The 60,948-nt window shown below is 39.1% G+C and overlaps 4 protein-coding genes across 4 annotated transcripts in view; 3 read left to right on the plus strand and 1 right to left on the minus strand.

The window, feature by feature from the left end:
• Nucleotides 1-18,193, minus strand: part of gtpbp2a (GTP binding protein 2a) — a 25,362-nt gene extending 7,169 nt beyond the window's left edge. The window contains exons 1-7 of the mRNA XM_039690517.2: nt 17,872-18,193; nt 16,738-16,764; nt 13,746-13,930; nt 11,011-11,119; nt 8,469-8,666; nt 6,148-6,322; nt 1,727-1,946 (exon numbers count right to left, since the gene is read on the minus strand). Of these exons, the coding sequence (XP_039546451.2) occupies nt 1,727-1,946; nt 6,148-6,322; nt 8,469-8,666; nt 11,011-11,119; nt 13,746-13,930; nt 16,738-16,764; nt 17,872-18,021 (1,064 nt within the window). The 5' untranslated portion in view covers nt 18,022-18,193. The remainder of the gene's footprint in view (nt 1-1,726; nt 1,947-6,147; nt 6,323-8,468; nt 8,667-11,010; nt 11,120-13,745; nt 13,931-16,737; nt 16,765-17,871) is intronic.
• Nucleotides 18,194-21,203: 3,010 nt separating this feature from the next.
• Nucleotides 21,204-24,588, plus strand: LOC120492344 (otoraplin). Its single transcript, XM_039690589.2, has 4 exons — nt 21,204-21,428; nt 22,974-23,113; nt 23,209-23,319; nt 23,413-24,588. Exons 1-4 carry the CDS (start codon nt 21,308-21,310, stop codon nt 23,434-23,436), a joined length of 396 nt encoding a protein of 131 aa, XP_039546523.2. The 5' UTR covers nt 21,204-21,307; the 3' UTR covers nt 23,437-24,588.
• Nucleotides 24,589-46,170: 21,582 nt separating this feature from the next.
• On the plus strand, nt 46,171-48,604 carry LOC120492305 (zona pellucida sperm-binding protein 3). The gene is made up of 8 exons (XM_039690528.2): nt 46,171-46,791; nt 47,310-47,428; nt 47,507-47,610; nt 47,698-47,875; nt 48,004-48,121; nt 48,198-48,280; nt 48,360-48,451; nt 48,521-48,604. Exons 1-8 carry the CDS (start codon nt 46,249-46,251, stop codon nt 48,586-48,588), a joined length of 1,305 nt encoding a protein of 434 aa, XP_039546462.2. The 5' UTR covers nt 46,171-46,248; the 3' UTR covers nt 48,589-48,604.
• Nucleotides 48,605-50,541: 1,937 nt separating this feature from the next.
• LOC120492376 (zona pellucida sperm-binding protein 3) lies at nt 50,542-52,969 on the plus strand. Its single transcript, XM_039690627.2, has 8 exons — nt 50,542-51,175; nt 51,695-51,813; nt 51,891-51,994; nt 52,078-52,255; nt 52,365-52,482; nt 52,558-52,640; nt 52,718-52,809; nt 52,884-52,969. Exons 1-8 carry the CDS (start codon nt 50,633-50,635, stop codon nt 52,949-52,951), a joined length of 1,305 nt encoding a protein of 434 aa, XP_039546561.2. The 5' UTR covers nt 50,542-50,632; the 3' UTR covers nt 52,952-52,969.
• Nucleotides 52,970-60,948: the final 7,979 nt, after the last annotated feature.

Genomic DNA, 60,948 nt, shown 5'->3' on the forward strand with positions numbered 1-60,948 from the left:
ATAGTAAGTGGCTGGTGAACTAGGAGAAGAATAGGGTCAAATGTAAAGCTACTTACACAATGTGTATCTGATATGAATAAAACGTGTTGTTGTCTTATTATAACTGAAAAGATTATTGCCGCTTCCATAGACATCAGTGTGTATTTTACAAACTCAAAATCATTGTTTTGCTAGTACTTATGTATATTTAAATGTCTGAAACCTAAAATAAACATTGAAAACACTCAATAGTTGTGTTATATGACAGCTCTGAGTGCGTCCGTCTCTGGCTTAGCGCCAGCCAGCGCGCGAGAGCAAGTTTGAATTTAGCATTTGCTGACGTGAAGCACTGAACGTTCTAATCACACCGGTGTGATCGTACGCTCCAGGGATCAGCCAAGAAGACTGATCACACTGGTACGTGCGGAAAAGTGACGATTTTGTAAACACTTGCCTAGTTTAGGTCATCTTTTCGCGGACCACTAGGGGGCGATGGCGGACCACTAGTGGTCCGCGGACCACACTTTGAGAATTACTGACGTAGGGTGTCGTGGGGATTCGTAAACGACAACAGGCGTCGGGACGCAAGATTCGATCGTATCATCTCGTATAGTGGGCGACAACCTACGTCACGTCTGCGATGCTTCACGACATTACAACAAAAAGACTTAACGGTCGTCCACGACGGTTCCGTCACATGTATGAGGTTGACCAATAGGAGCACAGAAGCTTTTTCGTACACTACTTTCAAAAATGGCGAAACGAAAGAGAGACGATGGTGCTAACGTTAAAAGTAAAAATATATAAGAAAACAATATTTTATCTCAAGTTCTATTTGGAGGATCGACAGCCCATACTGTCCTCTTCGAGCAATCCAGGAACGTGTCCATTGTCGGGTTTTCTTTCGTTTTTTTTTTTCTGAACACAGGACAGCCAATATAACACTCACCACTTCATCAATTGTTTGTTTTCGTTTGTTTCCGGAAGTCACTCGCTACTAGTTTTGCCTTCTCGATGACATCACGCGCACCGTTAAAGACAGCATGTGATGACTGGTCAGGAAGCAACGTGTAGTCTGACGTGTCTTGTCCACGACACGACAAGATTTTAGGAGTCAAAATCGTGTAATCTGACACAGTGACTATCGTAACAGACAAAAAAATCGTGTAATCTGAACCAGGCATAACAGTCCAGTCGAATATGTTATTAGATAGAACTGTTATACAGAGGAAGTAGACGGTAATGAACAGTTATTAGCGTATGCAATGTGTTTGATGTCTAGTGTTGTTTCTCTTGGTCTTCTTACAGTCACGTTGGGTTTTCTCCTCAGTGTAAAGGTTGTGCAATCTGCAAACTGTTGAAAGGGCTTTAAACGATTCCAGACGATGAATAAGGGTCATCAAGCGAAACGATCGCTCATTTAAAAAAAAAATAATTTAAGTTTTATAAGCTCAAATGTTGAGCTCAGTCGTTCTCAGCACCGTCACAATAAAAGCCACAAATCGAGCGTGTCTCACGTCACTTTAGAGTTCCTCCTCGCGGCGCGAATGCAACCAAGAAAACATTTCTAAGGGAACCATTAGGGACTGATAGAACGGCAATGACAGCCGGAAGTGAACTGTTAACTGCCGTAGCTAAACAAACAAAACCTACCTTCGGGTACAAATAAAGTAACTTGAACTTGAGGCTCGTACCTATAAGCCTCTATAGTCAAGCTTTGCCGTGGTGTAACTGTGTTTATGAGTACCTCGGGGACTGAGCAAACTTCTGCGCGGCGGTGACGGCGTCGTCGGTCGAGGACACTACCATGGGCACCTTGTTGCAGCCGGGCTGCTTGAGGATCCGCTCCAGCTGCCGGACCGTTCGCTCCACGGTGCCCTTGGCACACAGGTCCACTTTACTGACGACGATGAAGATCGGCACCTTCAGCGCCATGGCCAGACCCAAGTGCTCACGCGTCGTACCCGCTAGGAGAAGAACGAGAGGGAACGCCAAACATCAGAGTGTGGAGGACACAAAAGCTTTGGAAAACAAGGAACCAAGTCTCAAAGAGCCCAAGTGGTGAAAATCAAGCTTTTAATGTTGCATTTTACACAAGTTGGTGTGATTCTTTAGCATCTTCATGTAAAGTGTTAGCCTGGGTTTCCCCATTTTGCCTTGCCGCAGCGCAATTTAATTCGCTCTGCTAGGCAGTCTGGATACCATGAACCAAATTTTCCCCTGAAAAAGGGAACCAATCACAGAACGGGGAGGGAGCACAGGCGCATTTGATAGACATTTGTAGCACCCAATAATACGGCTCTGGGCATTCGTAAACCACGCCTCAAATACGAGAAATTGAACGTGTGGTTTCCAGACCACGTTTCATTCTCAATGATACGTGGTCTGGCGTTAGCCAGGCTAGTAAAGTGTGTAACATACATCGGTACAAATTCCTTAATGGTTGTGTAAAACAACAGCCTTCACCTCCTCAAAAACAGCTCTGTTCACAGCGAACCGTTTCGGTGCATGTCTCTTTAAATGATAATGAGCAACTGATCACCCCATGACATCATATTGCTCAGAAAATCCAAACGGCTTGATTATTGAGTGTGTTTATGCGTTTTGACAATTAGAAAAAAGGAGAGAATGTATTTTTTTCATTGTATAGTGGTTGTGTCCACACACTGCAAGGACAAAATTAGATATAAACACCATTTAAAAGTGAATTTTGCATCTGATGACCCATTTAAGACAAATCATGTGTAAGTTCATAAGTCGACAGCATTGCTGAGTATTTCCTCCTTAAAACTGCAGTGAACCAAATACAGTCTCAAAAACACGCTTTGAAATCGCTGGTGTTTCTGACGTCACAAACGACCAGATCAACACATGATCGTCAACCAGTGGATCCGCGCGTACTAAAACGTGACTCTTCTATAGTTACGTCGTGCCCTAAGACCGACGGAAAATGTAAAGTTGCGATTTTCTAGGCTGATATAACTAGGAACTACACTCTCATTCCTGTGTAATAATCAGGAAACTTCACTGTCGTAGCATGAGTGCAGCAGGCACGATGACTACACAAACTTAGTTCTGGTCACATTGGAAGCTGGGCACTATTTTCAGGCGCTGCGTCATAACATTACGCCTGCTGCACTCATGGTACGAAGAAAAATCGCAAAAAAAAAAAAATTGGAAAAATCGCAACTTTACATTTTCCGTCGGTCTGAGTGCACGACGTAACTATAGAAGAGTCAAGTTTTAAATAGGAAAAATATCAAAACACTTTGGTAATTTTTTGGGGGAGAAATGCTAATGGTCTTGTGCACTTCAATGATGTATGCTAAGCTAAGCTAAAAGTGGTACCGCCAGAACCGGAGATCGGCTGAATGGATTCAAAAAAGGTAAAACTCAGTTGGGGGAGTTGTAAAATGAGCGTATTTCCAAAAAAAGTGGAGTATCCCTTTAAGACTCCATTTTATATTGTGCGAATTCTTCCGCTATGGGTTAACTAATACGCGTCGGACTCGGTGTGCACGGTTGACGAATTTTTAGGACGACAAATAGGCATACGAAGATTTCGGACTCAAGTGTGCAAGGACCTTGCGTGTTTATCTTTGCTATACTGTTAGATGGTTCAGGCCAACGCAACACATCAGAATGCGACCCAGGGTGTGTGTGTGTGTGTGTGTGTGTGTGATAAGCTTTCGCAGGTCATCTGGAAGGCATTCATTGAACATCACTTGTTTTGACAAGCTCACATCAGCTGATTCACACACACTCAAGAGCATGAAAATATGCAATGCAGGTCACGTCCACACACACACACACAGAGATCTGTCCAAAGTCCACCCGTTATCTGAGGTTAATGATTGGAGGACTGGCCGGGTCTTGGGTCTGTCTGCATGGATCATGGGAGAGGACACCTCTGGAGTTTCGCAGACACCGTACACCCCCGTCAACTCAAGCGCTGGCGTGGCGGTGCAGACGGGGTGTCATGTTCTTCTCGCAAGACCGCTCCACAAATATCTTCTTCTATTTCTGACACGCTACTTCCCACCAAACAAAACAACATAGCGATCACAACATACACACACCTCCTGTAGACACCGCACAAATTTGCAAAAAAATGGCAAAATATGACTTATTAACTACACGGGACTGCTTTGCATGTGGAAAATGCTCCATGATGCGACACAAACACAGCCAATCAGAACATGTTTGGGTTTCGGGCCGATGTAATATCAGTGTGAATGGATCAACACTGCAGAAACTGAAACCAAGAAACCGGTGGGCCAAACGGGAACGGGACACAGATTCAGCAACAGCATGTTCTCCATCGTTAAAGTCAGAGCATGATGTTGCTGTAAAGTATAAGTTGTTTTTCTGACTGCATTCACCCTGACTTTAAAGGGATACTCCACCGGGTTTTCATATTAAACTATGTTATTCCCTTAAAGGGTTAGTTCACCCAAAAATGAAAATTCTGTCAGTATTTACTCACCCTCATGTTGTTCCAACCCCGTAAGACCTTCGTTCATCTTCGGAACACAAATTAAGATATTTAAGATATTAAGATCGCTCCTGCATTCAGTCCATAGGCTTCTTGAGGGAATGACTTGCTGGCCTCGAAAAGTCATTAAAGACATCGTTAAAATACTCGAAGTGACTACAGGGGCTCAAACTTAAGTTTATCAAACGACGAGAACACTTTTGTGCGCAAAAAAACAACAAAAATAACGACTTTATTTCAACTATTCACTTCCTTCTCCATGAGCCTGTAAGTCAGTTAACGTAGTGTGATTGCGTAAAGCTACGTCACACGTAGGCTCACTATTGGCCGACGCTGGTCATGTGTGTGTGATGCGTGTGACGTACAATAGCAGAAGCTTACGCTATTAAACTAGTTACCTGACTCGCGCAGAGGGAGAAATAAACGAATAGTTGAAATAAAGTCGTTATTTTTGTTGTTTTTTTGCACACAAAAGTGTTCTCGTCGTTTGATAAACTTAAGATTGAGCCCCTGTAGTCACTTGGACTATTTTAACGATGTCTTTAATGACTTTTCGAGGACAGCAAGAGCCAGTCCCTCAAGAAGCCTATGGACTGTATACAGGAGCGATCTTAATATCTTAATTTGTGTTCCGAAGATGAACGAAGGTCTTACGGGGTTGGAACAACATGAGGGTGAGTAAATACTGACAGAATTTTCATTTTTGGATGAACTAACCCTTTAATTAAGACGAGCTGATGCATACCTCTCTCGTCTCAGTGCGAGCACTCTATCGCTCTGGTTTGCCGCAAAACTATGTTAGCACTTAGCTTAGCCCAGTGCATTAAATATGGGCCAAAAAAGAGAAGCGACAAAACACTTCCTCGTTTTCCCTATTTAAACACAGTTACTCGATTAGTGTAACTCGACCTAGGCTGGTGACACAAAATAAAACGTTGTGTTTTTCTAAGCGTTTAAAATTGATGACTATATTGTACGGCGGAATACCATAAAAAAGTGCTTTAGGGCGCTTCAACTTGGCGCAATAATAATACCTTCATTCGTGAAAAGTCCTCTTACCGGCTCCCGCTTTGTCGCACGTCACGTTGGCTGCATTGACGGAAATAAGAGGGAGGGGGAGAGCGAGGAAGCGGGAGCCGGTAAGAGGACTTTTCAACTGGGAAAGTTTCATGGTGATATCTGCTAGTTAAAATCTCACAGGAACCTTGATTTTTTTTGTGAACCCAACTTCAAATTTGGAGCACAACTTGATTAGAGATATATCTCAGATTTTATTTTATGTGTAGGGGGATTTATAGGGGGTGAGGGTTAATGACACTGTGGCCTGCGCCACTGCGCCGTCTCAGGTTTCTCTATCCTTTTAACTCAAGCCCCATTTGGTCCCGTACCAGAGGTATTCTGGGGTGTGGAGGACAGAAGAAATGGGGGTGACACTTAAGACTGCATTACATAAGATCATATGCTGGCGTTATTGAGTATCCAGGAGAACAGCTGATTTAAGAATGACGTGTACAAACACTACAAGGTTTATTTGTGTCACTTGCCCAGCGTGATTTGACATTTATCAGGGCCGGCACTAATCTAAGATAAAGCAAATCTAGGTTAAAGCAAACGGCAGGCCAATATTGCATAACCGTTATGCAACCCAAACGCAAACGTGTGTGAGAGCTTACCGATGCCCGTGTTGGCACTGACGACGAGCATGGCGAAGTCCGGACAGTAGCTGGTTAAGCCGAAGATCGTGGTCTTCAGGTATTTGTGGTGGCCGGCCAGATCTATGAAGGTGATCATCTTTGAGGCACTCTCACAAATCTCCTCCGCTGTTCGGGACTCGCTGTAGTTCACCACCTAGATCAAACACACCAGAGGAGAACATGCTTTTATTTAAGCAGATGAATAATCTGGGATTAAAGTCTCGCTACAGAAGTGGCCAAAATAAGACACACAACATTATCAAAAAGGAAAGAAAAAAGAATTCACCATAACATTAGTACATCATAATTCGCATCATGTAAAGTGCCACCAAAAAGAGCTCCGTCCTCATTTACTACACTCACGTTCAAGGTTTGAGATTAACACCCGATAACTGCGGGTAACGATCAGCTGGCGGGTAACGCCGTCAAATCACGAGCCAGTTTGGCGTTACTTATCATGTTTACTCACTTTGCTAGGGAAGTTCGAGCAAGACAAATCTGCACAGATTTACTGTACAGACTAAATCTTTGTGTGTGTCATATGAATAACATAAGCCCCATACATGGAATCAGAGTGCCTACTGTATGTAGTAAATGGAAAATCTCCACAGCAAAAGGCCAACCACTACATGCATACGGTTTGTTCTACCATTTATTAGTAATGATTTACACAGTTTGTTTATTACTTACTATATACCTGAGCATTCATTATTGTGCAATATAGCATACAGAAGGTGGCGGGAAAGAAGTGCTGCATTTTATCATTTAAACATGTGACTTTTCATGAAAATTATATAATCCAAGATTTCTGCCACCATATGATGTCATAATATGCAAATTAGGTGGGGAAATTTAATCCCTACATAAACTTTGGGTCATCCTTAATATTTCTCTAATTTACAGAAAGTATCTATCTTGTTTCACTTTTAAGATATAGTCTTTCGAAATTAAGATGTCAAAATCGAACGTTTTTGGGAAAAAACCTCTGGCGCCTAAAGTGTTAAAGGAGAACTCCAGTCAATTTTAATATTGAGATCATTATTCATATCTTTCACATCTACTGCAGTCGGATTGACCGTGGCTGTGCACTTGAAATGACAAATCAAGGATGTTAAGGTTTAAAGGTTTAAAACTTGCCCAGGGCGCTGTTATGGGTAGACGTGACTGAATGGTCATGAGCAGATGTAGCACTCAGGAGAAGTTAGATGAGTTTGTATAGATGGGGTTTTTATTTAGCCACAATTAAGGCCAATGAAAAGCAAAAAAACAACAACAATGTAACAAAAAAAAAATACTTTTGAATAAACAAAGTAAATTGACATGAGAGTCAAAAAAATTAAAAATAATTCAACAAACTTTTATAACAGTTCAAACATTGACCTTAACACAAGTCAGTATATTGGAGCAAGGACAGACTTATGTCCTTTCACCCCAAGCCCCCCCTTTAACAGAATGAAAATACTAGCCTTTATAGACCTGAGTTCACCCATGGAATTGGAACATACCAACACATGATTATGATACAGGGGTGACTCAGATGACAACGACAAAAAACAGCATAAAATACAACCTCTATAAAACTAGAAAATTGCAGAATATTATTTCTACAGTTTCAGCTGACAATTGGCAAGCAAAAAGTCACATTAACAACTATGAATTAATTACTCAAACTCCGGATCATTTTTCTGTTGACCCGGAAGTCATAACGTCATTTAAACCCCCCCAATAGCGGCACATTTTCCTTTACTCAAACAAACCAGAGACGCGAGTACGACAAAGATGGTATGTGAAAGCAATGTTTCTCTTAAACTAAATAAACAGATACCTATTGAAAATATGTATTGTGTGATTATTGTAACTGAATATAACTGTGATGTAAATCAAATAATTTTCTTGACAAGATAGAAGTAGCTATAGCATTTAAATCACCGCAGTATTAGCTGTTAAAGATGTGCACACCAAAAGCTACGGGATATATGAGATTTTGTTGTGAAAGGCTAGATTAACCGCTGATTTACGACAGTATAAAGATTAACAAAAAACCTTAATGTGCTAGACAAACATACGGATCACATTTACACACAGTCTTTGTGTACTAGAATAGGCAGCGTATTGCTGCCGTGACGATAGCTATGCGCCCCGTCACAGGTGCGAATTTTAAAAAGAGGATAACACGGTCGTAGGCAACACTGATTTTTGTAGTTTTTGTCTGTACTGACAGCACTCCAAATGTACAAAAAAAAAAAATGCGTTCAATGTTAAAATTGACCAGAGTTCTCCTTTAAGGTTGTTAAACTCACCATTCCTTTGCTGTCGAAGCCCAAGATCTCGATGCTGATGCTGGAGGTTCGCCCGGTCTGGATCTCATGAAGGTGTCTGAAGAGGTTTAGTCTCGCTCGGCCTCTCCCGTTGTCCAGCTCTCCCTGTGTGAGAACACCCAGCAGAGTGGACTTTCCCGAGTCCACGTTTCCCAGCACAGCCACTCGCAGGTCCAGGAACTGGAGACCAATAAAGGAGTAGGTCAACTCAGAATTTAAATTTACTGATAATTATGTCCGTCTTTCTTGAGGACGTTTCTCCATATAGTGACTTCAATGGGGTCCAACGGGTCGAAGGTTTCAGTGCAGCTTCAAACTCTCGACACGATCCAGCTGAGGAGTACGAATTTTCTTTGTCCCGACGTTCATTTACGTCAGGTTGAGGCAAAACAAAGAGAAAACTGGAGGCGGCCAATACAAACCAGAACAGATCCGGATACGATAAGGAGCTTAAAGGATTAGTTCACTTTTGAAAAAAACTTTTGCTGATAATTTACTCACCCCCATGTCATCCAAGATGTCCATGTCTTTCTTTCCTCAGTCGAAAAGAAATTTAGGTTTTTGATGAAAACATTCCAGGATTTTTCTCCATATAATGGACTTCAATGGGAACCGGATGGTTCAAGTATCAAAAGACGGTTAAAAACTGTTTCAGATGCAGCTTCAAATGTCTTTAAACGATATCAGACGATGAATAAGGGTCTTATCATGCGAAACGATCGCTTATTTCAAAACTTATTCCAAAAATGTAACTTTTATACAGACAAATGCTGGCCTTGCTATATTCTGTGAGGCGCGTTTGCAACGTCACGTATTACGTAATTACGTTCAAAAGGTCACGGGCGACGTAGCCGGAAGTACAGAGTCAGTGTTTACAAGTTGAACGCATAGGTTGAACGTGAAAACTAACTCAAACACTGTTTACAAAAAAAGGAATTAAAAGGTAAAACAACGATGTCAGACGATTTTGATTCTGTACTTCCGGCTACGTCGCCCGTGACCTTTTGAACGTAATTACGTATTACGTGACGTTACAAACGCGCCTCAGAGAATAGAGCAAGGCTAGCATTTGTCCTTAGAAAAGTTACATTTTTGGAATAAGTTTCCGATCGTTTCGCATGATAAGACACTTATTCATCGTCTGGTGTCGTTTAAAGACATTTGAAGCTGCATCTGAAACTGTTATTAACACTATCGTTTGGACCTTGAACCATCCGGTTCCCATTGAAGTCCATTATATGGAGAAAAATCCTGGAATGTTTTCATCAAAAACCTAAATTTCTTTTCGACTGAAGAAAGAAAGACATGGACATCTTGGATGACATGGGGGTGAGTAAATTATCAGCAAAAGTTTTTTCAAAAGTGAACTAATCCTTTAACTTTTGAGAATAACAATCGCGTTCCTGGACAGTGAGTAACCTTTTAAATTAAGATTTTCTCCAGTCATTGTTAAAGAAGAAAGCAAACAAAACTTGCCAACTAGCGTTATTGGGGAATCGCTCCGCCCACACAAAAACATCACAATGTTTACTAACTGAAAAGGGGTCTATAAGAGTCTTATTTAGCAAACCATCTGTCAATTTCAACAAAAAAAAAATAAATTTATACACGTTTTAACCAGCTGTGATGAGCCACACATTACACAATCACGCTGAAAGGTCAAGCGGGACGTAGGCGAAAGAGCGGATCTTGTGTTTACAAAGAGAACGAGAGTCAAATGCCATTTACAAAAAATAAATAAAAGGTAAAACAACGATGTCGGATGAAAAAAAATTAGATGTTTTCGCCCTACTCTACAACTATTAATGGTTAAACGTATCGAAATGTTTGTTTTTTTAACAAAACTGAGCGCTGGTTTGTCTAGATGAGACTCGTATTCCTCGGCTGGATCGTGTCGAGACTTTGATTTTGATTTGATTTGATTTGAGATCTTTATTTTGAACATGTAAATAATAAATAAAACAGATATTATTATACAGATATTAATCAATGAAACAAGGAATATCAATTAAAAGAAACAAAACAAAAACAAACAAAAAAACAAAAACAAAAAACAACCCTCTATTTACATGTGCAAAAAGGAGTAGGAAGAAGTAAAACTTATGTACTCCTACCCCCCTATACCATATTTAAATAAATACCTAAAAAAATAAATAAAAAAGAAATAAATAAAAATCTAAATAAGTAATCAATCTATAATCCATGAAAGTATTGATTCCGAAGTTCTATACACATAAGGATGTTTCCCGATACATGACAATATAAGACTTTGACTTTGAGACTTTGAAGCTGCACTGAAACTCACATCTGGACCTTCGACCCGTTGGACCCCATTGAAGACACTATATGGAGAAACATCCTGCAATGTTTTCCTCAAAAACGTTCATTTCTTTTCCAATGAAGACAGAAAGACATGAACATCTTGGATGACGTGGGGAGAGTAAATCATCAGGAAATTTTAATTCTGAGGTGAACTAATCTTTATACACACACTTTAGACAATCACACCCAGTTAAACACACACCTGCTGATCATCGGGCACTTTCCTGACCAGGACCTCGGCTATTCTGTGCGTCTCGTCAGAGTCGTAATCGACCTCCCGCTCTCTGAGAACTGTGATGTCAGCGCCCACCCTGAACAAACCACAAAACACAACATCACACTGGTCTGAATCCTCACAAAACACTTCAGCGAGAGGTACACTATCATCCTTTTAAAAAGATCGCTCATTACAGTAATATTACACCTAAAGGGGTGATGAACTGAGAAATCTAATTTTCCTTGAGCTTTTGACATCTAAGAGGTCATCATATTATGAGAATATCCTGTAAGTTTCAGAACTGAAAACGTCCTTGTTAGTCCAAGAAAAGCTTTTATTGACACCAGCCAATAACATAGATGCCTACCTCGTGATGACAAACCGGGTTGAGAGTTGAAAGTCATTATAATATGCAAAACTGTTCTCCACTCACAGCAGTGGGCGTTTACTTCCAAGTCTTCAGTGTGAGACGCCCATAAAAACCCAGCGTTTCTCAGCTATGCTCACAACTTGGGTACAAAATAGCTTATTACTTATTCACTTTGATGGTTTTTAATGTAAAAATCAAGCGAACGTCATAAGTTGACATCAATATAACATTTTTTAAAAAGCCAGTTCATGACCCCTTTAAGTGCCGACTGAATGTAATATTTTCGGACACTTAATTGCAATTAAATAAATGGATTATAATTTAAATTTATATCAAATGCAATTACCCACTTATGCACATTTATTTGTCATTTCATACTTCCATTGTTAACGTTAGTGCTGAATGTACTGACGAGCATTTATGGTGAACTATAATATACTTTAATGGCATGTCTCATAAAGCTTTGTACTTTGTAATTACACATTTGTAATGTTGAAGTAGTAATTTAGTACATTTAAAAGTAGTAATTTAGTACATTTAAAAATGTAATCTTGAATAACACGCAATCTTTAAAATTATAATCAAGTTCTTTACATGTGCTTTCGCACATTTGTCAACATTACAGCTGAAAGATTCGGGATAAATTGAGAAGCACAATTTTCTTTGTAGTCGTTTTAAATCGAGATCCTGATTCTGAACAGACAACTGAACAAAATAACATGTAATTTACTAGAGATTCTGACAAAATGGTAATTGCTCCAGTCTGTTTAACTCTGTTTTTAAATTTGGTTTGAGTGAATGATTCAATGACTCGTTTCATTACTGGATTAATAAATCAGCGTTTTTGAACAAATCTTGAATTATTTTTTGATTTTAAAAAGTCACCGGTCGCCACGTACTGATACAATATTTAATATTTCAAGCAACAAGTTACTTTCAAAAGGTAATTTTGCCATCAGTTTTTATATTGAAACTAACTTTTAACACGGTACTTCTGTGATAATTTGAATTATTCAGAAATGACGATACTGTGTGAAGCTGTTGCATATCTTTACATGAATGTTCACAGTGATTGTACTCGTCAAAGGTTTAATAGACATAGATCCGAATCGCTGTCATTTAAACATAAGATTGTGTGGGAACAATGAACATAGTCTATTCTCTTTAAGCACATTTAAAAGCATAGTTCACCCTAAAATTAAAATTGAGTCCTTATTTACTCACCCTGGTTACTTTACTTGTCCCACTTCTTTCTTTTATGGACCACAAAAGGAGAATTTAAAAATCATATCCAGTCCACATATGTATATATATATATATATATAAAATGGCAGTGAACAGCACCAGCATCAAGCTTTTTTCAAAAAGACGCAAAAGAATCACAAAATGATGCCATGTGACGCGTGTCGTATATCCCAAGTGTTCTGGCGGTTTATGAAATTTAATGTATTTCTTAAAAATAATAGTGCAATATGAAACACAATGCCAACAATAACAACTTCTAGCGACAAACACAACGGATAAATCCACCCTGGAGAAGCAAGTACGTGGATTGTATTTCATTTTGTTTTTTTCTTAGTCTTGATTTCTCACATACTTAGTGTATTTGTTAAATAAAATATTCAATTTCATTTTTTTTTTAAACCAAATTGTATCATAATCCTCCAGAATGTGTGGGATATACGACACGTGTAACATCAGATCATTCTGTGATATTATCTAGACTTTGCAAAGCTTCTGGTTGCTATTCGCTGCCATTATATGGACGAGCGCAAGCTGGAAATGTCTAAATTCTCTCTTTTGTGTCCATTAAATAACGAAGGGCGACAACACCAGGGTGAGTGAATGACAACCTTCATTTTAGGGTGAACTGTCCCTTTAAAATGCCTTTTAGTTCATTATGTTATCATACAGGAGAAACTCAACAAAATTAGATTATCATGCAAAAGTTCAGTAATTCAACTAAAAGGTGAAACTAATATATTATATAGACTCATTACATGCAAAGTGAGATATTTCAAGCATTTATTTCTTATTTGTTATAATTTTGATGATTATGGCTTACAGCTTATGAAAACTCCAAAATCAAAATATTGTGAAAAGGTTTTCATATCTGTAATCCATAATCATCAAAATTATAACAAATAAAGGCTTGAAATATCTCACTTTGCATGTAATGAGACTATATAATTAGTTACACCTTTTAAGTTGAATTACTGAACTTCCAATTTTGCGAGTTTCACCTGAAGATAATAGAGACTGACTGAGATTCACTCAAATACAGAGCTAGCATTTGACATATTCATAAGACAAAATCAATTTTATTATGATGTAGTGTGTGTGCTCGCACTTCTCAGCCATCCTGCGGAGTGTTTTGAGCGAGGCGTTCATGTCTTCCTCCGACAGGCCCACCAGCAGACCGTTGTCCTCCACGCCGATCTGATACACGGCCTCGCCGCGGCCCTCCTGAAGCCTCCACTTCATCTGTGTGGCCAAGTGCTCGAAGCGGTGCTGAGTCGGGTTTACCAGCTTCAGCTGATCTCACACACACACACAGAGAGACACAAGTTAGCATTACGGTACGAGAGGCTAGTGCTGTATCAAGATTAGCTTTGACTAGCCTAGAATACCTTATTGCTTTTATAATACGGTTACCACACAATACGAATATTAAAACCAAAAATAGTGCTGGGCGGTATACCGGTTCATACCGAATACCGGTTTTTATTTGTGTTATGATATGAGTACACTGTGTATGTCGCTTTAACAAGGTTGGGAACGCGGGCCGGGCCGGGCCGTGCTAGTGCGTGCCAGGGCCAGTCGCGTTTCCACTGTCACTTCCGGGGCTTGATCGGGGCTTCCTCAGGGCCAACGGCCAGGATTTCTGGCCCGTCGAATACCTTGGGCCAGAGGGGGCCAGCTCGGGCTAGAGGCGTGCTCAAGGTAAAAGGCGGAGTTTATCGGTGTTATGGAACGTTATGATCTGAAGCAAGATGCACATAGGGGTTTAACCGATTAACCGTTTAAAATTGCATAACATTTTAATTTGAACTGTTAGTAGGCCTATGCCAAATGCTGCGCAACAATATATAGGCTATATATAGGCTACATATCGACGAATTTTCAGATATTTGTTTGATTTTTTTGCCCCTTAAACATTTAAAATATTTGACAAATTAATATGAAAAAAATATTTTACTGGTTTTCTGAGGCCAAATTAGAACCTGGAAATGATATTTTCCCCGCAGTGCTGAATGAGAAGAGCCGTAACCACAGCCTACAGAAAGGGGATTTATGGGTGATTTATAGGCTATAATAAATGTGTCTGATAATAAAATAATATAAAATAACGAGGCATTAATTGTTTATTAATAAACTATTGTTTTCTAAATGATTTCGGCTAAAAACATATCTCCATCTCCGGATGCACATTTAGAGAGAAATTAAGCTACATAAACATAGAATTGGACATTTAAAGCTTTAATCTACAAAGGATATAACCCCTGTAGACTAAAGCTTTAAATGTCCAATATAAAACGAACAAATTCGAATGCGGTGGCTGTTTCAGGTCTCGCGCTTCAGTTCACGGGGATCATGAAGCGCGCCTTGATTAATTGTTAAAGCACAACGTTTTCTTGTTATAAATAAATTTATTTGCGAATAATGTATTATTATTTTCTGTATGACCAGAAATGAAAGAGTATTTTAAGTTGTTTCCACTGAAAGAAATGCAACGAAACTGTTCACATGGGCGTCTCGCAGCCATCAGTGCGTGCTCCACACACACTGGATATACGCTGATATTTGTCAAAAATATTGTGTTTATTTGTGCTCTGTTCCTTTTTTGGATAAAGGCGTCTTCTACATATGCAGCCTAATAAAATGTTACAATAATGATGATGATGGTTATTATTATTATTATTATTTGCAGACACGGAGTTTTTGTGAAATGGACGTTTTGCTTATTTTCAATTGGCAATTTCAGTTTGAAGGGTGATGGAAATGCGGCTTTAACTGCTCCGTACTTGCTGCGTTTTATTTCTATAAATTAATTTCGTTTCAAATGGGGTCCAATCAGTTATTAAAGGTGTTAAAAAATCTGTATGGTTGCGGCGCGCACACTATGCACCGAGTATTAACCGATGGGCCTCGGTTAACCATTAATGAATAACTTGAAAACGTGCCCGCAGCCCTACTTGTTATATCGCGCAAAAAATCGCTGCTTGAAATGGAGAATCGCCTGTACTGGTCTCGGGACACTATTGCAGCCACTACGGCAGTTGAGTTAATATACATGCTATCTTCCTAATTTAAAAAATAAATTAATTCATAATACCCGCTGAAATGGGTTGGGTTTTATGACGTTTGATCCAGAAAGGCGTGTTAGGGGTGGGGTCTGGGGCAGCGCTGTGGGGCTACTGGCCCGGCAGTGGAAACGCAAGCCCGGTGCTTGAGGCCCGAGGCCACTAGCTCGGCCCGGCTCGCTGTTAGCTCTGGCCCAGCCCTAGCCCGGCAGTGGAAACGCGGCTACTGTGTGAGAGGGTCTTCCACTGTTTCACTGGTGGCGCTCAGATGTGTGTGTTACTGAGCGTTACAGTGAAGATGGAGAGTTTAGTCTATAACTGATAGCTGTCAAATTATATTAGTGTTTCCCATACATTGGTGCACAATATCATCAACACTGCCCACCGCAAATAGATTTTCCAAAAGGCTTTGACTGTTGAATAAACATGAGAACTGCGCGTTTCAAAGTCAAAACGAGGCGCGGGTATTTCAATATGAATGTATTTCTGAAGAGAACTGACTGTCTTTAGAAAAGTTTCTCTGTTATTTTTAATTGAATCTTTCTTTATCTTTCCTGATAATGCAGCATTTATGAGCGTTTGTGTTCAGCCGTTACCGGGGAAACCGCTTTGTGTTCAGTCTCTGAAGCTAGTGTAACGGCTCCGCCCTCTTTTGAAAGGGGGTGGAACTGCAGCTCATTTGCATTTAAAGGGACATACACCTTCATTTTTCTCCTCACACCCCAAAAGAGGAAAATAGGACAAGCTATTAATAAAAGATCTGGAGGAAATTTTGAGCTGAAATTTCACAGACACATTCTGGGCACACCATAGATTTATATTACATCTTGTGAAAAGGGGCGCAATATGTCACCTTTAAACGAACAACAGCTGTAGTTTATAAAAAGCACTGCTAATCTACTGCCGCCCGCTTACGTTACGTGTACAGAAGCGACTCGGAGCATTTACACCTGCTAGATACTGACTGTGCATGAAATACAAAACCTTATTAAACAAACTGTGATGTACAATGCAGAGATGTTGGCTTGCAGAGTTTACCTTGTACTCAATGTTTCCCTCTTCAACCTGAAACAAAAGACAGGACAGAGTTGATGCTGAATGCAGGTCAAAGGTCACACAGTTCAGTTTTCCAAAGCACAAAGACTCAGAAGAGAAAAGAGCCGTGAACAAGCTCAACGGCTCATTCAGAGTAGGCTCTTCCTATACACGTCTTGCTGCTTTTATGGGGTGTCATGAATCTAAAATTATGTTTTACATTATTATTATTACATTTTCATGGCAAGTCAGCTTTTCCATTCCAAACAAAAGCCATAATAGACAAAAGTGCAGTGAGCGCACATCACAAGCTCCTTTCAACAGTCCTGTTCAACAAGTTCAGCTAATGCCGACATTAATCATCTGAATGACGACTTTCTAGAGTGACAGAAACTGAATCATATTTTCCCGCCTTTATTTCTCATATTTACAAACAAACACAGCGGTCATCAACGCGACGCCTCTCTCTGTCGTCTTCAATGATAGTTGTTTATTTCTTACCACAGAAATTCCAGACAAACAATCGAAGTGAAAATGAAATGTTAATTCACTTTTATGAGCTATTTGGATAATACAAGACTAGAAACGAATGTAAAAATGCCGCTCATTTTGTTTAAATGTAGTATATTTTAAGTGACATGGAATTTTACTGTAAATAACTTTACAGTCTACAAGTAAATATTTAGGGGAAAGCACACCATGATTATATTTCTTTATATTTTACTTAAAACACTCGTTTTTTTTACGTTATAAGACCCAGTTTAGTGTTTATAGGGTAAAATTAAGTTGTGTTATTATTATTATGACATTTTACAGTAATCCTAATAACCTAGTGATATAACCTCAAATAGTTTGGTATTGACATGATATAATGTAATATTTATACTGTATGTTGCCATGTATACTGTGTATGTCATCAACTTTTCATGACGCAACGCTTGCAACAGTCACTGTATTTTTGTATAGAATTTATAACAAAATAATAAACAAACAAGAATAACCAGTGAAGTCCCAAAACCTTATATATGCACAATAAAACCGTATTTGGATAAACGAGTAATTAAAGTATAATAGGCGGAAAAGTTAGATCCGCTGTTCGCTTTAAACACACAGATGTTATAGAGTTGGCTGGCTCACCTCTGGAGGAAGATAAGGAGGATTGTTGCTGGGTTTCTGATACCGGGCTGAGCGGTTTTTGCACTTTTTGCTGGCATTCTTAGCGGGTTTTCGGCTGAGAGTCCCAGTACTCGCCGCCGACCCGAACAGCTCCGACACCCGCGAGTCCATTCCTGTTCAAACCCCGAGATAAAGCGATACACCCGCGGCTCTGTCCTACGCCATTCGCCGGTTCAGTTTCAGGTCCAGAGAGGAAGAAGCACAAGAGAGCGAGTGAAACATGATCGTATATAAACTCGAGCCGGTAGGGTTCAACCCTCCAACACACTCGCAACAATAACAACTCAACTTCCGGTTTAAGTTTGCGGAAGCGTGTCATGCGCAGAAGAGGGGAATATACTTTCTTATTCGGTTCTGTAACTTACTGAATAAAGTTAGAGTTATCTGAAACTCTGAGATATATGGAATCGAACAGAGTCAAACCGAATAAAAATGGAATAGAAAAGAAAAGATCACCAGAAGTGATTCTGAAGAAGGAAGTGATGAATATTCAAATGCTGCAATCGATGTGTAACTAGGAATAACAAGTGAAACAAAATATTGCACTGCTTTTGCGTCAGCTTTTTATTGTTAATTTTTACCCCCACCCATAGAGTTGTTAAAATGATCAAACCTTTTCTCCAGGGATAGATTTGGCTTTTAATTCACATAAGACGGAAGATATTTTGATGCAATTTTATTCTGCTTTCTGAAACCGTTTTGTAGGATATTTCGTTTAAAACGGTTGAGTTCAGAAATTGCGTGAATTTTTTTTGTTTTGTTTGTTTTCCCCCAAGCAATAACCCACATATTCGCACCAAAACATCTTTGGGGTTGTTTGGCTTTTATTAAATATCATTATAACACATTCCACACATTTTCTACAAGATGATGAGTACAGTGTCAGTACTCAAATATGATTGGCTCTTTCCAGTTGTCGTCAGTTATCAAGCATCTCAGTCTTTTTAAAATTGTAAACCAATTTTTCTGGTGTTCTTGCATGAGATAAAACATTACTTCACTACAATTTCTTCCTCTCTTAACCCAAAAGCACTCAGAACATGTAAAATTTGTAAGTCCTACAAACTTTTTACTTTATTAAATGTTTAGATTTATTTTCATTTAAGTAGGCTATTGCCCTCTTTTTATTTTTTTCCTGTTCCTGTTTATCATTGTCTAACTTCTGTTTTGTAGGCTACTATTATGTTGTTTTACTCTGTAAACTGAATGTTTAAATAAAGCATTAAAAAAGTTAAATATAATCATTTTGCTGGTCTTCAGTGATAATTGAAAGTTACTTCATTTATACGCAACAACAAATTGTTTATGCTGATATTATCACTTTATTTGTGTATTAAATCAGTTACAAAATGACAGAAATAAAAGTGTAGTCTATTCCTGTAACGTATTTAGAATGTAGGCCTTCAGAACCAGTGTAATGAAACTTTCATTCATGAATTCAATTTTGGTATCTGAAGCATTGTGTTTATGACGTGTATGTAAAAGTGATTACAACGTTCGGCCACTTGAATTTTTGTTTTCCAGTGTGAAAATATATTACAAAAATAAATACAAAATACCTCAGAGATGAATCTGATGCATGGAGGAAATCCAGTCAGAAAATCTGAACAAGTTGTGTTTCAAATTTTAGGTTGATATCTCAAAAAATGAGCGTTCAGTGAGAGTGTGTTTGTCTGCAATACCGAACGCTTCCACTAGGGGACAGCCGGACTCCGCCATCTCCATATGTGTTTTGAGTGATATGATATAGCCTATATCATATCACTCAAAACACATATGGAGATGGCGGAGTCCGGCTGTCCCAGGTATACATTTCCTTATTTTCATACAATATATTTCCACAATTTTCATACAATGTATGAAGAATAACCTATTCAGAAGTAGTATGAGAAGTTTGGCAGATTTTGATTTGAATCCAACCTCTAAAAATAATAGCCTACACATGTGCAGTATATAGCGCTAGCTGCGCCGCTGCCACATTACAAACGGTGAATCTATTATTTTTTCTTTACATTTAAAACATTTTCAGACCTTTTTGTTCTAAAATAATTGAATGGATGCTATCTTTTAAACTCTTGGCATGAAAACAAATTGAGGTTTCTACCCTGCTTTCATGATGTCTGAACACACCTTAGAAGTATGAAAATATTCTTGTTGCAAATTAATAGATTAAAGCTCTTCTGTAATTTATTCTAAAAAGCTTTCAAATGATATACAGTTTGTCAAGATTCGTTTAGGTTTATGGCTTTGAGCCCACTGGTGACACGTGACAGACGGCGGTGTCTGTATTTTAGGTGTCTGTCACTTTAAGAGCTGACTCGATATATATCCTGATACCAGGGTTATTATAGTGAACTGAAATTAAAAATTAAAACCATAAAAAAATGTTGCTTGAAATAAAATAAACGCTAACTGAAATAAAATATTTAAAAAATATATTGTATATATTATTTTTATTTTAGCCAAGGCAACATTTCTTATTTTCATTCAATTTAACTTGATTTACTAAAGTAACTAAAACTGAAATAACTATTAATAAAACTATACAGACATATTTATAAAAAAAATAATACTACAAAATTACTAATACTTTGACTAAAATTAAAAGGAAACCAGAAACTATATAAAAAAAAAATACTAAGTTCAAAATAGTAATACAAACTATAATATGATGCTAAAATACTCAATTATAAAACTACTCAATGATACTAAAATAACACTGCCTGATACACATCCAAATTTCCCAACCGTTTACTTCCACCTGAGACATAAACCCACTGTGTTTACAGGAAAACTTCGATTTGGACATATTTCTGTGTGTATTGGTCCCGCACACAGAAATCTACCTGTTATTGTGTGAATACAGTTCAATTTCATGGCATATTGCGCTCTTTTTAAAGTCGTCATGAAACGGAAGTTGAGATAACAAAACCAGTGAAATATCCACTGATCTGAGAACTCTGAGTTCTGCTCATATTTCATCACCATTTTCTAAAGCGAATAAACTGTGATAATGTGAGAAATGTTGAAGGAGTCTGAATACATTTAGGCTTGACTGTAGATAATAATGAGAAGTTATTATAAAGTGCTAAGTCCACTACTATTGTTTAACCCCGTCAGTCTGGTGTGTGTGTGTGACTAGCAGGATTGCATTTTTGGTTTGACTGTATAATAATGAGTTATTACAAAATAATCCTGTAACACTGGTCTGATTGTGAGGTGGCATGTTGATGTGTGTGACTCGGGAGCAGGTTTTCCTAGCGGCAGGAATGTGTGTGTGTGTGTGTGTGTGGACTCTCTCTGATTGGCCGAGTGTCTCAGTTCTGCTGAACACTGAGGAATGTGTGTGTGAGAAGAGATTTCTCCTGTACGAGTCTCTGAGTTTCTGAATCTGAAGATGGACACACACCACGGCCTGATGTTCCTCTGTATCTGTGTTGGACTCCCGACACACACACACACTGCTCTCGTGGAGAAACTGGCAGACCGCAAGATCTGTGCAGACAAACACTGTTCATGTGAGTAAAACACTAATGGAGAAGATATATGTGGGTAACACTTTACATTAGTTAACAAACATGAACTAACCATGAGAAATACATTTGTTAATCATTGCCATCGTCATTTAAAAAAAATGTTCATTGTTAGTTCACAGTGCATTAACTAATATTAACAATAATTTAATGAAGTTTTAGTAAATGTTTACAAAGATTAATAAATGCTGTGCACGTGTGGTTCATTATTAGTTCATGTTAACTAATGTTGGTAACTAACGAACCTTATTGTAAAATGTTACCAAAATGTGTTTATAATTTTGAGTTCAATTTCCTGTCCTCAGCACTCCATACTTTCACTAAGTGCATGGATATTGCGGAGCTCGCGCCCCTGCGGAGTCAGGGCGTGCGAATACTGAACTAAGACGTCATATAACTGACGTCTTGTGACCATTCGTCAACATCCGCCTTTTTAGGGTACACTTAAACGTCGGTTAGATGACGTTATCGGATCCTAACCCTACCCCAGACCTAAACCTACCCCGTCACCTAACCGACGTTAAAGGTAAAGCGTCGCTGCCACACTGCGTTGACAATGGATACAAAAATTAAGGATAATCTTTTGGCTTCGATATCTCAAAAAAGATGAGTCTTTTCGTAATACTCGTTCCAACTGAGGTTACGTTAGGTAACCGATCCGTTCTCACCTTGTCCTGGGCAAAACTCTTCCAAAATAAAGGTTCAAAAAAGCGTTTTCTCACAGCAATGCCACAGAAGAATCTTCTTTAACAGTTCTGAAATTCAATTGTTGTTATTAATTGTGAAGAATTCATATTTCTGTGAGTGATATAATTGTTGATATTTACAATTTATATAGGTAACCGAGAACCTTCTGTAAACAGTTCTAAAATTGGTTGAAATTTAATTGTTGATTTTAATTGTGAAGAATTCATATTTCTGTGTGTGATGTAATTTTTGATATCTAGAATTGATAACATATGTACATAACCTATGTAACCTACGTTCCCTGAGAACAGGGAACGAGACAATACGTCGAATGACGCAATGGGGAACGCCTCAGGCGTCATTCGACGTATTGTTGAGTTCCCTTCGAAAGGGAACTTTCATTTTTGACGCTTTTTTCCACATGAACGTGTAAAAACTGATAAGTCGAATTCAATTTTTGGACCTTGAACCGTTTGGTTCCCATTGAAGTCCATTATATGGAGAAAAATCCTGGAATGTTTTCATCAAAAACCTTAATTTCTTTTCGACTGAACAAAAAAACCCCCCAAAAACATGGATATTTTGGGGTGAGTAAATTATCAGCAAAAGTTTTTTTTAACGTGAACTACTCCTTTAAGTTCTGTGGGGTTTCGTATCATTTGTACGCAAAAACTATTTTTGGCGTCTAAATGACACGATAAATAAAACTCGTGCTTCAGATACGCACTTTCATGAGATCGTGTTAGTTCTGACTATGGTCAATAATGGTGGAAATATTAGTTTTATAGCCCAGAATAAAAGGTATTAAACTAGCCCTAAGCTGGCCCTGCATGTTTACCTCAGATGTTCTCTCAGAGGCACGAGCTCTTGAGGACTATGTGGCTTCAGACTGCAGATTCATAAACCTGAGGAGAGGCCAGAAGATCTACGTGTTCTCCAAACTCAAGCCCGTCGAGGGAGCCGGGGTCTTCTGGTCTGGAAGTGTGCGTCTCACACACACACCCACTCATCCTCATCTCTCATGTATACCCCCGCTGATCTGACACATCACTCATGCGGTGTGCGTCCGACTCCGCAGGTTTACGGGGAGCGCTATGTTCACCAGATGGGGGTCGTGGGGTATTTCCCCAGTAACTACATCAACGAGACACACGTTTTTCAGAAGAACACTGTCGAGATCCCAACGACTGTAAGTATATAATCCACTGAGTCTGACCTTATAAATAAAGTTCACACTTGGCTACTTTTTATTCTGATAATGCTTTATTCTCTCTCTCTGTAGGACATGGACTTCTTCTGCGCCTAAAGACTCTCAGTCGTTTTTACCCCTGAATATTAATATCCACAACAACATTTCAAGGCCCTCCAGCGCTCTAGTCAGAGTTGTGAACCTACAGTACACTCCTACTTTTTATAAAGTTAAATAATTATAAATTACTATTTATAAATTTGCTAATTAACCAGTTTTATTGATTGCAATGAAGAGATTATTGGAATACACATTAACATTCACAACCAACATTTGTACAGCAATTCAAATGTTATTTTTAATGTGATTACCAAAAACATTCGTCCTTTTGAGATTGTCCCCATTTGTAAAACCGAACGTTTCTGCAACATTTGATAGAAAACACTTTTGTTTAAAAAAATCTAAGTCATGATTTACCACAGTGACCAGTAGATGGCGGCAGAGGAGCATGATAAGGATTAAAGAGAAGGATATTTAAACATATTTTAATGCTATTCCTACCCAGTAAAATATTTTTCAGCCTGGCATAAGAAAAAAAAAAGACATTCTTTATAAAAATGTTTTATTCTATTTTAAAAGTTCACTATTTTGGTTATTGAGTGTGATAGAATAGGTTCAATAAACTTCAGCCTGATTTTGTTGATTTGGTCCGAGTGGATTTGAGGAACCTGTGAATGCATTATCTGCTACAACACTATAGATACAGGTAGATCTAAATCTGGATGATTACTTATATCATTGTAATATCGTCATAATTCCCGGCCCTTAAACTGGTTAAAGCATTAGCTACATAACATTATGCAAACTTGGTCATTCAAGGATTTGCTGGTGAAATTAAAGTGGCGAGGACATCAATGGATATTCTGGTTGTTTCAGTGTAGAGACTTTTAAAATAAGAGTTTCTTTGCGCATTTTATGTAAATATTTTACTTTGCATCTGAAACTAGCAAAAGAATGAAGCATTTAGTGGACCTTTAATTATCTGTGCTTGAAATAGAGAGTAACGAAGTGATGACGTCACTTGTAGGACAACTCGGAAGCTCCCTCGATCGAAAAACAATGCATTTTCCCCATAGACTTTTGGAAAATCGCCAAAAAAAAAAAAAAAAAAAAAAAGATCTGTGTTCAATAAAGAGTTGAGAACTTACACTTTTTGTCTATCAAGATAATCTTTACAAGTTAATCCAAAATGTATACATTTTAAAGACTAGCCTAGGCCTATATAAAGTTTAAAAAAAAAAAAAAAAAAAAACAAGCAGACACAATAAAGTAAAAAAAAAAAACACAAGCAGATTATAACTGTGTGTTCTATGTCATAGATCAAAACGTGAAAATATTTAGAGGCTTTGTTCACCACAGACCTTCATTCAGGCGATTTAGCAAAAACCCATTCAAAAATCCCATAGACTTTAGCATGAGGGAACCGAGAGTGCTAAAATGCTAACTCACTTAAGTTCCGTGTTTTGGCCTACAGAGTGACGTCATAACTTCGGCCCATATTAGACATTCTCTGCTTCGACTATTCACTGTTGTACTATGTAAGTAAATGTTTAATAAAAAAATTAAAAAATCTCTGCTCCGACTATCGAGGATGATTTGAATGAGTTGTGCTTTTTTTTAACATATATATTTAATTAATCAGAAAGTATTTGATTATTTTGAGCAGATTATTAAAAGAGCGATGTGACTAAAATCGCCTGGAATAGGCCCATTGAGTAACAAAATTATTACAATTCCACTTTATAAACTTAAAGTCGGCATTAAAGTGAAGTTGTGCTTGTCTTTTCTCCTCTATTGTGTCGTATATGAACAATAACAGATGTGGGCGGAGCTTGATTGTGTCTGTGGGGAGGTGATTGGATGTTTGGATGTTTGTGGTTTGCTATTGGCTGATCTCATGTGAGTGACAGGTGACCCCGCCCACATCATCAGAGAAGAGAAGAGATGCTGAAGAGGAACTTATTCTGATTCAAGATTACCAGCAACATCAATTTATAAACACAAATCATATATAATAAACACTGCAATATTTCATAGAAAGTTGTCAATTTTAAATTCATCACTTTAACCCATTAACCTAATGCCACGAAATATCCCAAAATATCCCTTTTAGCTTCACATTCGGGCTACGTCTATTCTTGTGATTCTGAACTCCCACTTGTTCGTTGGCCGATGTCAGCAGTTCCTCTGAACGGCAGTGTTATATTTGGATACTGCAGGGGAGCGGTGTGTGTGTGTGTGTGAGTGTGTAGGCTATAGGCTAGTAATCTCTGCAATGTGCTCTGTCCATTCTGATGGAGTTTAATAGCAGAAAATTGAAGTTAATTACCTTGAAGCGCATTCCCCCCTCCCCCCCCCCTCTATAGTGACATCAATGGATATTACCTAATTCAATTTGCAGTCTTGAATGGCGCTTTTGTTTTCCAGTGTCAAGCCTTTCAATTACTGCTGTAGAACCATAACCTTATTTCATGTTTTGAATGTGGGACATCCTCCTTTAAAGGAGACGGTGGTGCGAGTTTCAGATTGTTTTGTCGAGAAGGAGACTCAAGCAAACGCCTCAGCTGATGTTAAACCTCATTTATTTCAGTGTTTAGAAAACCATGTGTGTTAGAAAAAGTGAAAAGTTAGAAAAAGTGTTTAGGAAACCATGACCTATATTCAAAATGTACTTTAAGTTTACCTTGAGATGCCAAGATTCTCGTAACCATTATTATTCTGACCGAATGTAATAAACCCTGTACTTGTGTATGTTAAAATGCCCTGATAAAGTTGTATTGTTCACCTTTCAGGCCTCTAGATGGCGCTGTGTTCAATGGTTTGCATATGACTGTGAAAACAACTCCTAAAAATAACCTAAAGGAGGCTTTTCAGCAGCACTTGGTCCATGGCGTAATACAGTCGTAACAAGACAGAAGTCCACATGCTGGATATATGGTGCAAACGCATCATTTCCTGTAGTTACCAGAGCGTCTCGTATTTGTTTTTGTCGATTTCTCTGGAAGGAGAGCCGTAGCCGGTTCACTTCATGCATCCGAGTTGATTTGCCCAATATCCCATCACAGCACGACACAACTCTCCTTCAACAGAGGCGATCGGCCAGCATCAGCACCGCAGCGTTTCCATGGATACGGGGTGATGGAGTGACGGCTAGTGTGTGTGTGTGTGTGTGTGTGTGTGTGTGGGGACGAGGGCAGCAGCTGCACTCCTCCAGCCGGTTACAACTGAGGAGATCACGAAGAACATCAATCTCAATCTCATCAGACCCGAGACAGGCGCCGGATGTGAACACACTCTTCCCGGACTCCGTGTGTGAGAGCGGGGAAAACACTATAACGCAGATCCCAGAGTCCAGAGTCGACATCCTCGGATTCACAAGTATGTGTACTGTCTTACCAAATGGGCTCGTGTGTGTGTGTGTGTGTGTGTGTGTGTGTGTGTGTCATGATGAATACCCTGGAAAAACATGTTTTGATAACGTTCCCTGTGTCCTTGTTACACGTTACATGAAGTTACTAACAACAGTAAATTATGCATAATTACACGCAACCCTAAACCAAACCATAACTCTATAGAAAGTACATGATTAATTAATATTACTCAAATAATTGCACTGTAATACTGACACTTTAAAATAAAGTGTAACCCTACAGTATTTGTAGGTTAACATAGATTTTTGCTCAAATAATAAGTAATAAAATAATAAAAGTAAAAGTAATAAATGAGTTACATTAATAAACTGCATGTGAGTGTGGTTACAGTAAGGGTTATTTGCATGCAATTATGCATCATTTACTGTAATTACTAAAATAACAATATAACATGTGACCACGTCACCTTAAAGCTACACTTTGTAACTCTTTTAGTTTATTCTTAGCTAAAAACACTTAGTTCTTTCAAAAATATGTGTGCTCACTTCGTTCAGGTAATAAAGTATTCTCGTGAGTGTATAATATGCCATTGAAAACACATACGGGTGAGGGGTTCTAATGTCGGTCGCCTCCATCTTAAAAAGTACATTAGCCAAAGAAGGACATACCCGTTAATTCAAGCTTCGCCTTTCGCGTTTACGACAAGGTCGAACTGGAAGCCATGTTAATCTTGGACTACATTGGCCACCGTAGGAGTTAAAACGAAATCGGAATTGAGAGGAACAGAAACTAATATTCACTGGATGGTCATATACCTTTTCACCACTAGATGGGATAAAAATTACACAGTGTAGCTTTAAAGTAAAGTGATACCAAACATTTTAGTCTGAACGCTCGAGAGAATATTAAAGAACTGTTTTCTGAATGTTATTATTTTCAAGCATTATGGGAACATGACTTTTGAACGTTGTAAGTTGTAACGTTTAATAAACATTAGACTAACGTCCAACTAAACTGTTTCAGAACAATGTTTGATGAATGATGCATAAATAACATTCTTGTGCTAATGTCCCAGACAGCAAACTGACATTGAATCAACGTGGAAACGACGTCTCTCATGACATTGAAACAACGTTGATTTTGCTCATCGAATTAACGTTGAATCAACGTCAGACGCGGCATTCTTCAAAGCTAAATGAAAATCGAAAATTGGTTTGCTTTCATAACGTTGAAACAACGCGTTGATTTCAAGTTGATTTTCCGTTAGTTTTGAAAGAATGACGCGTCTGACGTTGGTTCAACGTTAATTCGATGAGCAAAACAATGTCAGATCAACGTTGTTTCGATGTTATATTTCCACGTTGATTCAATGTCAGTTTGCTATCTGGGGTTACTTTATTAAAGACAAGATAACTGAATGAGCGTTCTGTCAGCTGGAATGACTTTAGTTAATAACTGTGAGAGAACGTCACCTGTTAACTGGGCAATGATTAAACTGGGAGATATTTGGGGATTTTGAAATGATTGAAATGATTGCACGGCCTAATGACCATGTCCAGAAGTGCCAGCAGATGCGCTGCCTTGCTGTCTATTGTAATGCCACAAAACATTGAACCATTTTTTCCAATTTACAGAAATACAGTGACATAAATGGGCCGCTGTAACTGGTGTGTCAGCAGTTCCGGTCTCAGTCTCAGTCTAGCTACAGAGTGTGTGTGTGTGTAACGAGATAGAGCCGATAACAATGGCCTAGCGGGAGTCTGACCACAGAACAACAGAAGGTCATAAACCCTATTTCGGCTGGCATGGGAATCAATGGACGGATCTGAGCAATAAGTGAATCTTCCAGAAGAATACGGTCAGGCTTTTGCTAAACTGAAGCCGCTTCTCAATATGCGCGAATTTACCTTGACACGAATTTACCTTTCGATGCAGCCTTACATATTGTTAGGACGCAAATTAATCTCTGACCCATCGTCTTCTTCCTCGTCTGATTTCTGTCGCTCTACATGAACACGTGTGTTAGAGTGATATAAAACCTATAATTCAGCCTTAATACCAGGAAAAAAGCAATGAAGGGGTTAAACACACACATGCAAAATAAAACAAATAGGGCAGAGAAAAAACTGTCCTTTGGCCGTAAAGCACATTAAACACATTTATAGTATCATCAGTAAGCATCACTCGGATCATAATGCGACCATAAGCATGAAATGAGCCATAAATCTGCGTGACTGTAAACAGAAGCAGTGTTTTCAGGCGTGTGAGATCCTACTAACACTTTTATATGGCGGGAAGAAGGATCAAATGAGTGTGTTTATAGGAGAGTGGAAGAGACAAACAGAGATACAGATGAGGTTTCATGCGTGTTGTTTTCTAGAACAACGTTCCTCACACACCCGACGGTTTGGTCATCGCCATGGCGACCGCTGTGTTTGAGGACGCGTCGGGATGTAAAACACTGGGGTCACTGGGAGAAGTGGGCCAGAAACAGGTAATGGCCGCTTCACTACTTCCGAAACAGAGCCATAACAGCACTCACACACCGCGGTCGTCAGGGTACACACTCATCACCAGTCGAAGCGTTTCTTCCGTTTCGTTAAGTCACTCGTCGGTTAGCTTTTGCCAAAATAAAGCGTGTGGCCACTGTTTCATTGCAGGAGTGAAGAAAGAGAGCAAGTTTCTGTGAAATCTCTCTTAAGGACCCTTAAGAAAAAGAAGTTTATTCAAGTGTGCCATCAGTATTCTTCTTTTAAACAAAAAATAAGAAAGTATACTTTCAGTTTATTTTTCCTGTACTTCTCAGAAGTATACTTTATGTACTTCTCAGAAATATACTTAAAATTACACTTAAGTGTACTTGACTTATACTGAGAGAAAAGCAAGTATATTTGTCCTGTTCTTGTACTCAATCTTTTGATCCAGAAATACTTAAAAGTATAATTCAGTATTCAAAGTATACTTGTATAAGTATTACAGTAAAAAAGTAAACTACTAGTATACCCATAAATTCACTTGCAGTACACATGAGATACATAATTATGAACTAGTTGTACACTTATAGTACACTTAAACATACTTTTATGTACTAAAAGTGGGCCAATTTAGTCCCAAGCGGTATTAAAATAGTACACTTACAAGTTTACAGTGTTGTAGTACTCGAGACTCGGACTCGTCTCGGACTCGGTCTCGAGACCATATTTTAATGGTCTTGGTCTTGTCATGGACTCGTGTGCATTTGGACTCGGAATTGACTCGTACTCGAACATTTTTTTTTTAGGACTCGGAATTATTCCCGAGTCCACTCGAGTTCAATTAAAAATATTTTTCATGATTATTAATGTATGTTAATAAAATATTTCTTTAAATTGATTGACACGCCCAGTGATTGGTGATTTTCTAGTGCGCAACTGCGCATGACAAATTGTAATAAAATTACTTTTAACACCACCTACTATGTGGCCTTTTTACCCTAAACTGATCATATTTTTAAACTCTAAGTAAATTCAGTAAAAAAAAAAAAAAGGATTTCTCTAAGTAAATAAAAGTAAATTAGGTAATCAACCCTCACTGATCTCGGTCTCGACTCGGACTCGACCGTCTCTGGTCTCAGACTCGACTCTCTATGGACTCGGTCTTGACTCGGACTCGACTCTCTCTAGTCTCGGTGTCGACTCGGACTCGAGTGAGGTGGTCTCGACTACAACACTGCAAGTTTACTACCAGTGTTGGGAGTAACGCATTACAAAAGTAATACATTACAGTAACATATTACTTTTTGCTGTAACGCAGTAGTGTAAGGCATTACTAATCAATTTTCAGTAATATTTTACTCGTTACATGTTCAGTGAGGCTTGTATTACAGTTGTATTACAGTGGATTGTCTGCTTTTACTTCTTAAAGGCAACAGACTATGTGAAAGTTTTAAAGTAGTCTTTTAGTGCCAGTTCAGAGCGGTCGCGTCTGTAACATTGTTTTTTCCTCATGAATGCGATCACGAAAACTAAAATAAAATGAATATTTTAAGTTCTATAGAGACTGGAGAGCCAAACCTTCCTCATCCGATTTGCGCAGTGTAATTAACAGAATTACAAAAAATATATTTTTTGCCTCCTATTTTTTTGTCACGCATGAATGTGTGTCTTTTCCCTAATATTAAAAATAAAACATAGACTGATATTTGTCTAATGTCTGGAGTCCTTTAAGGAAGTAGCCTATATACGTTTCAATACATGAATTTTCTGAGAATTTTTATTTCAAGTTTTGACTGCAAATGTCATGTTCATAATGCTGGACTAGTTTTGTGGTGTAGGTCTACGTATTTTATAATGTTAACTTCAAATAATACTAATAGCCTAATTTAAAGATAAGGCAGCAATGCAGCATTGGATCTGGACGGTAAGGAGAATAGCGCTGGAGTTGGATGAGGTGTGTCGCGATTCTGTAGGTTCGTGGATCTGAGTCGTGTGGCGAATCGCGATTTCGGTTTCATATTGCATTTCGTTACAGCCCAAAAGTTAAGTTCTACTTAGTTATTTTGGTGAAAGTAACTCAAAAGTAATACATGAGTAATGTAACGCATTACAATTCTGGGACAGTAATATTGTAAGGTAATGAATTACTTTTAAAAAACAGTAACAAGTAATACCTAATGTATTACAGTTTGGAAGTAACTTGCACAACACTGTTTACTACTAGTACATAGTGACATTAGTATATTTACTACACAATGTATACTTAAAAATATACTTGAACATTACTTAAGTATACTACATAAAATGAACTTGAAATATACTTCTTTTTCGTACATCAGATCCACATTAGTAGCCTATCGATGAGTGGGTTTTGCCTAGCGATCAGAGCACACAGTTCCACGGTGACAACTGAGACAAATAAGACTAATAAGACTAATATCTCGCATCACTATTTAAATATGCTCACCAGTGTTGGGTAAGTTACTCTAAAAAAGTAATTAATTACTAGTTACTAATTACCTCTTCAACAGTGTAATTAGATTACTATACTAATTACTCTCTCTAAAAAAGTATTTAATTACTTTTAATTACTAATTACTTTTAAAATCCAATATCAATCTCAACCAGCTGAATAATACAAGGACAGACATGAATCTGTTTTAATTCTTTCAAATAAATACTATAAAATTGCATGAATTATCTTTATCTATCTACATTATAAAAACATACTTTTTAGCATCAGACAATACATTTTGATGTTAAACCCACTATTGTTTTATGTCTGATCTCATGACATTTCACACTTTTTTCATACATATTTTACAATAATTCATACGAATTTGTACGAGTGCGGTCGTACTATTTAGACACCTCATAAAATGCATACGAATCGCTGTGAGATCGGACACAGTATTTACCTCAATTACACCAGAAGTAACGGTAATTTAATTACAGATAAATGAAGAGTAATCCCGTACTTTACATTTTCAATGGAAAAGTAATTAAAATACAGTAACTAATTACTTAGTAATTAGTTACACCCAACACTGATGCTCACATGTGATACTTTTTCATGATGAGAATAGACGTGAACATGCACTATCCAAACTTAGGTGAAACTCGAAACATTAGAATATCGTGCAAAAGTGAAGTAATTCAACATGAATTCACAATGTGAAACTAATATACTATATAGACTCATTACATTGCAAAGTGAGACATTTCAAGCCTTTATTTGTTATAATTGTGATGATTATGTCTTAGAGCTTATGAAAACCCCAAATTCAAAATTAGAATAGCCCTATTGTGAAGTCATAATCATCAAAATTATAACACATAAAGGCTTGAGATATCTCACTTTGCATGTAATGAGTCTATATAATATATTAGTTTCTTCTTTTCAAGTTGAATGAGTGAAATAAATTAACTTTTATTGGTTGAGTAACTTTTGTTGGACCAGAACACACGAGTCCAGTAACACGTGTAATGCAGCAGCGCAGGCCGGCTGACGTGGAGCTTCACTTCTCTTGGCTCTTCTAATCTTCTTCTGTCACGGTGGCTTCTCTGTCATGACAACCAATTAAACATAGCAAGAATAACAAGCCTAAGTAAAGCAATTAAGTGCTGATGCTGAACCGTGCTCAGGGCTGGGACTGATATTTCATTTCTCTGCTTTCTAGAAGAGCAGTAATTAGAGGAAAAGAATCCAGTGGAAAGATCTCAAGTGTTGAGTCAGACAAACATGACCCACACACGTGCCCTTTATACACATGGACGGTAGAAACAATGTTGTGGACATTTTCAAAATCATAAAGATGATATGCAAGTGGGAATCACTCTTGTTAAAAATGTTTTAAGTGATAGTTAACCCATTATTTACTCACCCACTCATGTCCTTCCAACATGCTGAGGAACAGAATTTGTGTTTGAAAGCCTTCAGAAGACGTGGCATGCATGAGCCATACAGAATATTTCGATGCTGCCGCCCTGGTCACCATGACCTAAGGTTTGATGGATGAAAATTGCATGCAAAGTCATCAGAATATCACCTTTTGTGCTTCACTCAAGAATAACAACATACGACAGTTATTCAGCTGACCTCATCACAGCGGTTAATGAACCATGAGTTTAAAATCAATTCTTGTTATTTTTTTTATATAATATTGCAGTGTTTATGTATGATTCATCCATGGACATCATTATTGTGTTGAATCGATGTTCCTGGTAATCTTGAATCAGAATAAGTTCCTCTTGCAGCGTCTCTTCTTTTCTCTGATGATGTGGGCGGGGCAACCTGTCACTCACATGAGATCAGCCAATAGCAAAGCACAACTATCCAATAAATTCCCCACAGACACAATCAAGCCCCGCCCAAAGCGTTTTATTCGATATACGACACAATAGAGGAGAAAAGACGTCACTTTCATGGCGACTTTAACTACGGCCACTGTGTCAAAATGTCGAATTACTTAAAATGCAGTTCATCATCATGCAAAAATCAGAAAGCACATGTTATTGTAGCACTAAATATAATGGTAAGATTACAATAGAAATGCATTAACATGTCAGAAACATTGACATTAACAAGGAAAAAATGCGTAACGGACAGTTTGCAGATGCAAACGGTGTAAATAATGTGTTTTTTAATGTTTTGATGAACACAGAGATGTTTTTCACATTAAACCAAATAATCCACACAAAAGATGAAAGCCCATTTGCATTTAGTATACAGACGTTTACTTAAACAGGAGAGATTTATGGAGGAAATAAAGCAAATATCCTCCTCCTCAAATCGTCTGACAGTGAAGCTTTGCCATATCAAATTCAATGCAATCGCCTAAATTAAATCTTGTTCATAAATAACTTGCATGCTTTATTCGTATTTTATTTTATAGAAAAACATCACAAAATCACAAAAGTATAGAGTGATCAGAGGTCAGAGTCATAAAGAAGGACGAGACTGATGCCTAATGAAAGCCAGATGATCAGTATTTGATTATTACTGTCTGATTAGAGCTAGACAAACTAAAGTCTCTCCAGAAAACAAATGTTTTTTTAAGCATGCCATAATTTCCTTTTAATATGTTTAAAGGCTTCTATTTTCTTATTTAGTCAAACAGCGAAGCATTACAGGTGGTTTATGAAGTATTACATCTACATCTCAATAAACAATGAGTGTTTCCCAAAGGCATTAGGCGAGTATCTTAAGTAGCCATACACTTGATGATTAGTGAAACTAACTAACTCTCAGACGGCATTTAGAAACAGTTTATTGTTCAAATGGCATGTGGACTCAAATACATAAGCAAACCAGCTTTCTGTATCTTTCATCCCATTGAAATATGTATGCATTTTAGCCTATATATTGTAGCAACGCTGCTTTTGAAGAGTGAGGATGTGCATAAGTGCATGCGTAAGGAGTGTGTGTATAAGGGCAATCAAACATCAGATATCAGAAAACAAAAGCAGTGAAGGTGTGCTCTGTTCATTACAGTGGCATGTCAGAAAAATAACGTTATATGGAGAAAGCTGCCCAGACAGCAAACTGACATTGAATCAACGTGGAAACGACGTCTCTCATGACATCGAAACAACGTTGATTTTGCTCATCGAATTAACGTTGAACCAACGTCAGACGCGGCATTCTTCAAAGCTAAATGAAAATCGAAAATTGGTTGAAACAACGTTGATTTCAAGTTGATTTTCCGTTAGTTTTGAAAGAATGACGCGTCCGACGTTGGTTTAACGTTAATTCGATGAGCAAAACAATGTCAGATCAACGTTGTTTCGATGTCATGTTTCCACGTTGATTCAATGTCAGTTTACTATCTGGGTGTGGATTAAGGGTACGTTTACACGACAAGGATAGGTTTAAAAACTGAGTTTAAAGTCACGCGCAGCTTTGAATGATTCGTTGACGTCATTTCAACTTGACTCCAGCTAAGGCGGGACTTATTGAATGGCTCCTCCCTCTTTTTAAATAGCCAATAGCATTTAGCTTCCCTCACAGACTGACACCACCATGGAAGTGAATCTGAGAGCTGATTCAATAGTAGAGATGTTTCAGTTGGAAAACAGAATAAAACACGAGCGTTTGAGCAACCGAACACACACTCCAACACATGTTGCTTTGTGACGTGTCAATGATTGCTTCGACCAGGTGGTGTTTATAGCAGAGGGGGCGGAGCTTCAGATCCTGGAGAGCATTTGATTGGACAGAAGATGTGATAGGAAGCTGAAGTCTAAGATGATGTCATAAAATCCCTGATCCCTGAGAGACTGTAAGTTATGAATGCTCATATCTCCTAAATGCGAATTTTGACTTTGTTTTGGAACACATCATCTTAAAGGGATACTCCACCGTTTTTTCATATTAAACTATGTTATTCCCTTAACTAAGAAGATGAGTTGATACATACCTCTGTCGTCTCAGTGCGTGCACTCAATCGCTCTGGCGCACGAGACACCTTGATAGCACTTAACAAGCCCAGTTCAATCAATATGGGCCAAGCAGAGAAGCAACCAAACACGTCCACGTTTTCCCTATTTAAATATAGTTACACGAGCAGAGTAACTCAACCTAGGACGGTCACACAAGTCAGTCCTTCCAGAAAAGTTTTTTGTGATTGTTACGGGCAAAAATCCTTGATTACGCGGCCCGTTTTCTTAAAAAATGCGATGGAATATGCGGGACATTTATGCAATTTTATGTGATGAAATTGCGGGAACTTGCAAAAATTGCGGGAACTTGATGAAAAAAACTGCGGTTTGATGAAAAAGAGAAAAAAAATGATTCCCCCAACACCCTGTTCTCACTAAGCTACTACCTTAATGTAAAGAGCCATTTCTTATTACTTCCTTTGATAAGCAAGCATACTACATCACAGAAAGTGCTGGGAATATTTCATTTCTCATCTTGTTTTATTTTTTTTTCAGACTGTAAAGAGTGTAAATAAGGTGTGGCCCCTTTAAGAGTTGCGCGCTCCCTGTTGAATTGTGTGCGCCTCGAACACCCCATGTGTGCAGGTAAATTCTGTTTGATGCTACTTCTTTTATCTTATGTTATTTATTAAGTAACGATGTGACGGTAGAACGTGTGACAGACAGTTATACGAGTTCGATTTGTGAGATGTTAATCGCCTCCGTGAGTCTGTCTGGACTTTTTTGCAATGAAAATGCGAGGATTATGAAATCATGCAAACCCCGCGTATTTTGCACGGAAATCTGCAATTTATGCGGCGAAAGTGCGGCATATTTGAAAAAATGCGGCCCCCGCATAAATATGCGGACTTTGGCTGATTTTGCATTGAATTCAGCGATCGCATAAATATGTATACACAGTATACAGTATATTGTATGGCGGAATACCACAGCACGATACCACGACTCGGTATCCCTTTAAGGCTAACATATTTTTACTAAAAGCTAAAAAAAAAACGTACATTTCGGGAAACAGTCGTGACTCGTTGGTTAGTTTCTACAACGATAAAGCAGTGTGTTACGTAGGGGTGTCACGATTCTCCAAATCCTCGATTCGATTAAGTTATCGATTCTAAGGTCACGATTCAATTCGATTCTCGATTTAAAAAAAAAATGTAAAAAATGTAAAGCGCAGATTGCTATGCAATTTTTAGACTACACATTTATGCATTATGCAATATAAATTTGTTCACAATGTACACTACACCATTGCCAAATTTAAAATATAACAAAAACAAGTAACATAACTTAATAGTATAACATTTAAAGCCCCTGAAATGACTAGAAAAAAAGTTTAGTTAATTTTGATGGACGAGATTGAACAATAGAGTCAGTAAAACGATCTGAACTTTCCATCACGGACGCGACATGGGGCGTGGCAGTATCGACGATACCATTTTTTATTTCGATTTCGATACCATTGAATTAATTTCGATCAATTTCGATTTAATATCGAAATCGTGACACCCCTAGTGTTACGTCGATGTACACAACCCTGACACACACTCCTGTGTTATCTTCAATACCTATACGCACACGAACACCTCTCAAACGCTCACGCACACACATGCACGAGCAAACACCTCGATCCGTTACCCCAGTTGAGCTTTTATTTATTTTCAATAGTCAATAGAGTTTATAGATCTTGCAGGTTTGTTAAGCTTAATGGCCTTTTCATTGATCGAGTGTCACGGGGCCGGTGGAGTGTAGGCAGAAGAAGGAGAACAAGAGGCGAATGCTCCAATGCAAACACTTTAATTTAACTCAGAATCGCCAACAGGCACGGGTACAGGCAGGAAACACTCACGACACGGAAGGGTAACATCAACATTGACCGACCAGGACAGACTGAATGGGAAGGAACTAAATACACACAGGAATCAAACTAAACGAGGTGAAAACAGGTGAAACAGATGAATACAGGACGCTGAACGGGAGGCTGATGAGGGAGTGAGTTCAGGTGTGGAGACAAGAGGATCCTGGGAAGTGTAGTGCTGGAGACGCAGACAGGATGGTGCAGACGAAGACTGTGACAGAACTCCCCCCTCCCGGGAGGCGTGACCTCACGCCGCATAACAGAGGAAGGAGGGGGGACGAACTGGGGGCTGGGCGGGGCGTGGCCAGGGCGGAGCAGGCTGAGGGCGTGGCCAGGGCGGAGCAGGCTGAGGGCGTGGCCAGGGTGGAGCAGGCTGAGGGCGAGACCAAGGCGGAGCAGGCTGAGGGCGTGGCCAGGGCGGAGCAGGCTGAGGGCGTCCCCAGGGCAAAGCAGGCTGAGGGCGTGGCCAGGGCGGAGCAGGCTGAGGGCGTGGCCAGGGCGGAGCAGGCTGAGGGCGAGACCAGGGCGGAGCAGGCTGAGGGTGAGACCAGGGCGGAGCAGGCTGAGGGCGAGACCAGGGCGGAGCCGGCTGAGGGCGAGACCAGGGCGGAGCATGATGAGGGCGAGACCAGGGCGGAGCAGCTGGAGGGAGGACCCCTGGTGGAGCCGATGGTAGTGGGGCTGACAACACCAGGGGGCCGACTGACAGGGGCGGAGCGGATGGGAGAGGAGACCAGGGTGTAGCTGAGGGACAGACGACGATGGGTGCTGAGGAGGGACCGAGGGAGCAAGGGGACACCGCAGGCTATGGTGACAGAAGTGCTGACAGGGGCACAGAGGGACACGGTGAGGTCAGAGGGCGTGAGGGCTGACGGGTGACTGGAGGGAGTGAGGAGTCCGACAGAACCGGGGGGGTGACATGACGGGGCGGAGCCAGAGGAAGGAAGTCCATAGGTGACGGGAGGATGACGAGGGAGTGCAGGGAGTTCGGAGGGACGAGGGAGCCTGACCGAGCTGGTGGACTGTGGGACCATGGAGGAGCTGAGGGAGGTAGCAGCCACGGGGGAGCCGATGGGACCGGGGGCCGAGGAAGTGTCCAGATGGAGGAGGTGTGAGGCGAAGACCTGGGATCCCATGACCAGGCTGGGTCAGGGGAGCTGGCAGACGGAAGGGCTGACGGCTGCGTGACGGGAGGAGGTGGGAGAGGGAGGCTGGGTGGGATCCTGGTCTCGGGCTCTGGCTGAACGGTCTCGGGCTCTGGCTGAACGGTCTCGGGCTCCGGCTGGACGGTCTCGGGCTCTGGCTGGACGGTCTCTGGCGCAGGCTGGACGGTCTCTGGCGCTGGCTGGACGGTCTCTGGCGCAGGCTGGACGGTCTCGGGCTCTGGCTGGACGGTCTCGGGCTCTGGCTGGACGGTCTCGGGCTCTGGCTGGACGGTCTCGGGCTCTGGCTGGACGGTCTCGGGCTCTGGCTGGACGGTCTCTGGCGCTGGCTGGACGGTCTCTGGCGCTGGCTGGACGGTCTCTGGCGCTGGCTGGACGGTCTCTGGAGAGCTGGACGGAACCAGCAGTGAAGAGCATACAGACTCTGGAGGGCTGGACGGAACCAGCAGAGTGGAGAGCTCGAGCTTGGGAGTGGTGCTGGTGACTTTCTCCACGGTGAATGGAGACCCACAGCACACCAGCACCCACTCCACACAGGCGGCGAAATCATCGGGACCGTTCCCTGGGAGGCGTGCCCGGGACCGCTCGCTGAGGCTGGCGATGTAAAACTCACTCAGCGAGTGGTCAGAATAGTGAGTCAGGCACGCCAACTCCAGAAAGTCCCGTGTATGGGATTCCAGGGAACGGTCCTCCTGATCCAGGCAAAGAAGAGCCACTGCAGGAATGTCCATCTTTTTTTCCTTTGGGGTCGGTCAATCTGTCACGGGGCCGGTGGAGTGTAGGCAGAAGAAGGAACGACACGGAAGGGTAACATCAACATTGACCGACCAGGACAGACTGAATGGGAAGGAACTAAATACACACAGGAATCAAACTAAACGAGGTGAAAACAGGTGAAACAGATGAATACAGGACGCTGAACGGGAGGCTGATGAGGGAGTGAGTTCAGGTGTGGAGACAAGAGGATCCTGGGAAGTGTAGTGCTGGAGACGCAGACAGGATGGTGCAGACGAAGACTGTGACATCGAGCTGCTTGTGTTCTTGCTGGCGATATTCCTTTAAATGCGGACGTCTAGGCACCTTTTGCTCGTGGTTTTACAGCCCGGCTTGTGTTTAATGCACGGTTTGTTTTGAGTGCAGCCAAATGTCGTTTATGAGAGCGTCATTCATTCGGCAGATGTCTGATTAAGCGTGTATCCTGAAGAGGGTATTGAACAGCGAGTGTTTCATCAGCGTCGCGGAGCGTGCCAACATTCAGCTCAATAATCACACCGGCTTTCCTTGTGCTCAGCGTGTCGAATTAGTATTTGTAACATCCCACTCATTTGTTTTTCCTTAACACTCCGCACTGGCTAATGAGGATCTGCTGACCTACAGCGAGGAGCGACAGGGCACACGCTGGCATATGAGTCAGGCTCTTACACAACCAGAGGAGTGTGTTTGAATTATTGATGGCTATATTAAAAATGTCATTTATACTTACTTATGCTGTTTTTTTTTACCCCTGTAGGTTGAAAATATCAATATAATAAGCCTATATAGCCATTGTTTGTTCTGCTCATGTTTCATGAATAACGTTTTGAGTGTGTATGACAATTCTCCATTTGGAAAACTACACTGTAAAAATGAATATGCTTTATCTGATCAAAAAAAATGTGGCAACAGATTACAAGCAATATTATTAATTAAATGTAACAAATTAGAAGTGAGTAATAATTAATCAAATCAATTCCTTAACATGAAAAGAGGTCGTACAGGGACAGACGGGAGGTTTTAATCCTCACACCTCTCTGCTAAGAGCTCTGCTGTCAGAAGGCCTCAGTGTCACTGTTGCTGCTTCACACACCCGCAGGCTTGACCTCTGACCTTTAACCCCAGCAGAGCTCCACTGCATCATGTGATTCACAATGACGCGAGAATCATGACGGAGTTCACATGATCAGTGTAGCAAATGTGCTAATTTAACACACTTTCCAGTTGTCCATTGTTTTCTGCACAGGCTTATCAGTGCCGGCTGAGCAAACAGCTGTGTCTGTGTACCGCCGTGGGGAAAAGTGGAAACCTACTTAAGGTTGTGTGTAAAAAACCCCTGTTTGCTTTTCTAATGGAGTGTGTTCTCGTGCTGGGTCAGGTGTGTGTCCTCTAGGATAGGATGAGTACAGAGAGGGATCATTACCGTTTCTGCTAATATAATTTGAAGGTGGAAAAGAACATCACTCACACAAACACACACGCGCGCACACACACGGCTCTGGTGAGCACACACTTCATTTGCTTTGACCCAAACACAGGTCAGATGTATGACTGTGCAAATGATTTCTAGATCACCACCGTAATTTCAGTAATGCTTGCAAATAGGGGTGTCACAATATATCGCAATATAAAAATGTAACAATAAGGATTGTGTATAGTTCATGCAAAATGAAAATTACTTTGTAAGAAAAAATTGAGTGTCAGTACTACGGTAAACTACTATATATAATGTTGAATATAATGTATGATAATAGCCTGACTTCGTCATACTCATTTTCCTATCGGCTTTGATTATGAGGCGTGTCTTAACCGAACCAGGAAAAAAACAACAACTCTGCACTCAATTGGATAGTCGGTAAACCTACAACCAATCAGAGCAACGCAGTAAGTCAGCTACTTTGCATACAGTTGTCAAATACAGAACGTAGCCTAACTTTACTTATTTTAGAAGTTAAATAACGAGTGTTGCTTCTTTTACGTACTCCTTCATGAATGCCACCAAAGGAGAAACCACAACGACCACAGGCTTTTCATTATATCCCATCTTCTTAACGACCGTCAGAGCCACCTGATAAGTTACACTTTTCCCGAATCATGTAGGAAGGACGGCAAAAATATCTTTCCGATCGACAAATGCCTTGATTGCAGTTCTGTTTGTATATTAAAATGAATGCGCTGTCGATTTATTTTACAACAGACGCGACAGAGGAATCTATCCACAAGTTTCCGGGGGGCGCTCCTGTAAAAAATAAAGTGGGTGAAACTTCCGGTGACGCGGCGGAAGTAGCATTCCAATGGTAATGTGAATGCATTAGTGTGAACATGATTTACTTGTGAATTGATTTTGCAACATGTGCAGACTATCATTTTTAGCAAGCACCATGTCACCCACCTAACAGGACATTGCTGTTTAGTTGTTTTTTTTCCATCAGTCTATTGCAAAATGAGATTATTTTATCGGAGCATATGCTCAGATGCCATTTTGATCCTGATGGAGTGAGCCTCACATTTCACCTATACTTTTAAAGGAGTGGTTTGAAGAGCAGCCCTAATGTGTGGGATTCTTTCATCCGTGTACAACACAGATGGAGCTGGAAGGACACATCGCCTTTGAGTCTCAGTCATGCTGTCTCCGTTATGATGGCCAGCGTCGCCCTTCAGTGACTGTGCTGAAGGAGAGAGCATTCAACAATAATGCATTCACAGAACATGACTCTAAATTCATCTCGCTTTCTGTGTTGTTAATACAACAGATGATCATAACAAGAGAGCTAGTGATCATATGAGGCATTTACAAGCGTGATCAACTGATGTATAGTGGGCTCAAATGTCTGAGAATACAGTGTAAATCTGTCATTTTACTTTTACATTGGTTATTTAATTAGTTAAGCATACATCTGGGCAGTGGTTTTAATATTTACAATTATTGAAGTTTATGCATCACTTTTATTATTTTTATTTATACTTAAATTTATACATGGTTAGAGGTTAAACAAATCCTGCTTCGTTCTGGACTATTTTTGATGTTTACTTAATTTTTTTAATTTTTTTTATAGATGAAACATGGCTGTGTTCAGTGTTGGGTAAGTTACTCTAAAAAAGTAGTTAATTACTAGTTACTAATTACTTCTTCAACAGTGTAATTATATTACTGTACTAATTACTCTCTTTAAAAAGTATTTCATTACTTTTAATTACTAATTACTTTCAAAATCCCATATCAATCTCAACCAGCTGAATAATTAATTCTTTCAAATAAATACAATAAAATTGCATGAATTATCCTTAAACTGACCAAGGTGGAGAAGGTTACATTATAAAAACATAGTTTTTAGCATCAGACAATACATTTTGATGTTAAACCCACTATTGTTTTATGTCTGATCTCATGACATTTCACACTTTTTTCATACATATTTTACTATAATTCATACGAATTTGTACGAGTGCGGTCGTACGATTTAGACACCTCATAAAATGCATACGAATCGCTGTGAGATCAGATTGATCTATACACAGTATTTGCCTCAATTACATCAGAAGTAACTGTAATTAAATTACAGATAAATGAAGAGTAATCCCTGACTTTACAATTTCAATGGAAAAGTAATTAAATTACAGTAACTAACACTGGCTGTGTTCCTGTTTTATCTCACACATAATCTATAATTCCATTAAGTACATGCAGTAAAATTGTTTTAGTTTTATTAGGACAATTTTTACAATCTTGGTGGTCTTAAAAGTCTTCACTCTGATTTTCCTATTTTTTCTTTTCTTAGCTTAGACTTGTCCTAAATATGAATTGTGTCTTGAGAAACTTCAGCTGACTCTGAATCACACACTTCCTTCTCATCAGCGGTTCATTCTTTAGAGCCACGAGTGCTCAGTGCTAAATAAGAAATGAAGTGAGTGCTGCAAATTAGTCTGATTATGCATTCCTGTTTTCTTTTCATCAATTATCTTAAATTTGCATGCAGAGCCTACAGAGAATAACAATGGGGCATCATTTTCGGAGAATTCGCTCTCTGTTTCTTTTACGAACTGCTCAGAGAAGCAAAGGCTGAGGATCCAATTTATTAAGGGTCATCCGAAATTGTATTACAAAAACAGGAAAGAGGTCAAAACACAGGCAAACAATCCAAACAGACCCCAGACACTCCAGGGCAAATCCAGAAAACAGGTCAAGAAGATCATAAAAAAGGAGTTACTTCCTCGGACCCTAATAGCACGACCTCCTCTGCTTCGCCCTCGACCACGGATCTGTCCTCGAGCTGACGATGCGGTACTTGCTTTCTTATACTGTCTATGGGTAACTTACTTGTCTCGGAAGTGTAGTCCTCATCAGAATCAACAATGCTTTCATCAAGAAAACTCTTACATGCACAACACCATAGGCTATATGTTATGAATCTTACACGAAATTCCAGTGTTGTAGTCGAGACCACCTCACTCGAGTCCGAGTCGACACCGAGACCAGAGAGAGTCGAGTCCGAGTCAAGACCGAGTCCATAGAGAGTCGAGTCCGAGTCAAGACCGAGTCCATAGAGAGTCGAGTCCGAGACCAGAGACGGTCGAGTCCGAGTCGAGACCGAGACCAGTGAGGGTTGATTACCTAATTTACTTTTATTTACTTAGAGAAATCCTTTTTTTTTTTTTTTTTACTGAATTTACTTAGAGTTTAAAAATATGATCAGTTTAGGGTAAAAAGGCCACATAGTAGGTGGTGTTAAAAGTAATTTTATTACAATTTGTCATGCGCAGTTGCGCACTAGAAAATCACCAATCACTGGGCGTGTCAATCAATTTAAAGAAATATTTTATTCACATATATTAATAATCATGAAAAATATTTTTCATTGAACTCGAGTGGACTCGGGAATAATTCCGAGTCCTAAAAAAAAAATGTTCGAGTACGAGTCAATTCCGAGTCCAAATGGACACGAGTCCATGACAAGACCAAGACCATTAAAATATGGTCTCGAGACCGAGTCCGAGACGAGTCCGAGTCTCGAGTACTACAACACTACGAAATTCATCTTCATCACAGTGCAATGGAAAAACGTGTATCATGCAACCTGTTTTTAGCTTTGCCTTATAGATAACTAGCTCGTTAGCGAATCAATAAATATATATCGTGAACTTTACCAATATCAATATGCTAGCTTGATAGTGAGTAATAAAATACAACTTATTTGTTTATCTTCATAATGATAGTTAGATTTTTTTATTTACATGTGTTTCTGACATGATGTCACTACATGCACTCCTTCCTCTCTTCTCCGCTAGTCTCTGGTCTTCAGCTCAGCTCGGAGTCGGAATGGAAATAATGAGCTGTCTTTTAAACAGTCGTGAGAGGTCTACAGACACTCGATTTTTATACTTTCTTTTTCAGAGTACTTAGATTTTAATTATGCATTAATATACAGAACGTTTAAAGAAATTTGGGAAAAAAAGTTTTTTTTCTAAATTCTGGCCTACACTACCTTTAAGTACCTACCTTTAAATCAAAATTTATAGGTGATAAAGATCAACACTAGAATGCACACATATGTGGTTCAGATGCTTAAAGGGGACATATCATGCAAAATCCACTTTTTTAGCCCTTAAATGCATTTTGTTGTATATTTGGAGTGGTTATAATTACAGAAAAGATTAAATTATTCTCTTCAGGTGATTCGTTTATATCTTTATATTCTGTTTTGGTCATATTTTTCAACCTGTTCAGATTTTTTCATCAATGGTCATTTAGCTGCGTTGTTTTCTGATGCTTTTCTAAACGTATCATATTATCAATACAGATTTTTTTGTGGTAAGATAAGACCGTAGTCATTTATCTTGTCAGTGTGCTCGTTTTAACAAGAGAAATAGTCGACTTTCACTAATAACACAAAACAGTTAACTCACATACCAATATATCCATATGAAGAGGTTGTTCTGCAGGTTCGTCGTCGTCTTTATCAACTCGCTCGCTCTGGCTGGAATATGTAAGGCTTGATGGAAAAGTCTTCTGTTGTTGACATTTTATTAAAGTGTGAAAATGTTCTTTGAAGGTATCGTATATAATCGTATATCTGTAATCAAACTACAATAATGGCCGAACGGGGGAGTTGAACTGACCGTGAACTCATCGACCTGGAGAGCGGGCGGGGTGTGACGCATCTCCTTTTGAAACGGGTCGCTCACAGACGCACATCAGAAAAGGGGTAGAAAAGGGGCCTGTGGAGCTATAATAATGAGGAATTCAGACCCAAGCATTGCAGTTATGTTTTATATAGACCACAACGGTATGATTTATATGTAAAAATGAATGATTTAAAAGCATGATATGTACCCTTTAAGAAACAAGCAAAGAAAGTAATGGCAAGTTCCACATTGCTTGGAGATGCTGGGGACTGAACCCAGGAACTCATTTATGCAAAGCATGCGCTCTACCACTGAGCGACATCCTCTGATTTAGCTGTTGTTTATTTCTTGTTTAAATACTATTTTCTTTATGCCAGATCTATATGTGACATATGCCTTTAACTTAAAATTGCTTAGAAATGCTGGGTTTTAAAGACCAGAAATACTGTAGGTCATGTAAGCGGACAAGTGGTCAAATACAAAGACGGCAACTGTTGGTATTTGGACAGTCGCATAAAAAATGTGCAGACTGGTGCTTCCCCAAGATACATACACTCTACAGGTCCAGAGGAGAATCAAGAATGATCAATTAAGGTAAAAGGGGTGGGGCCACCTTAACTCAAAGCTGTACAAAATGGGAAAGCCAAGAGCTGGTGTGTGTTGAGGTGTTTGTGTTAAAGATTGTTAGGATGGGGTTCCTGAAAGTTGTCTTAGTGGTAGCGATTGTTGTGTTTGATCTGCCTGATGTCTTGGGAAGTTTGAGGAACAGTCATAGTCCAAGAAGCATGGGGCCAAAATCAGATCCAGCTTCCAGAAGTCCTGCCCTTTCTCCTCTAGGGCTCTGGAACCCTTTGCAAGTGGCTTCTCAGTTTCAGAGTCCTCTGGGTCCCGACTCCAAAAGCCTTGCACAGGATCCTTTTGGCCTTCAGGAGAAGCTGCTGTTGCAGGGTCCAGTGAAGCCTTTGGATTGGAGGTATCCCATCGTTCCTGAGGTGCAGAGCGAGGTGGCGGTGGACTTCCAGTTAAGGCAACCTGTGACTCCCAACAGCGTAGCGGTTCAATGTGGAGAGAACCGGGTTCTCGTAGAGGTCCAGCAGGACTTCTTCAGCAATGGTCAGTTGATCCAGCCAACTGGTCTGTCTTTAGGTGGATGTCCTGTTGTTGGTCAGGATCCTGGGTCAAGAGTGCTCATCTTTGACTATGAATTACAGGACTGCAACAGTGTGCTAATGGTAAGAACTGAAATCTTATTGGATTATTTGTGGTGACCTGTGAAAGAATGTCAGTTCACTTGGTTTTACAACGCCAGTTAAGACCAACTTCTATCTATTTGAATGGGTAAATCCTCCTTTATTTTCAAGCTACTTGCCTTTTAAATAACCCTTCAAACCAACATTTTCTGTAAACGATCCAATAAATAGTATGGAAGGAGCTTAGAGTCAAGAACAAATCTTTTTCACTTAATGGTGTTAAAGCTATAATTTTTGGTCAAGAACAGCAATGTATGCATGTTCAATCTTAAGTGCATATCTGCAAATCATTGACTATATCTGACAACACGGGTGCTTCTGAAGGGAGCTCTGGTGATGTGAAATGACTAATTGGTGTTTTTTTGTTTTTTTTCCCTTCTCTTTAATAGTTCTACCATATTGCACAGTGCCCCTTCTCTTATTCATAGAAATATTAGTGCATGGTCTTTATGTGTTGCATCTCTGGTATGACCCTTTTGGTAACCACAATCTTTTTACAGATTAATGAGGATGAGCTTGTCTACACCTTTTCTCTTACCTACACCCCTGAGGCGCTTGCAGGTACTCCGATTACCCGGGCTGATGGTGCAATTGTTGGTGTTCAATGCCATTATCAAAGGTAGGGGATCTCTGTGATGTTCTGCACTTTCTAATGCAACTGGGAGACCATTTTAATATTTAATTTCATGAACCGCAGGCTCCAAAATGTAAGCAGTGATGCCTTGAGGCCAACATGGGTCCCTTATGCCTCAACAGAGGCTGGTGAAGAAGTCTTGGTCTTCTCCCTGAAGATCATGATGGGTTGGAACATGTGTTCTTTCAATAAAATAAACCTTTACCCTCACTATTGTGGCTGTATCTAAATTTGTTTGTTTGTTTGGTGTGTAGATGATTGGATATATGAGAGGCCTTCATACTCTTATTTCCTGGGTGGTGTTATTAACATTGAGGCATCTGTGAAGCAGTACAATCATGTGCCTCTGCGTGTGTTTGTGGATCACTGTGTGGCCACTCAAGTACCTGATGTGAACTCCCTTCCGAGATATTCCTTCATTGAGAATCATGGGTAAGGTCATACTTCTTAATGTGGTAGGACTGTTTATGTTGCCTTTTGTAACTGTCATGGGTAAGGTCTAGTTGCTTGATGCTCTACAGTTGACATTCATGACTTGCTCTTTGTGTTTTTTTCATCAGGTGCTTTGTGGATGCCAAAACTACAGCTTCCAGCTCCCGCTTCATGCCTCGGTCGCAAGCTGACAAGATCCAGTTCCACCTGGAGGCGTTCATGTTCCAGGAGGGCAACAGTCCTTCTGTATGTACTACGAATATGAGTTAACTTGACTTCTTCTCTGATCTGCTTTGGTTTTGTGACCTGTCATCTCTTCCAGATCTACATAACATGTATTCTGAAGGCAACTATTGCTTCTGCACCCAGTGATGCTCAGCGCAAATCCTGTTCCTTTGCCAATGGGTAAGAATTTTTTTTGGGGGGGGTTGTTCTGTTTAAGATGACTTCATGTTGAAGGCTCCATGTCTTTATTTTGTTGCAGATGGTTTGCTGCTGATGGAAACGACCAAGTTTGTGGTTGCTGTGACTCAACATGTGGTCCTGATGGTGAATTTGCTGCTTCTCCCTATGGAGGTTGGTAGAGTTTGCTCTTTCTAAGGTTGCTCTTAATTCAAGTGCTCAACTTGCTTTTCTTCTCTCTAGGCATTCAGTGGGAAGGAAAGGCTTCACTTGGTCCTGTAATGGTTCAAGGGCAAAAGAGTTCTCAATAAACTGAAAAAAATCAAGCCTTGGTTGTATCTGACTTGTCATTTTGCTGCATGTGTGATTTAACTGCTTTTGACTTTGGAAAAAGTGCCTCATTTTGCCAATGTGGTGAAACTGATGCAATCCAACCAAAGGGTTCCAGAAGTGAATAACTTAATTTTCACCATAGGGAGTTTAAAATTAACACTTTTGATTTTTTAAATGGACTGCTAGTGAAAGGCCATGCAACAATCTGTTTAATAGAAGATTTCCTGGTGAAAACAATTACCACTGAGCAAATAAAATTGCATTTTTTTGTACTACTATACACAAAGCACTTACCAATATCAGGGATCTCTCCTGAACCTCCAGTGTGCAGCATCTACTTGGATGCAATGGCAGCCACAGTACAACGGTACCAGTGCACTCACCACACGAGTTCTGGGTGGTGAGAAGAATCATGGACTAAATTTTCAATGTATGGGGATTATTAGGAGGCAATTATTGGCAAAGGCCAATGGAAGGAATTTGTCAAGGACACTGGGTTCCACACGTAACATTAACAAGAATTGCCATGGGATTTTCAACCACGAAGTCAGGACCTCAGTTTCATGTCTCATCTGAAGGACGGTGTTTTTAATCTGGCACAAAAAAAAAAACATTCTCAAAGAGCTCTGCAGAGACAACCTTATCCCATGAAGTATTGTTGGTGATGTGTTGAGTTTTTCTATTAAACGAATTAAGCTACATCTGCTTTTGGTGATCAGTTTGTTCTGCTATTTACCTACATGTGCATTTAAATAAATTATTGGTGATACAGACTGATCTCATGAAGTAGCGTGTGTATGACACGCCAATTTGCATTTCCATTTTTGGCGCGCTATCAAGACGCATAATCACCTTTCAGCGTGTTTATGAACGCCGTTGACTTAACGTTATATAAACATATGACTTACCCAAACCCAGTCCCTAAACCTAACCGTCACTGGGGTTAATGGCATTTATGACTGTTCCCTTACCATCCTAGCAAAAGAAAGATATGACTTACCTTAACCCCATCCCTAAACTTAACCATCACTGGGGTTAATGGCATTTAATACTGGAGATTTGACTGCCTGTACAGACACGCGGAATGACACGGACGTTAATGGCGTAGACATATACGCAGACACATGGATACACGCGGATAGCTCAAAATGCGTAGAGATAACACGCCACCTGACTTGAAAGTGGCATATATGTTTACGCAAAAGTCATGATGTCATGTTGGGTGATAAAGGTCAACAGTGGAATGCATACATGTGCGGTTCTGAGGTTCAAGCAAAGAAAGTAATGAATGTTCCAGATTGCTTGGAGATTCTGAGGATTGAATCCAGGAACCTCATAGATGCAAAGCATGTGCTCTACCACTGAGCTACATCAGCTGGTGTTTTTCTTTTGTTTCGGTATTATTTTCATGCAAGATGTATATGTGATATATGCCTTTGACTATTGCTTGGAGTTGCAACCCAGGATGTCATACAAGCAAAGCATGAGCTCTACCACTGAGACACCTCTTCTCATGGTGATAAGTGTATTCTGGTTTAAATATTAATTTCTTTATCCACAATGTATATGTGGGATATGGTTTTGACTTAAAAGACCAACATTGCTTGGAGATGCTGGGGATTGAACCAAGGAACTCAAACATGGAAAGCATGCGCTCTACCACTGAGCAACATCCTCTGATTTAGCTGTTGTTTTTTTTCTTGTTTAAATATTTTCTTTATGCCAGATATAAAAGTCCAACATGGCTTGGAGATGCTGGGAATCAAAGACCGGAAATACTGTAGGTCATGTAAGCGGACAAGTGGTCAAGTACAAAGACGGCAATTGTTGGTATTTGGACAGGCACATAAAAAATGTGCAGACTGGTGCTTCCCCAAGATACATACACTCTACAGGTCCAGAGGAGAATCAAGAATGATCAATTAAGGTAAAAGGGGTGGGGCCACCTTAACTCAAAGCTGTACAAAATGGGAAAGCCAAGAGCTGGTGTGTGTTGAGGTGTTTGTGTTAAAGATTGTTAGGATGGGGTTCCTGAAAGTTGTCTTAGTGGTAGCGATTGTTGTGTTTGATCTGCCTGATGTCTTGGGAAGTTTGAGGAACAGTCATAGTCCAAGAAGCATGGGGCCAAAATCAGATCCAGCTTCCAGAAGTCCTGCCCTTTCTCCTCTAGGGCTCTGGAACCCTTTGCAAGTGGCTTCTCAGTTTCAGAGTCCTCTGGGTCCCGACTCCAAAAGCCTTGCACAGGATCCTTTTGGCCTTCAGGAGAAGCTGCTGTTGCAGGGTCCAGTGAAGCCTTTGGATTGGAGGTATCCCATCGTTCCAGAGGTGCAGAGCGAGGTGGCGGTGGACTTCCAGTTAAGGCAACCTGTAACTCCCAACAGTGTAGCGGTTCAATGTGGAGAGAACCGGGTTCTCGTAGAGGTCCAGCAGGACTTCTTTAGCAATGGTCAGTTGATCCAGCCAACTGGTCTGTCTTTAGGTGGATGTCCTGTTGTTGGTCAGGATCCTGGGTCAAGAGTGCTCATCTTTGAGTATGAATTACAGGACTGCAACAGTGTGCTGATGGTAAGAATGTATCAATCTTAATGGGTTATTTGTTGTGGTAGAGGACCTTCAAGGAATGTCAGTTCACTTGGTTTTACAATGCCAGCTAAGACTAAGTTCTATATAGTTGAATGGGGCAATCCTTAATGTTCAAGCTACTAGCCTTTAAATAACCCTTCAAACCTACATCTGATGTAAACTATCTCACAAAAGGTATGTAGGGAGCTTCAAAATAAGAACAATAAATCTTGGACACTTAATGGTGTTAAAGCTAGTTTCTAACTTTTTTACCCAGTAAAAGCAAAGTGTGCATGTTCAATCCAAAGTGCATGTCTCCAAACCTTTGACGATCTCTGGCAACACAGGAACTTTTGAAGGCAGCTCTGGTGATATAAAATTACTTTTTTTTTTTTCCTTTCTTTAGGAATTCCACCGTATTGCACAGTGCTCCTTCTCTTATTCATAGAAATATTAGTGCATAGTCTTTACGTGTATTAAATCTCTGGGATGACCCTCTTGGTAACCATAATCTTTTTACAGATGAATGAGGATGAGCTTGTCTACACCTTCTCTCTTACCTACACCCCTGAGGCGCTTGCAGGTACTCCGATTACCCGGGCCGATGGTGCAGTTGTTGGTGTTCAATGCCATTATCAAAGGTAGGAGATCTCTGTGACTTTCTGCACTTTCTTGTGTAACTGGGAGACAATTTAATGTGTCCTTTCATGAACTGCAGGCTCCAAAATGTAAGCAGTGATGCCTTGAGGCCAACATGGGTCCCTTATGCCTCAACAGAGGTTGGTGAAGAAGTCTTGGTCTTCTCCCTGAAGCTCATGATGGGTTGGTACAGGTTTTCTTTCAATACAATTTAACTTTTATTCTTGCTTTGTTGTCTGTGCCTGAATTTTGTTTTTGTTGTGTAGATGATTGGATGTATGAGAGGCCTTCATACTCCTATTTCCTGGGTGGTATTATTAACATTGAGGCATCTGTAAAGCAATACAATCATGTGCCTCTGCGTGTGTTTGTGGATCGCTGTGTGGCCACTCAAGTACCTGATGTGAACTCTCTTCCGAGATATTCCTTCATTGAGAATCATGGGTAAGGTCATGGTTCTTGATGTGGTAGGACTGTTTACATTGCCTTTTGTAACTCTACAGTTCTACAGTTGACATTCATGACCTGGTCTTTGTTATGGTTTTGTCGTCAGGTGCTTTGTGGATGCCAAAACTACAGCTTCCAGCTCCCGCTTCATGCCTCGGTCCCAAGCTGACAAGATCCAGTTCCAGCTGGAGGCGTTCATGTTCCAGGAGGGCAATAGTCCTTCTGTGTGTACTATAAATGAGTTAACTTGAGTTCTCCCATCTGCTTTGGTTTTGTGACTTGTCTGTCATCCCTTGCAGATCTACATAACATGTATCCTGAAAGCAACTATTGCTTCTGCACCCAGTGATGCTCAGCGCAAATCCTGTTCTTTTGCCAATGGGTAAGATTTATCTTTTATTTTGGGGCTTAAGATGACTTTTCTCATGTTGAAGGCTCCATGTCTTTATATTGTTGCAGATGGTTTGCTGCTGATGGAAACGACCAAGTTTGTGGTTGCTGTGACTCAACATGTGGTCCTGATGATGAATTTGCTGCTTCTCCCTATGGAGGTTGGTAGAGTTTGCTCGTTCTAAGGCTGCTCTTAATTCAAGTTCTTTAACTTGGCTTTTTTTCTTCTCCAAAGGCATTCAATGGGAAGGAAAGGACTCCCTTGGTCCTGTAATGGTTCAAGGGCAAAAGAGTTCTCAATAAACTGACAAATCAATCCTTGCTTGTGTCTGACTTGTCATTTTGCTGCATGTCTGGTTTAACTACTTTTGACTTTGAAAAAGTTTCTCATTCTGCCAATGTGGTGAAATTGATTCAGCATATAGCATGCAACCAAAGGGTTCCAGAAGTGAGTTAAAAGTTAATAATTCCGCGAAAAACTCCAATTACAGATTTCAAACAGAGATGGGGTAAAGAGGGAAAAACTGCGGACTGTAGCTTTAAAGACTGCTAGTGAAAGGCCATGTTACAATCTGTTTAATAGAAGACTTCCTGGTGAAAATCATTACCACTGAGGAAATTAAATGAAGGGCCATTTATACCACTTTACACTCCAAGCACTTCACAATAATATCAGAGGATCTCTCCTCAACCACCAGTGTGCAGCATCCACTTGGATGCAATGGCAGCCACAGTACTACAGCACCAGTTAAGGGTGGTGAGAATAGTTGATTGAATTTTCAATATATGGGGATTATTAGGAGGCCATGATTGGCAAAAGCCAATGGAGAGAATATATCTGGGACACTGGGGTTACACCCCTAATCTGTATGAGAAATGCCATGGGATTTTTAACCACTGAGTCAAGACCTTGGTTAAATTTCTCATTCAATGAATGGTGTTATTAATCTTCGGAAAAAATCATTCCAAAAGAGCTCTGCAGGGAAAACCTTATCCCATGAAATATTGTGGGTAACGTAACTGAGTTTGTCTTTTACATCAACTGAGCTACATCCACTTATGGTGATAAGTGTTTGGCTATGTACTTGTGCCTTTTAAATAATAACAATATAGGTGATATAGGTCAACACTGAAATAGTTCTAAGGTAAACCAAGCAAACAAACTAACGGAAAGTTCCAGTTTGCTTGGAGATGCTGGGGATTGAACCCAGGAACTCATACGTGCAAAGCATACAGTCTTCCACTGAGCGACATCCCCTCATGGTGGTAAGCATGTTCTGTTATTTACCAGCCTGTGCCTTTAACTGCTGTTATTTAAGTATATGATATATTCTGAGAAATGTGTCCGTGTCCTCGCATCAAAACGACATTGCCTGCGATGGAAGTGTATGCCTCAGCGAAGCTAAACACTCACAGCAAATCACTGAGTTTGCAGGACTCATCTGTCATTCCTGATCATATAAATAGCTCTGACACTGTGGCAGGACAATTTAGTTTCCTGAGAGAGGGAAGCGAGACGGATGGATTTAATTTAATCTACCTCAGCCAGTGTTAAGTCACATGACAAATCGTCACTCACGGTCTGCCTCTACAAACTCAGTTTCACAGGTGTTTTCTTCAGTCTGAATGGTCATGCAATCTTGGGATGTGGTCAAAACACGCCGCAGACAAGCGATGCAATAGAACAGACGTAAGGAGTCACTGGACAATACACTATTGGGCATCACAAAACAAGTGTATGGTTTTATTGATTTTTGAGAACATAGATTTTATAATGGGATTTAAAATTAGTTTGGACCTTCCTTAGCTCCACCATTAACCCACCCATATAATTAGTTCTGGAACAAAACCTCTATCAAAACTGTCAAAATATACATTATTTATTTTGACAGATTTTCTACATGTCTTTTTAAAGCTATAACCATTAAAAAATAAATAAAATGTCACGTTGTAACTCCAGATTGTTTAAATCTGTTGGTTAGATTTGTCTCAAAATACTTTTGTAAATATATATTAAGGGTATATTCAAACAACAAAAATGTAGTAAAAACGGAAAAGGTTTTCCTTTGTGTTTTTCACGAAAATTTCAAAATGATCTTTGTTGGCACTGACGCTGCTACCAGAAGTTGGTGATGTCAATTTTTTAATAAAAAAAACATGACGGGGATTGTGAAACGTGGTGAAACGCATTCACGTTTTTGTAGTTTACATGGAGACAATGATGTATCAGTTTAAAAAAAATTTGCACTTTGAAACCCATTTTCAGAAGACTGCATTTTCAGCGCCCCAAAACATTGTTGTCATGAATGACCAGTTCTTTTATCACAGTAAAAACAAAACATTTTTTGTTTAACTTTGGTTAAAAATTAAGTTACCTGATTGGCTTAAAGATTGACTTGGCTTAGACTAACAGAAACTCAAAATATTGTGTTATCTAAACCACATTAAGTAAGTTGATTTGACAAAAGAAAAAAAAGTTGTGATAACACATCATGAAAATATTTTTTTTAACAGTGAAAAACACAAACGCACTACAAACATAATTAGACTGACACAAGAAATTAACTATATTCAATGAACTACAGCCCATGAAAAATGTATCATCACCACGAATATATATATATATATGTGTTGTTTTTTTGTTAGAAAAACAATGTGTTTGTTTCATAAACAGACTGTTTGTAAGCAGTTATAATTGGAATTTAATAAAATCCAGAGATACTTGTATAATTCTCATGCAAATTTCCATATAATAATAAGGTCAAATAAACATTTTCATAAATATCACCATGCTTTGCTGGAATTTAAAGTTGAGATTTGAGAGATTTCTGATTTTTTTTTAATTATTAAAAAGGTAAATGTTGTAACAACATAGTAAGAGCACTACAATATCTAAAACCCAGATTTTTTTTAATTCACAAATGCATTTATTAGATACAATATGAATGTAGACATGTTTTATAAGCTCATGTTCCAACTGGTCAAAGCTGACCCATGAATGCAAAAGGTGTTTTTAAATGCATTGTTAAAAAAACCCATAGAAAGTGAGAGAGACTGTAGACCCAAAGAAAGATGCTGATCTCTAAGGCAATGACCAGTCAAAGAAGGGGAAAAATACAAGCTTCAGTCTTTCTAGATGTTAAATACATCTTGCTTGTTTCCCAGGCAACATAAAGTGTTGATTATATTTCACAAGTTTTTTATTTGGCAGTATTGCTTGTTCTCAGTGATTCCTCTGGCTCGTCTAGCAAAGATTAGTAAGAACACATTCAGATCGATATGTTGTTGTGTTTAAAGGTCGCAGTGAGCAGGTGAGTGGATCTGATACAGTGAAAGGTCAGTGATGACTTTCCGCTTCACTTGCAAGGCTTAAACTGCCCAAAGCTTGTAGTGTTTGAATTTTGTGATCGTTCCAGCAAACTTTTAATTTATTTCTGTTGTATTTTTTTTGTTTCTTTGAATATATTGTTGTTCATTTTCTGTATAAAATATGGGAAAAAATTAGTTTTTTTTTGTTTTAAAATAATGTAACGAGTTTTGTAGCTAAGTGACGTCATTTCCACTTGTGTCTTCCAATCGCGTATCGCTCAAAGTTCAGAACAGCTTTGGATTTGAGCGAGACAGGTAGGTGTAAATGAGCTCCGAAGTAAAGTGTCAATATATAATACATTAAGTTGAAATTTTGATCAATACCAGTGGATGACATGTTTAAATGCTTAGATAGGTCATGTAGTATGTTTGGATGTCGTTATTTTTGTGTATAATTCAAGTTTTGTGTTAATGAGGCCTTATTGCGTTGTTTCAAATTGCCGCCCGCGTGCTATTTTGAACGGTGGGTTTCTACAGTTGTATAAATCTAAAAATATAGTTAAAAAGGGTGGATTATGATTCTATAATATCATGCAGTTATCCATATCAATGTATATCGTCTTTATTCGTCGAAAAAATGTGTATTTGTAGTTAATTGTGTCAGTGATGGCAGATGCAGTTATGGTGTTAATGGGGGCAGGGTTTTCTTTTCTTTTATCTTTTCGCACTTCTCACAGAGACCAGAGACTACAGAACAGTGTGAGAGTGTAATGTTAACTCCTGTCCTGTCTTTAACCCTCAGGTGCTCTTCGGTCATTTCTGACCAAAAAAAATTATGTTTTGAAATGTTAAAAATCACAGCTTCATCGGAATGTTACGAAACTTGGTGACTTTTATTCCATTAGGTATGTGAACACACAAAAAAATTGAGGTCATGATCCAAGCATGCTAAGTGGTCGTAAAAAAAATAGTCACACTTGTGCTCTTCGGTCAAAAATGACCGACCATAGGAAATGAATGGGAAATTGACAAAAACTTTGAGAATTTTTGTATGTACAATCTACAAATCGGCCACGATGCAGAAAAAAAGTGCTCAGCATTGAAGGGGTGACACTCTAAAACATCAAGAGTGCAAAACAGACATAACCACCCCTACACACACGCATACACACACACTTTTATACACAAAAACACCAATAAATTGTGATTAAAGAAATCTGTTTTGAATATTTAAAAATCACAGCTTCATCAGAAAATTACGAAACTTGGTGACTTTTATGGCATTGGGTATGTGAACAAACAAAAAAAATTGAGGTCATGATTCCAGCAATTTAAGTGGTCGTAAAAAAATGAGTCACACTTTTGCTCTTCTGTCAAAAATGACGACCCATAGGAAATGAAGGGGAAATTGACAAAAAAAAAAATTCTCTGAATTTTTGTATGTACAATTTACAAATTGGCCACAATTCTAAAAAAAAAAAAAGTACACCGCAGGAAAGGGGTGACACTCTACAACATCTAGAGTGCAAAACAGACACACCAACACACACACACACACATACAAACACACTTTTATACACATAAACACCAATAAATTTTGATTACAAAAAGTATGTTTTGAATTTTTAAAAATCACAGCTTCATCGCAATGTTACAAAACTTGGTGACCTTTATGGCATTATGTATGTGAACACATAAAAAAATTGAGGTCATGATCTGAGCATGCTAAGTGGTCTTAAAAAAAATAGTCGTCACACTTGTGGTCTTTGGTCAAAAATGACCTCATAGGAAATGAATGGGAAATTGTACAAAAATGAAAAAAAAAAAAAATTGTGAATATTTGTTTTTTGTCATTTTTTTTATAAGAAATAATTTTTGAGATTGTTTCAACTATACATACAAATCCACAAATCCAAAAAAAAATAAAAATGTGTTCATAAACAGCTGGGGAATTCACATGCCTCTCCATAGAGAGCTGTACATGCCATCTAGTGGTTACACCATGATTCTATGCTTTTTCTCTATACTGTTACCAGATGGTGCTAATTTTCTCCAAAAAATATTTTTTTTTTCTTTCACTCACTTTTCCACTGTGAATATAGCATTTAAAATATCATTTATTTATAGATGAAAGATGGTGCCGTTGTGTTTGGCAACACGTCTGTTTCATCGTGCTGGTAGTTTAATAATGTTGCAATGTAATGACAATTTGTTTAATCATCGGCAATCCTTGAAATAGGTCCTATTTTCAGTCTATCCCTAAAACTCACCTATTTACAGTTCATTGATGTTTTTAGTGTGGGCTTTACACTGTGCAGCACTGATTGTTACTGTACAGTTTGATTTTGTCTTTTGATTTTGTTCTTCTTTGTGTCCAGCTGTTACACCGACAGGCTGTAGTACCCAGTATATATATATATACACACACACACACACACACACACACACATCTCCTACTGCTTTCCCATCATGCAACACTTTTTCTACTTATCGTGTTCTGATTACTTCCACCTGTGTGTTGTTATCACGTTTACTCTTGCCTATTGAATCCATGGGTATCAGTCATTCTTTGCAAAGTCTTGTATATATTACACACATTTCTGAGCGTTTTTCAATGCTCTGTCTGTTTTCTGGATTGCCCCTTTGCTTGTGTAAGCGGCATTTTAAATGAATGTAGTGTTTTAGTTAGATAATGTATTTTTTTAATATTCAGCATTTGTATGGTATTTTATGGTAAATAATATTTACGCTGTATTTATATCCAATTAAATTTTTGAGCATACGTGAAAATTAAATTTCCAACTTAAACTTGAATCTTAAACTTTAAATCTTGAATGCTTTAGAGCACAGACTAAAGTCTGGTCTCTTTTCAAAGACGACACTTGGCAGATTATTGCTGATGGGAAAAAGATTTTATAAAGTGAACTTAAAAAGTTACAGAATTTTACATTATTGTTATGAAAAATGCACAAAATCACTTTTTATTCTAAAATGATAAGAAAATCAAAGTTGTGTTCCAAATTTGAGCTGGATATCTCAAAAAATGAGCTTTGAGACAGATTTTGTTTGGTCGCAGTACCAAAAGTTTTCACTAGATGAAATTCGTCTCCCATTCATTTCCAATATGCTCATTCTTGACCGCAAGAGCACAAGTGTGACTATTTTGTTCAGGACCATTAAATAGGACCATTACAATGAAGTAAAAAAAAAAAAACTAAAACTAAATTTACAATTTTTTCAGTCAAAATTGTCCGAAGAGCACCAGAGGGTTAAATAAGTTTTAAAAACTTCTTAAATATATTGATAATAAAATGGACATCAAGGTGGAGAACCCATAATCATAGAGAACTATTTCAAATATTGTAAGGACAAATCTTTTTTAATGTGTACTTCCTTGCTCAGTAATAAAGATAGAAGTAAACAATAAAAAACATTCTCAATAACATGAACATTTGTATAGATACAAAACTGTTCATGGACATTTGATGTATTTAGTTACAATTATGCAAACGACTGTGTTAATTAATAAAATGCAACTCCAGATATTTTTGGGCTCTCACGTAAACTAAATTCCTTCAAATAGGCATATCTTCCCTCTCGATGAGCAAGGACTGAAGCCGCACAGATGATTATCTCTCCGCTGTTTAATTGCAGGTGTGTGAGTGTTTGTTCAAGTGCATGCAAACACTCTCATCAAGATTACAACCCCACCTTTCAGACTGATTTACAATTGCCTGGTTGTTCCCACTGTTGCTGTAATGCGAGGACACATGCATGATTTACCAGCATAATATCTGGAGCAGCAGTGTGAGGTGCATATGGAGCGAGGCTGTGAATGAAACGGGTCATTAGCAGAAAGCCTCCTGATGCAGTGAACGTGGAGAGAAAAAGAAACAAGCATTAATGTAAAAGTGGCATCACATTTGAGGATTTTCAGGCATCTGATTTCGGATGTAACTCTTTCAAAAACAATTTTCAGTGTTTCATGGCATTTAAACACTTGGATATAATTTGACATTGCAAACCAAAAATATTCTTCTGTGAAAGATGAAACCTGGTCCGAGCATCATACTGTTTTAAAAAAAGGGATAGCTACACTGTCTTTCAATGTTCCACTTTAGTCATTTAGTCACCAATAATTAAAGTGAGAGTAATTTTGTGCACATCAACAATTCTGATCCAAACTTGATCATTATTTCACATAAAAAGAGAACGCATAACAGCTTCCATTTATTATATCATATTATAACACAAGAATAGACAAAACAACTCAATTAAGGCTTTTAAATCCAAAGGTTTAGACATTTAGAAATAAATCTTATATGATTTGCATAAGTTCAGTGTTGCCAAAAACAGTCAATTGTCATGTTTTCATTATCTTGATTTTTGGTTTCGTTTTCATGGCCTCTTTGTTTGCTTTCCCTGCTTCTTTTTGTCCTGTGCTCTCGCTCATCATTTTTTTTGCTTCTCATAATTACATCACACCTGTTGGTGTTTCAGTTCATTAGCATGTGTATTTACAGCCCGTTCTCATCCTTTAGCGTCATATAGGTGACGCTATATGACAAAACAGCGAAATACTACGCACATGGCACCCTTTATCGTTAATATAACACGTGAACCCAAGGCGTCATAAATCCTTTAGCGTTAATATGAGACTACCCTACCCTACCCCACACCTAATACCCATCACAGCGCGTTTTATTAACGATAACAGGTGCCATGTGTGTAGTATTTTGCCGTTTTATCATATAGCCTCACATTTGACGTTAAAGGATGAGAATGCGTTGCTATTTAAGCCCTTCAGTTTCCTCAATTCTTTGTCTTCGACATGACATCATGACTTTTGCGTAAACATACACGCCACTTTCGAGTCAAGTGGCGTGTTATCTCTATGCATTTTGAGCTATCCGCGTGTATGCGTGTATGTCTACGCCATTAACGTCCGAGTGATTCCGCGTGTCTGTACACGCCGTCAAATGTCCGCGCGA

This window comes from Pimephales promelas, chromosome 11, assembly GCF_988280905.1.
Source record: "Pimephales promelas chromosome 11, fPimPro1.hap1.1, whole genome shotgun sequence".
Lineage (NCBI taxonomy): Eukaryota > Metazoa > Chordata > Actinopteri > Cypriniformes > Leuciscidae > Pimephales > Pimephales promelas.

What these genes read in the sequence shown, in the direction of transcription:
- LOC120492305 (XM_039690528.2), top strand. Translation starts at nt 46,249, where the DNA reads ATGGGGTTCCTGAAAGTTGTCTTAGTGGTAGCGATTGTTGTGTTTGAT. An exon ending in AGGAGGGCAACAGTCCTTCT is followed by an intron (nt 48,122 to 48,197) that starts GTATGTACTACG and finishes CATCTCTTCCAG; the next exon opens with ATCTACATAACATGTATTCT. An exon ending in TCCTGTTCCTTTGCCAATGG is followed by an intron (nt 48,281 to 48,359) that starts GTAAGAATTTTT and finishes ATTTTGTTGCAG; the next exon opens with ATGGTTTGCTGCTGATGGAA.
- LOC120492344 (XM_039690589.2), top strand. Translation starts at nt 21,308, where the DNA reads ATGGACACACACCACGGCCTGATGTTCCTCTGTATCTGTGTTGGACTC. An exon ending in GGGTCTTCTGGTCTGGAAGT is followed by an intron (nt 23,114 to 23,208) that starts GTGCGTCTCACA and finishes CCGACTCCGCAG; the next exon opens with GTTTACGGGGAGCGCTATGT. An exon ending in CTGTCGAGATCCCAACGACT is followed by an intron (nt 23,320 to 23,412) that starts GTAAGTATATAA and finishes CTCTCTCTGTAG; the next exon opens with GACATGGACTTCTTCTGCGC.
- LOC120492376 (XM_039690627.2), top strand. Translation starts at nt 50,633, where the DNA reads ATGGGGTTCCTGAAAGTTGTCTTAGTGGTAGCGATTGTTGTGTTTGAT. An exon ending in ACTGCAACAGTGTGCTGATG is followed by an intron (nt 51,176 to 51,694) that starts GTAAGAATGTAT and finishes ATCTTTTTACAG; the next exon opens with ATGAATGAGGATGAGCTTGT. An exon ending in GTTCAATGCCATTATCAAAG is followed by an intron (nt 51,814 to 51,890) that starts GTAGGAGATCTC and finishes CATGAACTGCAG; the next exon opens with GCTCCAAAATGTAAGCAGTG.